Below are 62,489 nucleotides of genomic sequence, written 5' to 3' on the forward strand. Positions count from 1 at the left end.
AGATAAATAATTATTAAAGAGTTCCCTTGCTCTGAGGATGTTTGCCATGTTCTGTCAACACTCCTCGGGCCCTCTATTACTGTAAAGTAAGCAGTACAAATGAAAGGAAATGTAGTCAAATAGAAGAAAGCAATGCTAACTGCTTGTTGTGGTTCAAGAATCTTGTGAATGGTGATAAGAACAATGCTGCAGTTTAAGCTCTTCCTCGACTAGAAACTTGTCATCTGCTGAATATCATCTGCACAATGGCTTATCTTGCCTTTAATGTCTCTGACATGTATAGGGGGCAGTGAAAACAGATATCATCTAAAACTAATCTGAGACCAAATCGTCCTCTTTTAAAGGGACAGGCATCCTTTTTTTGAGTTTTAGAACTCATGTCCCAGGAAGCCTCTTGCACTTTCACATTCAGCCACAACATGGAAAGCTGATTGACAGAATGCCCCCAAACTAGCCTGCAGCCATGGAGCGCCCTCTCCGAGGTACGGAGCTTTTTACCAAGACGAACATCCGGTACAGACTATTCCCTGGTCCCCAGGACTGCCACAGGCATGAAGGGGCAATCCGGGGTGTGTCGGCATAAACAAACTGTACATTGGACCTTGAGACTCTCATAGCAGGGAGGCCAAAGGTCACTGTGCCACCGTGTGTCCCTGTCAAACTCTGCCTGTGTCACAGATCACACACGTGCCAGAACATTCTCTGCAGGCCTCGGTATCGACAAGGGAATTAATATTTGATCATTGTGAATTAGAATTCTAGTCTGATTAGTAAAACCCTTTAAATGTCTAAGAATCTTACTTTTTAGTTAATTTCAGAAAATACCTGACTAGCAGTAACTAACCAGAGCAGCTCACGTTTTTAGCCCAGAAATATGATTATTAAACACAACAGGTGCAGTCTGAGGCAGTAGGGTCTTTCCAGATCTTTCTGTCTCATTCTTCTTGCCTTGACTGCAGACAGGGAACCTTGACCTCGCAGACAAAACCAGTTTCACCTGCTTTATACACAATGCTATATACAATAAATACTATAAATATTCATTTTCTAGACATACTTCTCTGTCTTTGGACAGGCTTTCTCTAGATTTAATGTTTTTTTATGGATGTAAAATGACATTTACTGGACAATATCACAGTATGTAAGACAATCATGTTTCTTCAAATAAAAAACAATATTGCCAGAATGGTAATATGACTGAATATATTTTACAAAATGACAACCAAGTGCAAATCTGAAGTAGCAACTCATGACCTGAGCAACCACACAACCTTCTGAAACCTATTTTGATTTTCTTGGCCCCTTACACCAAGCTGAAGGAGATCAGGGGATGGGTGGTCCACTGGGCAGGAATTACCCTGAGGATTACTCTGACCTGTCTGGGGTGTGACCTTCACACATGGACGTGCAAGCATCTGTGGCTCAGATCAGAGGATTCGATAGCCACCAAAAGTCCATCAGGAGAGGGCGTAAGGAACAGTCAGAGCCTTGGTACCCAGAGAGGAGGATCTGGTTAAACACACTCCCAGACGAACAGGTTTCATCATCAAACAAAGCCTCTGTTGTGATTAAGGTAACAAAGACATATAAGTGTGGTTTGAGTGATTAGGAAGACTTGTGTGTTTTTGTGGAAGTGAACTCAAATTTACAAGAATAAATGCGTTGGTAATTACACCACTGATATCAGCTAACTGTGTGTTTGTGGATTAGATGCTGGCTCCAGAGTGTATATTTCCATAAGTGTATATTTCATTCTAAATGTTAAGCTAATTAAAGAATAACAGAAATGATAAAGTACAAATTTATAAAAATGAGTATACATTATTTTTCGTCTGATATATAGCCTAGAGCCTGCTGAAAACCGGTTAAGGACCTCAGACATAGCTTTGGGTTCTTCGTGTAATAGACTATAAGAATGATGCTGCTCAACTGATTCTGCTCATTTATTGCACTTTTGAAGCGCTAACTGAACCATGATCATCAACCTTTAGTGGGGAGAAAAAATGGTTTGAGATGGAGACATCAGGCATCCCGACTGGGATTAAATGAAACCTCATTGTTTCCATGAGAACGGAGGATAGCTTTTCCATTTTTCAGCTCTGGCAAGATGGGACAAAGAATGGTGGGTTTGGTGCAGCAATTATCACTCTGTGAACTTGAGCTCCTGTCAGGTGTTCATTCACGTCTAAAAGCCAATGGTACATTCGGTGTGTGTATGCTTCATTTTACCCTCTTTGCAAGCTGGGGGCAAGAAACTCTTCACTTCTCAAATGGCCTACGAACACAACAGATGTGATCTAATGTAACACCAATTTCTGAGTTTCAAGAGCCTTCTTGGTGCTCATATTTGTTCATTGCGGGACAATCCTTTGTTGATGTGTACAGCTACTGTCACACCCATTAAATATTGATGTACATGTAGAGTGCCAGAAAAATGAGTACACTCCTCACATTTTTGAAAAACATGTTATTATATCTTTTCTTGGGACAACACTAAACATATGACACATCAATGCTATGAAAAGTAGTCCGTGTTGTGCCCAATTAGCCATTTTCCCTCCCTTGTATCAAGGTCTCAGGTGTGAATGGGGAGCAGGTGTGTTGGCTTCTTTATCTCACACTCTCTCATACTGGTCACTGTTCAACTGTTCACCTCATGGCAAAGACATCACTGAGGATCTGAAATGAAGAATTGTTGCTCTATGATAGCCAAGGCTATAGGAAGATTGAGAACACCCTGAAACTAAGCTACAGCAGTTTAACAGGACAGGCCTGGCCATGGGCCACCAAAGAAGTGGACCGCACATGCTCAACAAAAAGTCTTTTGTTCTTTTTAATCAAGAACTAAACGAAATGGGGTTTACACATTAAAAACCAGACTAAAATGTTTCTTTGGGGGTTGAAGGGGTGTTGTGGGTCAGCCTGTCAGACCTCAGACCATATGCCACACATTACATCAAACTGGTCTGCATGGCTGCCGTCCCAGAAGGAAACATCTTCTAAAGATGATCCACAAAAAGACAAGGAGACTAAGGACATGGATCACTGGAACCACCCAGAACCTTGGGTTTAATGAAGACAAGATAAACTTGTTTAGTTCAGCTTTGGGGCTGCGTGAGTGCTGAACATGAACGCCAACATATACTGCGTCATACTGGAGCAGAGAATGAAACCGGGCCCTGGGGCAGAACTCCAACATGAAAACGAGCCCAAATAGCCTCCAAGATGACCACTGTCTTGCTAAAGAAACTGAGGGTGATGGTGCTGGACTGGTCAAGCTTGTCTCAGTCCTTGAACGGAAAAGAGGAGGAGCACAACATCTCAAACATCCTGCAGCTCTGTGATGGAAAATAATGGTGGCCAAACAAAACACTGACTTTTTGGTCACAATTTGGACAATTTCATTTATGGGTGTACTTACTTTTGTTTCCAGCAGTTTAGACATTAATGGTTGTGTCCTTGGTTATTTTGAGGACACAGCAAATGTACACTGTTAAACAGTCTGTATTCTCACTACTTTAAATGTATCAAAGTGACCTCTCCAGTGTTGTCCTAATGAATAAAATAGACAAAAATGTGATGTCTTAGTTCCATGCTACAATTGCGTTAAGGGCCCTATTTTCAAACCGATATCTATCTATCTATCTATCTATCTATCTATCTATCTATCTATCTATCTATCTATCTATCTATCTATCTATCTATCTATCTATCTATATAAGGAGACAACAACTTTGTCAAATCAAAGACAGTACAGGCCAAAAGTTTTGACACCTTCTCATTCAATGTGTTTTCTTTATTTTCATGACCATTTACGTTGGTAGATTCTCACTGAAGGCATCAAAACTATAAATGAACACATGTGGAGTTAAGTACTTAACAGTTCCCAGAGGTGTTTAGCCCCTTTGCCTTCACTCTGCGGTCCAGCTCACCCCAAACCATCTGGATTGGGTTCAGGTCTGGTGACTGTGGAGGTCAGGTCTCCACTTTTTGTTAAGTACATAACTCCACATGTGTTCATTCATAATTTTGATGCCTTCATTGAGAATCTACCAATGTAAATGGTCATGAAAAAACATACATAAATAAGGAATTAATTCTTTGATTCGTGTTTTTGACAATCAGCATATTCCCAAAATATCAAAACAATCCAATCTGGCAACACTGAGTACAAGGCCCTGTCTCTTGTCTTCCTATTCTCTCCTTTTTGGCTTAAAATGCCATTTGTTCAGGGTGGTATTAGCCTAGTGGGTAAGACACTTGCCTATGAACCAGAAGACCACAAAGTCCCAGGTTCAACCATTGTGTCCCTGAGCAAGACACTTGGGTGACTGTCCCAGGAACTACTGTAAGGCGTAAAAATGTGAATGTTGTTCACAGCCCCATCTGCGACCTGGTAAACCAGTGATTCCTCTATGCGCTACTTGCACTGCAGGTTGTACAGTGCAATGAAAAAATCGAATGAAAGTTTAAAACTGATTTGCATTTTATTAAATTTATTTGAAGATCCAGTGGAAAAAGAAAACGAAGGAGCCACCCAACGCGGTAATTACCATCAGACACAGAGGGTCTTCTGAATACCTTACGGCATAGGGTAAAATGCATTGCAGATATCCACTATTGTTCCATGTCCATGAACCAGGCATTCAGCAAGAGCGGCAGCCGTCTCTGCACCTGCCCACGGACTGCATTTCGTCTCCAGCGTACAATAATGCACCAGGAACGCAGGCGAAGCCGGCGAGCGAAAGTGTAAGTGCTAAGTAAGACTGTAAATATGTGAGGACACTCCGGAACAGTTCCCATATCTGTCAGCAGGGATGGCGCGCCATTGTGGTAGGTGATCACATGACGCGAGGACAGTCACAGAGTTCATCGCTCAGCAAGACCGGACGTAGGAAAATGAATGAGGAAGTGGCCAGCAACAGATCGCAGTCGTCCCTAAAGCGTGTGAAAAACCAGTGGCGTACTTCAGAAGATCACGGCCTTTAGAGCCAAGCCTGGGGTCATGCTTTTTAGGCCGGATCATGTATTCATATCCTGTGAGGGGCTCTTTCACTCATGATTCCCTTTTTTTCGTAACGCACCGGCCGGCTTGCAAGTGTGTGACCGGGTCGGAGAAGATTGGTCTTTTCCTCTGTTGGAAGGATATTAAAGTGACGAATTGCTCTTCCTTCCTGCAGCTTCGTGGTGGTAGCTCTCATGCCGTGAGATATGAGAGGAGGTGGTGGTGGAGGAGGAGGAGGAAGAGGCGCACGGAGACGTGAAGCATTGGGACAGCAGTTCCGGGCACTTTTTTCAACACGCTAACAACACTCTTCTGCATTTTCTCTCTCACACACACACAGCCTCTCAATTTATTTATTTTTCCACACACACAAATTTAATTCTTTCACAGCCTCACAGACACAGATTATTTAAACATGCACACATTAATTACTGGTTTAAAGGTCTGCTGATGTGAAGAGTAAAGTGAGCACTAAATCACCAAAAAGTTAAAGATTACTTCGTTTGGTGGCCTTTTTTTGGTCATATAGACAGCCTAGTAGAACCCTGCATGAAGGCTGGTGCAGGGTTCATGCACCTTTTCATTGGCTTGCTGGAGGATGAGGGCACCTTAAAAAAAAAAATCAATCTGCTTAAAATACTTCTTAAACAGTGCATCCCTTTTGATCGTTTCATCTTCAATGTCTTTAAATGGTCCATATTAGTAGCAGTAAGCTGACCGTGTACTTACCTGATGAAGAGGTGGTAGTAGCCTATGTAGCCTATGAACCAGAAGACCAAAGTCAAAGGTTCAAACCCCACTTACTACAATTGTGTCGCTGAGCAAAAAAAAAGTGATGCGATGTTTTTAACAATCACAACTTGGTGAGCAGTGGGCAGCCATGACAGGCGCCCGGGGAGCAGCGTGTGGGGATGGTACTTTGCTAAGCGGCATGGGATTCGGACTGACAACCTTCTGATTACGGGTCTGCTTCCTTACCCACCAGGCCACCACTGCCCCAGTGCCCAGACACTTAACCCAGAGTGTCTTCAGGAGGACTCTCCCTGTAACTACTTATTTGTAAGGCCCTCTGGACAAGGCTGTTTGATAAATGCCAAAGATGTCAAATGTTTACAGGATGATGATGGATTACCACACCCATCTGGGAATCACAGAATGGTTGGTCATCAAAGTAGTGCATGCTCCCATTTCCTCCCTCCTCTACACTCCTAACACCCCAGGGACATCAGCAGCCATCACATGTGGTGACTGTGATAGACATCTCTGGATCACGTTCTTCAACAAAACAAACATGCAGATGGATTACCAGCGCTTCAATTCAAGATTGGAGAAATAGTGTAATTACACACTCATCACATGTCTTCTAGAGCGTCACAAACACCCCCTTCCAAGCGTTTTCTTAAAATTCTGAGAATAACAGCCTGTCAACCAGTTGTAGGTAAGAAAGTATGCTTATAGGTGGGGAAAAAAATTCCCATATCTTGCAACAAAGGTTTATGGTTAAAAATAAAATCTGGCAACATGACCTAGAGTGGTTACTTGAAGATGTGCATGATCAAAATCAATCAGGCACCATCCACATCCATAAACCACAGACTTAATCTGCAAGTAAGTGACGCGTTTCATATACAACTGGAGCATGAAATACACAGAGCCAGTTGCTGTTAATGGGCAAAGTCTCACCTCAGAGTTAAAAGGCCAGGCGCCTACTGAAGCACGTTAACCCGACCCTGCTTTCATTAAACGGTTACATCAGCCCCCTGAGAAGACCCCCTATCCTGAGGGGTCAGACCACGGAGGAGAAAAATGCGGCTGAAAACGGAGTAGATATTCTTTACTACCCTTTATCCGATCGGGGGCCTATGATCTCCCGCCTAAAAAAAAGAGAACAAGAGCTTTAAGAGGTCAAGGCCGGGTGGTAAATGTGCAAATTTAGAAAAATGCCCAGAGTTATGCCCAGCACTGTAAATTCTTTCAGAACGTCGAAGGGTTACTTGTAACTTTGAGTTCTTGGCCCCACATCACCCCTATGCGGCCTTGCAGAGGAACTGTCATAAATGTCGGGCCGTGAAGAATTCTCTTCGCATCAAAGAGAACGGGAGACTCCTGAGGCACAAATGACACACCACACCACACCAGGAGCGAGTCCTCGAAGGTGAACTTGGTCCTTGGTCTGGACCAAGTTCACCTGAATCCTTTAGAACATAGTCTGCGCACAAAGCCCTGGTCAGTACGCAGCCTGGTTTGCCCTTTTTACGAGGCTGCCCGTGGTTTTTACGCGACAGCGAATTATGCGCTGCTCACAAAAGAGATTATTGTTTGCCGTTCCTAATTTCCCAACAGGGATAACAGTGGATTAACAGATAATTGGATTGTAACCCCAAAAATAGCGTGACCCTGAGCTACCCACTCCCTTCAAAAACCAAAAGAATAAAAAAAGTGCTCCAAAACACACAAAGAAAACATGGCCATTACAAGATGGATAGTTTGTCGAACCGAAGACCAAAAACATCTAAGGTCAAGGGCTAGATTTGGCTCTCGCATCTTCTCGCAAGTTCACCGCAAAATTGTGTTTGATGTCGTTGTTTTTGGACAGGATATAATCGAGGGTTAGCATTCACTGTTGGAATATAATGGGTTTGGAATATAATGCTATAGCTAGTAGGTTCGTGTTTGAATTAATTTACAAAACCGCCGTCCACCCGTTGCGCTTAGGCTCTTTCGAGACTCAATACAGTGCTCGGTCTCGGTGAATGAAAAGGTTACAGATGGGGTCAAAAGCCAACAAAGGGTCGGACTCCAAATATTGGCAGGCTTAGGAGGGAGGAATAAGGACTAACGCTAAGCCCACAGCTCCTGGAAAGCCTAACAGCCTAAATTTAGACAACACATTTCTTTTCTCGCACATTCTAATCATGTCTACTAGCCAGGGGAACAGAAACAAACACTCGATTCCCATTAGTGTTAACTGGGTGCTTTTACATAAAGCTTTACAACCAAATCTGCAATTTTGTTGGGGGTGCAATTACCCAAGATGTAAGATTGGCGAGAAAGTAGACAAGCACGACTGCCTGATTGGATACTTAGGGGTATGTAACAGGTATTCATTGTTTTTATGTTAACAGGGCAGGGAACAGAGGGATTATACTGACGTTGTTGAAGGATGCTCATAATGGAGGATGGTTCCCGTATGTGACATTCGTAGCCATAGATATAAAAAAAAAAAAAAAAAAAAAAAGAACAGACGTGGCCTTTCAAACACGACGGCGCAACTCACCGCGGCAACTTCACCCAGTTCCCGGTTGCCATAGCAACCACTCCCACACACAACAGCCAGCCCCTGAGAGGCCATGTTCATTACAGTCAGTCACTCCATCTCTCTCTGGCGTCTGCACGTGCCATCAGTGCCCATCTTAGTCTATCGCCGCCGCCACCCCCCTCCACGCCACCTCTCTGTTTGCCAACAACGCCGACTCTGGCTAATTAAATATATACTTTTCTCTTGTGATTCATTATAAAATAAATAAATAAAAAAAAACTCAGCAGCTACATTTCTTTCTAGTAAAGCTGCATAATCATGAATAACGTGGCATCCAGGAGGACCAAGGAGAGCAGCTGTGAAATGAACATAGATGGCAGAAAAGTTGGTGCTAAAATGGTGCCGACGAGAGAGTGGTATGAAATAATAAGGAGCAAGGCTCTCATCTCCGAGGATATTAGGCTTGACGGGCGACAGGGCTTCATTAAAATATACGTCTAAATGTCAAGAGCCGGCTGCACCTCCCACGGTGACTTATTCAGCTATTCCTGTCTCATCACACATCAGCACCGCTCATTTTACTTCTTTTAACCATCACTTGAGGTCATAGCAGCATGCCGTTCGCCCCTACGCCGACGTCTATTAGCCGCAGCACAAGCTAATGAGACAATTCCACCATCTGTGTGACCTCAGCCATGTCCTCCTCACCGAAATGCGAAATTGATGTCCGCACAAAGCAGGCCACAGTGTTAGGTTGGCCTAGGTGGTAAGGAAGCAAACTCGTAGCTGAAGGTTCAAATCCTGAACAGTTTACCTTGAGCAAGGTACCGTACTGCTCCCCGGGCGCATTTCGTGGTTGCCCACTGCTCAACAAGGCTGATGGCTTAAATACATAGGGCACATTTTGTTGTGTTCACCATGTGCTGTGCTCAATGTATCACAATGACAAAAATAAATAAATAAATAAATAAATCGCCTGCGGCCGGTTTGTTTTGTGCCATTTTGGCACAAACAATCGTGAGATGCACCAGGCAAAAGTTGCCTTCTTATTAACCCTGACGTTGCAGCAATGGAAATGGCAAGAGAAAAGGGGAAGAGGGGAAAAAAAAAAAAAAAAAAAAAAACACGCACAAAAATAGCCATTTCAAGTGAAATTCTAAAATATTTAGTGTGGTGTGACTCGAAATATGAGAAGTGTGTTTTAATTGATATTTTAAGAAAAGCAGTAACCTGTAAACAATTTGCTAACGGCCACTAAAGCAGCATGGTGGAATTACTTACCAATGTTGGCCACAGGTGATGGATTTTTCTTTAAAAACTCACCCTTTAAACTAGCATTTGTTAATTAGTTACTATTTGTTATATTTCTAGTCAAATATATGAGCATTCCTTGGGTTTCTTTCAAATTACCTTTAAAAATGTATGAGGGAAAAGCTTACTTGATGGAAAACCCCACAGCTGGCAACACACAAGGCCAAAAAGCTTTGCCTAACCACTGTCCTTATAAAAAATATTTAATCTTGACAAATAGTTTGAGGCAAAACAAGTAAATTACAAAACAGGAGTCTGACCTGATCCGCTAACCCACATACAAGTACCTTGCTCTTAATAGGTGTTGGGGTAGGTGTTCCTATCTTTTCTGAATCCAAAGCTGATACTGGAACTCTATTTATTTATTTATACCAGAAGGTGCTAGGCTGGTAAAATAACAAATTGCATACATCTCTAGCTAAGTCCGAGTACCACTGAATGTCAGTGGCAGTAAAGACTAGAGTAAGAAAATGAAAATGGAATGAGAGTGAATAAATGGGCCAGATACAGTATGAACTCTGCAGTGATGCACGTTCTCTTGCTGGGGTTTTTTAAGACCAGGGTAAATGAATACTGTAAGAACTCACAAAAACAAAATTAATATGCTTCAACCTACCCAACCAATAGGAAGACATTCTGAATACAAATATAAATTGTATGTTAAGACCTACAGTGGATATAAAAGGTGTACTCTCCTGTTTCAATTACACTCTTTGTTGTAAAAAATATTGTAATAACCGCGTTGTAACAATTTCCCACCTTTAAATGGGACATATAGCCCTGACTTTTCTCCTCTGAACCAGTTTTTGCTTTAGCAGACAACTCAGTAAAGTGGGGAGAAAAATCCTACAGAAGAGCCAAACTTTATTTGGGGTTTATCAGTCTCATTAATTGATTGCAGTTGCGAACCCAAGAAGACTGAATGCTGTAATTAAATCAAAAGGTGCTTCAAAAAGTATTAGCTTAAGGGTGTGCACACTAAATCTATATGTAAATTTAGTATATTTGGCATTCCTTTAACAATCTGTCTTTTCTGTTTTTGAAATTATTTATAGTGTTTTTTTTTTTTACACAAACCAGGCATTTTTTCAGGAAGAATTAGTGAGATGGATAAGATTAGGCTTGATGTTTCATCTTGAATTACTTAATGGTCTTGTTTGCAGGCAAATGGAGACAACCAAAGATATTAGACAATTATGCTTGTGCAGCACTGATTTTGAGTAATGAGGACTGTGTGCTGCTGCACGCAACACTGCCCTCTGGTGGAAGATTATGTTCAGGCCATTCAGTAAATCTAGGCAAAATAAAAAAATTAAAAAAAAATTAAATACACAAAGATTGTACTTAATAGAACAGAAAAGAGGGATTCATTTCATAAGGTTTTAAATTAATTTATATAAAAAAGGGAGAAAACAAAAAAAGCATTTTACCCACTGAAGCAGAACATACATTGATCTCTTATTTGTTTCTTTTTTCCCGCTTTAGAACATACACAATCTGAGGACAGACGTATCAGGTCAGCTGGTCAGAATAGAATAAATCAAGCAAGAGTCTGCCAACACCACAACGTCAACACAGCCAAGGGAAAATTGAACAAAAGAAAATAATAAAATAAAAACAACAAAATCAAGAACATAAAAAGAAACAATAAATCAAGTGCAGATCTGGTCAGATTCAAAGCAGGGTTTTTTTTCTTCTTCTTCTTCTTCAGTTAAAATTTTATGGTTATTGGCTTAGGTTCTTTCCTCTAGTCTGTTACATGCAAGCCTGACGAAGCAACCGATCAACTACACATGGAAATAACATTTTTTTTATATATCAGTTATCTGTCCACTTATGAAAATATGTAGGCAGGTGTAACAAGACAATTTGGATTTATCAGAAAAAGACAAGGACCCAAAAAAAAAAACTGAAAACTCAATTGTTCATCTTAGAAAAGAAACCACTCAGGTTCACTGAAATAATAATAATAATAATAATAAAAAAAAAAAAACAAAAAAAAAAAAACTATAGAGTCCACATACAAACGCAATGAGGATTTTTAGTTTTCAGTTGCAGTGGAGCAATGAAATGACACTGCAGGCCCCCCCAGCCCCAGTGTTGGTGAGTTTTATTTATTTCTTTATCCCAATATAGTTACTGCAATATATATTACTGTTTCCTTGACTATGTAATTAACATCAAAAACGGGAGAAATAAAAAGAACAAAAACTAAAACGAATCCTATGCGCCACGTTATTAACAAAATACTGCATCTTTCTACGTAAAACCGCTGAGGGGGCAGGAGGACATGGACCGGGGTGGGGAGTCCAGTTTTTAGTTCGTGACGGGCTAGCTGCCGGAAGAGTATGGGAATCGTCCGAATGCTGTGATCCCTTTGCGCTGAGTGAGAATGAGGAACCGGCGGTGGGTTTCTGGCCAGTCAGTTTGCCCAGAGGCATTTCCTGGGTTACGGAGACGGGTCAGTCCAGCGTTTAGCGTGATAGTTGAGTGAGGGGGTCGTTTTTTTGTAGTTAGGCTCATCTGCAGTATTTTACAGGAGATTTAAAGGAGTCCTGTAAAGGGTTGTCAGAGGCCATAATGAGTCACGGACGGTGCACCTTTAAGCTTTGTTTTTATAATTACTATTAATAATTATATATTTTTTAATTCTTTATGTCTACTGGAATCCTATTTATATTTTCACTTTTAAAAGTCCTATAACAAAAAAAAACATCTTCTCCATTTGGCACCTCAGGAGATTTGATGGAGCTTGCATCCTAATGGACAGGAGGAGTGGAGAGTAAGACAGAGAGAGGTGTTGGAGGTGAAGGTACATGTACGCTTGCTTGCTCGCTTTGATAGAGACTAGTTGTGGCCGCCCTTCTCACTGGCCGCCCCTGTGTCCGTGTCTACTGCCGACGCGGCGCTGGGCTCGGAGATGCCGCTCTCCTCCGTCTCCACCTTCAGCCGCTTGGCCTCAGGCTGCTCGCCAGCCGGGCCCTGCGCTCCATTTTGGCGTTTCGTGGGGAGGGAGGCCGAGGCAGAGGCGTGGGTTGCCAGCATGTGGAGTGGGCTGGCCACCGCAGAGGTAACTGTTGGGGAGGAGAGAAGAGTCACATGACAAACTGACCTCTAGCTAGTGACATTTGCAGTAGGAGGTTACACCGGTGTCACATCCAGGGTTTCTGCAGGTTTAAAGAATCCAAATTTACAACTTAAGACATTTAAAGATTACTAGTCATTTTTAATGATACTTAAGAACTTGATTTTGAAAAATGTAATGGAAAACTTAAGGATTCATGGAAACTCTGATTATCAACCATTGATGATAAATGTTAAAATATTAAATTACATATCAAATCAGCTACAGTCCATCAATGTCAGTAATGTTGATAACTAAAGGAATGGAATGGTAGATATGCATAGTTTTACATACAGTTCTTAAAAAAACAAAAAAAAACAAAAAACAAATATGAAATCTGTCTAACCTGGGCTGGCTGTGGCCTGGATGGCAGTGGCAATGGGTACCACATGGGTGCCATTCTGCGTGATGGTCTTGATAGGCAGCTGGTGCTGACCCAGGGGTGCCTGCTGCACTATAGTAACTGTCTGGAGGGTTACCTGGGCTCCCTGGATAATGCGGTTGGAAGCGCCCAGTGCTGTGGGGTTGATGGTGGGCATGGCCTCTACTTTCACTGGAACAGCAGATACAGCAAGTCAGATATATTGTCCCTTGGGGCAGTGGCTCCCAACCTTGTATCTATGCTGAGGTTACCAAAATGATATTTGTAAGCATTAAATGCATAAAATCCCAATAACCCACATGAATAAAAGTGCAGTGATTGTCATTGTGGAACACTGCAGCACAGCACACGGTGACACAATGAAATGTGTACTCTGCTTTTAACAATTACCCGTGGTTAGGAGTGGGCAGCCATGACAGGCGCCTGGGGAGCAGTGTGTGGGGACACAGTGGCACCTTGGGGGCTCGGGATTCGACCCGGCAACCTTCTGATTACAGGGCCACTTCCTTAACTGCTAGGCCACCACTGCCCCTTATGCTATATAGACTATATAGCATAGTCTATATAGACTACAGACTAAATCTTTTTAGGTCAGGGGACTGCGTCTTGGGTGGCTTAAGAATTTGGGGGCACCAGACCGGCATGGGGGGCTTCACGAAAAAAAGGTTGGGAACCACTGCCCAAGATAATGAGCTAGGCTGCATAGGTGAGTTTTACAAATACACACAAAGGGTTGGGCAAAATGTGTTTAAAATCCTAATGATTTGTCTAAGAAGAATATATGTATGCATACACTGCAATCAATGTATTACATACATGGTACCAAATCCTTTTTAATACCACAGCAGAGGCATTGTAAACATATTAAATGTTCTAAGTACATTCAAATGTATTCTGATGTATACATATTGTTTTAACATGTGAATTATTATTATTATTATTATTATATAACTGTTTATTAGTAGTAAAGCTAGATTGGAGCAAGGCCCCAGCCTCACCTTTGGCCTCAGTGTGATCACCGTTCTCACGCGGTTCACTCTTGACAGTCGTGACCTGCCCCGTGGCTGCGGTACTGTGAGTGGTCACAGGGAAATTGTTGGTGGCGCTCAGGCCACCCACGGTTGACACGGCAACGGCAGGGATCTGGTGGACTACGTTAACCGTCTGCATGAGAGGCTGCTGGGAGGTGGCAGAGGCGGCAGGCGCGGCCACTGCGTAGGTCACTGGCTTGATGGTCTGAGGTAGCTGCCGCTGCACCGTGATCAGCACCGGCTGGCTACTGAGAGGCGAGCCTAAAAGAGGCCAGCCAATCAGAGACCAGCGCAATGGGGTGGAGCAAGATGTACAAGTGACAAGTAAGAAAAGAACCTTACCAGTGAGGATCTTACCAGGTGTGGTCTGAGCAAAGTGCGCTTCTTGTATGACTGCAAGTTTGGGCTGCACTGTTGCAGTCGTCGTTGTGGGAGGGGCAGGGGCTGAGGCCGAGTCTGATTCCATGGGGACAGGGGAGCCTTCCCTCGATAGGCTGTCAGGGGTCTGCACACCACTGGAGTGGGCGGAAAGCACCCCAGAGTGGTTGGGAGAGGCTGGGGCGCTCCTGCACGACAAGGTAAGGATGTTTTAGAAGCTGTCTGCGATTTTGGGCTATATAAGGCATAGAGACTATAAAATATGAACTGAGGTCAGCACAGGTTTAACTGTTAATCAGAAAAGGGAAGTACTGGATGACATTTTATTGATGGTTTATCACCAAAGGAAGCATTACAGTATATTAATTATTTTTTTATGAACTTCAGTTACTTACACTTATCTTATTTCCTCAAAACCTAGGGTAGCATAATAACACTGGCATAACACATCCATTCAAAATGTGCAGTCATGTCTGGATGGAGATATCATCTACATTACACAAATCTTTAATTAAAGCAAAATGGAAACATCCAGTAGGCTGGTTCTTAATGAAACAATGATCTGCTGCACTGTTCAGTTCCAGACACAAGGTGGCACTGAGTGAATGACTTCTGAAGGAAAGCACTCAGTGTCCACATATTAGGATGAGGTCAGGGAAAGGACTGGGTGGGTACCAACCTGGAAGAGAGGGGCCCAAGGGGTGTGCGGAAGCAGGGCACACCCCGCGGCCGTCGTTTCCTGAAGGCCTGTTCGATGAGCTTGCTCTCGGAGGAGGGGTCGATTCTCCAGAAGGAGCCCTTGCCCGGCTCCTCCTGGGACCTGGGCACTTTGATGAAGTAGCGATTCAGAGAGAGGTTGTGCCGAATGGAGTTCTGAAACAAAGATGTCAGAAACTGCTTGGTGGCTGGGCAATAAGAGTTTTTTTTTCTCATCAGCAATCAAAATAAAAACAGAGGAGATATATATATATATATGTGTGTGTGTGTGTGTGTGTGTGTGTGTGTGTGTGTGAGAATGATGAGAAAGGATTAATAAGAGAATAAGAAACCTGTATAATGAATGGAATTATGAACACAACACTTTAGGTTACAATTATTTTAAGATTTATGGTGAGAATCTTTGAGCAACTACAATTATTGCAATACAGTTATCTACAATCTAATGATTATGATATCTGTCTAAGTGCAGGGAAAAACCCCACAAATTAATACTACTAAAAAAAATAATAAAAATAATATTTTTATTATTACTCGTGTTTAAATAAAAGCCTTTATATGTGCAGACAGACTTCTGTATATTTAGCTTCAATGAGCAATTACAATAATTACATCTAATTTTAATATTAAGAAATGTACAGTTAATTTATGCAATCTTAAAATTTATTACACCCAGTAAGTAATATGAATAATCATAAACACCTATGACACAAATGCACATTCATGAACTCTGTTGCCACTAGACTCCGTGTTGTGTGGTTATATTGAGGGAAGAAATGCTTGTTGAGGACCTCATCGAACCTAGGGCTGCACGGTATAAACATTAAGCAATATAAAATTATACCGGCCTGCCGCAGAAATGTCATTTTCAAGAGGAATGAATAAAGTCGCATCACCTGCGCGAAACCACGCCTACTTGCAGTAGGAGCCATTAATTTCCGGCGAGAGGACAGAGCGCGTGGCAGGGTTACCACAGATCATTAACAAAAAAATCCTAAAGTAGAGGGTAGACTATATATTGCGATATAAAATTTGATAAATACATTTAAATATAATTGAAAATGAAAGGGTAATGCATATATAGCAAAGGCACAGCAGCAGAAAGTTGAATATTAAACTTTTTACAGACACATCATATCTGTAACATATAGCACAACCACTTACCAGATAAAACAATATCTGGGCAATTCTACTGAAAATGGACTGTCACACCCATAAGGTCAATGAAATACCACGTTTTGCATGAAGTGAGTGATCATATAAAATGTTAGTATTTTCTGTATTCAGCTGTAAGTGTTTACATTAAAAATATTGTAATTTGTATTGTATTTAAATAACACTATGCTTTTATCATCCAGATTTCAAGATTTTATTTGGCAATTTTCAAAATCTTAAACAACTTTTTTTACTTCTCAGGGCACCAAACAGGTTAGGACCGCCCCTGGTCAGTTCCATGCACGCAGTGAGTGCCCAATTGGTACCACTTGCACGATCGGTTCCGCAGCTGTGGTGGTCCAGGTTGAGCACTGACACGCACTACGTTCAGTAAACCTGGCAGATTACTGACAGATTGAAGGCTTGTTTTATTTGATTTATTGGGTCTGCGGTATTTAAAAACTCTAGATTTAATGATTACTAGTCATTTTTAATGATATTTAAGGCCTTGTCTTTTTTGGAAACTCAAATTTAGGGCTTTTTAATGATTCGCAGATACCCTGCTGTGTGCTCTGTGCTCTCACCCCAAAACCTAATTGATCGTGCTGCAAGTAGGCGTGGTTTCGTGTAGGTGATGTAACTTTTTTGCAAGGAGCAGATATTTTTGTGGAAGGCTGGTAATCAAAATCTTCCCTGATGGCCAAATTTATATCACATACCATTTATACCACGCAGCCCTACATGTTAGTGTCCAATCCATGCTACCGCAAGCACAGAACCTGCTTACAGCAAACATGGGAATGACCAGGGGTTATTTGCCCTGTACATCCATGGAATCCTGGAGGGGCTGCATGATAAAATACATTATTTAAATAATTTCTGGACAATACTCTTAAGATGAAGACAGAAAATCCTAAAATTTTACATAATCACTCGCATCATACAAGTACTTGGTATTTCACTGAGAGCATTTATACAGTGTTTTAAAAGAAATCAAAGTTCATTATTTTATTGCATAGAATGACAATAATAAAAATAAACTTTTCTTTGGAACCCAGATGTCTGCCTGCACCAGGAGAGTTTTCTCGATGGGTATGGGAGCGAGCAGTCGGCTTTGACTAGACAGAAGTGAACCTCGAAAGCAGAATTCATGCTGTCTAACAATAATGTTAGAATTTATACTCGACAGTCACTTACTACACCATACATAAGAGTATTTTCTATATATCGGCCAGTACATATTGCTTCATTGCAGTGGGGCCATTCAGCTAATTTTCAGGCTGAAAACAAAGATTAATAAAAAGTGCGATTTGTTCTATGATTTCAATTTATTCTATACGATCATTTAATATGGCCCCCTGGTGGCCAGATGTTTTTTGACTTGAAGAAACCAGTTTATTTTTCTCGTATTCGCTACATGGAGCTGAATGAAAATGCGCAGCTGAAGATCAGAAAAAAACAAGAACATGTCAGCATATTGATGCTTCTTACGACACTTCATGGGCTTTTTGGTTTTTTTAACACAGCCTCAGTTGGCTCAAAGTTTTGGCTCTACGCTCGGCCCGAAGCATCTGTTCTCAGGCCTGCCTGCCTGTTCCAACGGTGCTTCCCTCAGCCATGCTCTGTGTTTTTTGAAGGCAGACATTTTAAACCCAGGCTAATGCAGAGAGCTGAACATACGAGTTAAACCGTTCCCAGTGGCTGTCCTCTCGGCCTTGTTTCATTCCTGCCTTCTGTCGTTCTAATCTGCTGTGAGCATCAATGGATTATTAATGATCACTTCAAACTCATTAAGATAGCCTTACTGCACACACAATCACAATTCTGGCTGCCACGGCTAAATTAAGATGATCTTCTGTGATTTTTACATTTAAGTAGCGGGATCTGCTGCATATCAAATCTCAACCAATAGTCAGCCAAAAACCAGGGGACAAAAAAAGCATAGACTGTATGAGAGGCAACTTGAAATTGTGACAGTGATCCATAATGTTAGAAGCAGTAGGTGACAACATAGATATATACACTATAATAGAAAAAAAAAAAAAAAAATTAAAAAAGTAACAAAAAGGGCCGTATGAGGGACTGAATCGTAGAATCTGCGGAAAAATGCGGAATTTGGCATTCCTGGTGTTTCCGGTTACACACGTTTCCGTTGAGGCGGGATTTTCGCACACACCAGCGCAATGTAAACGCATGTTCAGCGATGGCGAAGAGGCTTGTCAGTGCCGAATGTTTAGACTGGAACAATACCCAAACTATTTTTAATGAATCGGAAGAACAAATATGACGACCACTTACAGTCAATAACTCATATCAGAAGCAGAGAAAAGCAGCAAACTAGCATGAGCCAGTCATGCAACAAACCAGCTGATTCAAAATGTGGTTTTATCATCATGGTTCCACTTCATTATGCAAGTGGGCACTATTTTTTTTTTTTTTTTGTATTCCAGGTCAATGTTTATTCATTTGATCCGTTTTTTATGTTGAGGTCAAATGTGAGATGCTTATTTTACAAAAGGAAGAATGTGTTATATTGTGAAATAGCTCTTTGCATGAAATGCACATATTATTTACATATAAATGGTTTACAAAAGCAAAGAGTAAATGCCCAAGCAGTCATTAAATGAAAGTCAAATTGCAGGTTATTTTTTGCCCACCTTCTCCATAATCAGTTTTTAGATGTTTAACAGAATACGTGTAATTCAGAAGAATAAAAAATGGGGGGGAAAAATGAATTTAGGGGAAAAAAAAAAAAAAAAAAAAAAAAAAAAAGATTTCATAGGGCCCTAGAAATATATATACTAGACATCATTCAGCCTCTCAGAATGCGTCAATACTGCAGTCATATTTGGACGGGGTTCCAAGCTCATTGAACCACTCTGACTAGCAGAAATTATGGACTTTTGCACCACGTACATCTATAATAACGAGCAAACAAAGAATCAATGCATAACATTTCATATGTAAGATTTTATTGGATCATCTGGTATGTTGTGTTTGACAAATAATGCTATTCATGTTACAACCAGAGCATCTGTCTTCCCCACCACATAGGAAAGACACAGCTTCTGTTGTGACACCTCTAGAAATTGCATAGTTAGCTCATTGTCTGTAGTTCTTGAAAAATATATACAAGATGCCTCTGTGTATGGACCTGACAAATATTTTTCCAAATAAGCAGGTAAATGGATGCTCATCACATTAAATATAAAAAATTATGGATTTTCATATAACTGAAGGCAGGTCATATCTTAAGTCAGACAATGTTGACATGCTGGTGCTTCTGTACTCTGTAGATATTTATTTTTGTAAGCCCTTTGTCTTGAGTAAATTTGATCATTTATAAGTTATTTTTATTTGAGATTTGATTTTGAACTGAAAGCCTTGTCCATTTATTGCTGTCTAAACTAAGTGAAGTGAAAGTGAAGTGATGTCACATGTGATACACAGCACACGGTGCACACAGTGAAATTTGTCCTCTGCATTTAACCCATCACCCCGTGTGAGCAGAGGGCAGCCATGACAGGTGCCCGGGGAGCAGTGTGTGGGGACGGTGCTTTGCTCAGTGGCACCTCAGTGGCAGCTTGGCAGATCGGGATTTGAACCGACAACGTTCTGATTACGGGGCCGCTTCCTTAACCGCTAGGCCACCACTGCCCCAGAAAGTGCAATAAAATGTTTTACCTAAAATAATGAATAATCGTGGTTACAAAACTGGTAAAGATAACCGTGATTATCGTTTTGGCCATACTCGTGCGGCCCAACCTTGCTGGATGAATAAACGGTGCTACTCTTGATGCAAGCCACGCCTACCTGCCAGCCCTTGTCTGCAGTCCTGTAGTAGGGGTAGTTCTTTGTGATGTGAGTGTAGATTCCGTTTAGTGTCAGCTGCTTGTCTGGGGCCATTGTTATGGCTTGGACTATCAACTGGGCGTAAGAGTACGGAGGCTTCGAATCATCCTGAGGAAAAAAATAAATATATATATTATTCTTAGTCTAGCACCCAACACTCTCCGAGCATGTTCTTCAATGACAAGTCTAAGCCTTATCAGGGCTCTTAGTTTGTATACTTGATATTCTATAGAAATCGAACGAGAATTGCTGGTGTCTTCCCATTGTAAGTCGCTTTGGATAAAAGCGTCTGCCAAATAAAGTAAAGTAAAGTAAAGTAAAGATGTAATCATTTCCAGCCAGTTCAATATTTGTGTCTTTGGCACAAATGTATTCTGCTCACCTTTGGACTGTCCCCTCCTGAGGCCTCTTTGTCATTCTCCGACTGAGAGTTGTCCCCAATGAGCTGCAGGTCAGACGGCGTTATCCGGCTCATCCTGTACCCAGAGGAACCAGCACCACGAGGACTCGATGGACAGGAGTTTGCCGCGCTGAAACGTAGGAAAAATCATGTGAATGTGAACGCCTGGTGTCTTACGCTCATGAGTATTCTTACTCGAGTATTCTCCAATTTCTCTGGTAGGCAGGGACATTAGAGGGCTGTGAAGCAGGCAACAGTTAGTGACCTAGCTATGATAGCAGACCGCTAATTGGATTGGAAAGCATGGAAAACCATGCTTCAACTAGAGAGCACCGAGCAGAGAACTTGCTCCGGGGGACAGTTTCGTATCGTTAGCCATGTGGCTATGAAAAGCATACAGGCATACAGTGAGCTCACTGACGCATTTATGTCTAAAATGCTTCCGTCCTCTTCGCTGCTCAGGCCTTTCAGCTTATGAAATGAGTGCAATGCCTACAATTAGCCCAGATGTCACAACTAGTTGGGGATTGATCTTTGTAGAGGCAGCCGGCAACCATACTGCACAGAGTACTGAACCTGACATGGCAGAGAAGGCACCAGCAACTCAAGCTGCATGTGGCTAAGTGGCATGAAATAAGCCAAAGAGTATGTAATGAGCCAAGAATTCGAGTTCATTAATTCCCGCTGCAAACACTACACATTCAGAACACCCTAAAAATGGAAAGGGCTAAGAAATCTTTTCAGCCTGGAGCATCTGGAGCCATTTTCAATGTGAGAGTGAAGGGAAGGCAAGAAGAGAAAGAGACTTCCAGCCTGTTAAAAGCAGACTGACTGAGAAAGATGCACAGAAACGTGTACTCCTGAGCTCAAAGTCTCACCACTGACAGAACACATACGTGAAATTAGTGTAAAATATTTCATATTTAAAAAAAAATAATAATAATTCATTCTAGCGCCACTTTAATACTGCACAGACAATTTATGAAATAACGTCTGAATTACAGTTCACTAAAAAAAAAAAAAAAAAAAGGTAAAAGGGGCTTAAGTACTATAATTTATTGCTCCCTTGTCCCTTCTTAAAATTAAAACTATTTGGTATGTTTTGCATTTCTTATGTTCAAACCAGTTGAACTGTCTCAAATCAACTTTTGTCCTGCACAAAGAGAAAAGTTATGTATAGATGAGAGAGGTTAAATGTGCCCGATATATGAACTAGTATAACAAAACCAGACCATTTAGCAAAGTGCTAGCCAACTCTTCTGGTGCAGGCAGCCTGACCCTAACAGTGAAAAGTATTTTATGCATTATTTATTTCACACACACACACACACACACACACATATAAACATTTGAAATTTTTTATGCTTTCAGTTGTAATTGCAGTCATATGATTCAATAAACATAGTAATAATGTTTTGTTACATTTTTACAGTGCCCATGATTAGCTAGTGGGCTAATAAGTTACATAGCTTTTAATTTCTGAAAGATCAAGGCCCTACACAGAAACACTAAAAAAAACTACTTCACTGAGAGAAATGAAGCACGTATCAAACGTTTATTAGGAAAGTAAATCATATTAGTGCTATGTGTAATGAGTCTCTCACACACACACACACACACACACACACACACACACACTTTGCTGTGGCATCTGTGAGACTTGGTTAGCATATCCGCTAGCACCTGACGCTGCCGGTCACCCCGTAATTTCCCACCGGTTGACACAGAAAGGCCGAACGGCCTTCGTTGTAAGCGCAGCGTCCTAAGGGCTGAGCATGAAGTTGCTTTCTTAATATCAGTGCTTTTCCTCCAGTGCTTGAATTCCTGAGCTCGGCTGTGTTTGCGTTTCCTCCCTGCAGCTGTGCACCGCTTGTTTCAGCTGCAGTGCATTCGTCAGCCATTGGGCTTCAGTCACCAGCCCTTTGTTTGCTCTGCAGCTTTAATCGGCATTAGGAGCAGAAAACTTGATTAGACTCGTACGGCGTATTGTTAATTTGCATGGTAAACGCTAAAACATGACTGCAGTGGAGTTGTGCTTAGCAGGGTGATTCGATTGATACCTCTGGCAGCAAAGAAAGTCACCCTCTGAAGATTAATAGTCTCCAGTCTTTATGCATGCTTTTGGTGGAAGGGAAAGGGAGGCTCACTGCGATAAATAGTAACAGCAAAAGGCGGACAGACCACCAAATTAGCATCAGGCCCTATGTTGCACCACTCATGAGGAACAAAAAGCAACCTCTCCCGAATGCATCTGCACAACACCACACACAGACGCTTAATGTATAATCGGGAGGAGAAAACGCATCCTGAATATTCCTTTTCTTCTATTGATCCATAATGTACACCTGAATGTTTCATTTCCACAGCCCACCACAAGCGTTGGAGAAACAGGCTCACCTGATGGTGCCGGTGGGGGATGGCAGGGGACTCATCAGGTGGGCGATGTTGTCTGGAATGTTAATGGTGAGGGGTGAAATGTGTGGTTGCACGGCCTTGACTGGCGATTCGGGGGCTTCCTTCTTCTCCCTCTTCACACTGGACAGTGCCGTGAACGTGATCTTGATGTTTGTGCTGGGAAAGCGAAACGTGCACCTGCAGGATGAGAAGAGGTTGGATCTGGCTTAGTGACATGCAGATAAACAGTATTGATTTCTGGGTCTAAACAGATTTATTAGATCCTTTTTAGTGTAGTGAGGATTTACGAAAGAAAAATACACACTGTCGCCCCAATGTTAGTATCACAGTTAAAACATGATTTTACAACATTAAGGGTGTAGTTTTTGAGCTTTGCTGATGTGCATATATTTTGTTCACCCAGAACACGATCTTTAATGATTAATTTTAAAATGGGTGGAGTCTAGTGACTATATTTGGGGGATTTACACCATTCAAATTTGCCATTGTGTTGTTGTGCTGATGCAAAAGCAATGCTATGCATGCACTGTGCATGAACCCAACCTGTACACATGACCGTTTAGGTGATGTTTTCAGAAGTGCAGTCATGGCTGTACCCCCATTCAATTCGATGGGGGCCTGCTAATAGTAGCCCAAAATGACTGCGCAAAGGAGGTTCCTAAATGGCTGCAGTGTGGCAAGTCTTGCTAATAAGAATTTTCCGTATAAATCTCCTCCCTAGTCAAATTACTACCTCAGATCATGGCTCACTGCAGCGCTAAGGCCTAAAATGAAGCCATCTTTGCATTAATATCTAATTAAACCAGCTTTCTGGTATAAAACAGGTCCTGTAGTATTACATTTTTAGGAAATATATACTCCACTTATTCAGAGCGTGTCTGACTGCCTTCTTCAGGCTCTAAGGATTATAAATAGCCAAATATCAAATGCCCAAAGTAGGTCTAGCACAGCTGTAAATAGACTTTGATGAAAGAAAAGGGAAAAGATCAGCACGTTGCTGGCGTATGGAGGATATTTCTAGACATCAAAACATGCTAAACTGATAAAATATTTAATAGAGCACACAGCGTGCATGCACACTTATATGCTGTGGCAACCGTTCCAGCGATAGTTTTTTTAATCCTGCTTTTTACGTAGTCACTGGCGTCTGACACTCTGTGTTGGAGGTGTGCCATGCGGGTAAAACAGATGTTACAACACTTCAAACTAAAAAAAAAAAAATAAGTAATAGGTTTCTCGCCGTTTCCTGGTGTTTCTAAGAGCAGTGGTGGCTTGGTGGGTAAGGAAGCGGACCCATAATTGAAGGGTTGCGGGTTCAAGTCACAAACCGCCATGGTTCCACTGAGGTCCCCTTGAGTGAGGTTCCGACCCCACACACTGCTCCCCAGGTGCCTTTTATGGCTGCCCATTTCTCACTAATCTTGATGGGTTTCATGAAAAGTGTGCACACCGTGTGCTGTGCTGTGTATCACAAAACCAATTACTTTCACTCACTGCGCAGTGTTAACCTCAGCGAGTAGAGAATCGTGGGTAACTTGGTTACAAAGCAAAACACCACAGAACCGCTGTGTACATTTTGTTTTAAAGGTCCCACGACATGACATTTTTTGGGGTCTTAGTGGTCCCCTAATACTGTATCTGAAGTCTCTTTCCAAAATTCAGCCATGGTGCCAAACTTTAACCAGTCCCACAACGAGACGCAGGACACGCCGTTTCTGTGTTTGTGGCTTTAAATGCTAATGAGGAGAAGAGAGGCGGGACAAGGAGGAGGGTGAACGATAGGAGCGAGCGGACATTCGTGGAAATGATGTCATCAACGGCATTCACCAACCACAATGTTTGGCACGGACATGAAGTCGTGTCAGAGTTTTTCCAGAAATAAAATGTATCGACCCGCCGGTTCTTCAGAGGCTCGCATGACTGAACAAAAAAATAAATGAAAAAGTTTACATCCAATCACTGAGCAACTGAAATTATTCGCATGTTTTCAAGCCATGATGACCGGTGGAGCTACTTTTTGTTTTTTTTTTTTTAGGGGAGGGATAGGAAATTCTCTGGGTGGACAAAGCATGTGAAACAGGAGGTAACTTTTCCCTGTATGACGACGTAACGGGAAAAGGAAAAAAAAAATCCAGATCAGACCATCTGAGCTGCCCGCAGAATAGTCAAAGCACATTTTACACATATCTGCATTTCTAGCCACAATTTTGTCAAATTTACATTTACAGCATTTATCAGACGCTCTTATCCAGAGTGGCTTACAATCATTAGTAAGAGGGACAGTCCCCCCCTGGAGCAACTTAGCGTTAAGTGTCTTGCTCAGGGACACGATGGTAGATTTGAACCTGGGACTTCTGGTTCATAGGCGAGTGTGTTACCCGCTAGGCTAGCATCACCCCGAGAAAGGAGCCTGATGAAGGAAGTGATCTGTCGGACTTGGGGAAGAATGGTGTTGGAAGTGCGACATTTTATACATAAGTAATGAACTACCGCCAACAACGATGTTCAAAAAGAACAGACGATATTGAGAGACAGTCGCGAACGCGCCCGCACCATCAAATGTGAGCGCACTTCCCTACATAGCACCATCCCAGCGCGTACCAAGTAACATTAGAACATGCAGCCCAAACGTTGCTGTGTACCAGCTGCCATTTCAGGGGAGAGACACCATTTTTAATAAATTGCCAACGGGTGAGTTACTGTCCATCAGTGTGTGTGTGTGTGTGTGTGTGTGTGTGTGTGTGTGTGTGTGTGTGATGTGTAACGCTCTCGTAACAGTATGTCTGCACCCATCTGTTTATATGAACGTTAACCACCACCACAGTATTCAGAATGACCCATATCAGGGAGAGTTCTACTGATGTGGCGCCGGTGAGTTGCGGCGTCACAAGGCCCACAACCCCCCCCCCCCGAAATGCTGAACTTGGAGAGACAACCGCAGCCGCAGGTTCATCCTAGGATATGGAGTTCAAACTATAATTTAATGCAAATGTCATGAGGCGCATGTGAATCTTTCAGCTAAAAGCCCCGCCCACATCTGCACAACTTCAGGTGCGTTGTGACAGAGCTCGCCAGTTAGGAAGCGCCCGTCGCGCTGGTCAAACAGAAGCCGCCCCCGTCTATCGAGTGCCATTTAACTTTACCGGTGAACCATGAGCTCGACACTGCAAACAGCGCGCCGAGCGCCCTCTCAGCCCCGTGCGCTACGGCCAAACAATCCGCTCACCTCAGACCACGCTGAGAGGCGGACATTGTGCGGCGCGCAGCGGCATGGCAACCACGAGGGTTTTCTTTTAGCAGAGGAATGCTGGGCTCTCGCGGCTCAACACAGCATTTTTTTCTGGGGCAAATAAAATAGCCGTACGGATGCTTGGGATGGGAATCCCAGACGCCTACAGTTTAATGATTATTAAATGGTCTTTTTTTTTATTATACTTTGTACTTTTAAAAGACAGATATTCGTAATGATCCAAATTCATTGCGACAGTCCGCTTTTTTCGGTTTATCACACATAGGTGCGAGGTGACGCCAAATGCATTAAGCACCAACAATCTGACCAATGCAACCTGCAACGACTGTTGTTCATACACTGGCATACGGCATCTATGTACCGACTGCAGTGATGTTAAAACATTTACTGCATCCTACCGATGACATCCTCCCGCTCCAAAGATGTCTGCAGGCAGATCTGGTGGCTGGTGCACTACGGTTCAGCCTGAAATCCAGGCGGTGGCCAGACCTGCTCACAAGGAGGTTCACGCCCAACCAGCGCAATTCACATGCGCGTTAAAAGCCGAGAGTGGCAAAGACATGGAGGACAAAATTCCAATACAGGCTCGACCACAACAGGCCTCACGTCCAAAGTCTACAAACAGAACATATACTTCTGCTTTGTTCCGTCTCGCCATTGCATCCAAACTCTGTCCGTTTGGAAGCAAGTTGGATGAAAGCACCTCTTGCAACACGGCCAAGGAATGCTTTGGAACTCCAGACCATTGTGAGGGAAGCCTTCCGTCTCCCTCCCTCCCCTTTCTCTGGTCACATTTTTATATTCAGGGTAGCACCTCTGCCAATGGCCCCGCTGCCCCCTTTATTGTGGCCAAAGTTTGAAAACCGAAAAAGCGCTAGTTGCTATGATGTGTTTCACAGGCGTGGGCGGGGCCAACAGGAGTTCAGTGAAACAATGGAGGGTTTTAAAAACCCACAGAGAGCAAACTTAAATTTTCAGTTCCCGTACAAAATTCACAAAAACATTAAAAACTGACATCAACAGTATCTCTGCTAACTGAAGGAACAGGATATGAAGTCAGAGGGACGGACCACGATTTTGGAGATGGTGGTGGTGGTGAAGGTGGACCGGTTCCAGAGGCACTTCCTTCATTCCACTGAATGGCCCGTGGGGGGGTACTCTAGTCAGAAAGCAAGAAAAATCCCAAGCATTCTGCCCCCCCCGGTAGGTGACGTAGCCTGCGCAACATCTTGAGACGTAAAACACCCCAACGTCCGAATGCATTTACACTGGGACTCATGCCGCGTCCATCTTCCCCTCCAGGATTTGCTCTGGAAGAAATTAAATGTCTCCTCGCCGTTGGAGAAGCACAAACATAAACCATTCAGCCTGAAGAATGTGAACGTTTCTGGAGGGGGGGGGGTGTTTCTTCCTAGAAAGCACTGGTAGTACCAGCTGAACCCTAAAATTATAACACCGCCACCCAAACCACGTGCGCTGCATTTCAGCAGCTTTAACCCAACAGACTCCACTGAAGTCACCTGAGAGTGAGAAGGGTTACGTGCCGATGTCTGTCAAACAGGGCTTTGAAAATGAAACGCGTGCGAGAGGAATCACTTTGGTACGAACGCAAGCCCATTTCCTCTTCCGCCGACAGAAGCCGGGGCAAACCGGGGTGACGTTCGAAGTACGAACCTCCCGCCTCGTGCCCAATCCTGCTAAAGAACGGACGGGGCCGCTGAACAAACCTCGGGGAAATCTGTACCTCGCCGCATTCTTAGCATACCAGCCTGCTGTCACAGCGTTAATTAACAACACCGAAGCTCCTTCACCAGAGCTGCGGAGGAACCACCGCCCCAAAAGGAACGGAGACTAATGCAAAATTAAAATAACTAAATAAAAAAAAAGTTTAGAAAAGTTTTAGTTTCTTCATGGTGTGAAATACAAGTCACTTAAAACAATAGATCTTATTTCTATTGTCGACCACAATGTTTACTTACGCTAAAACATGCCACAAGTGTTCACCAAGCACAGTAAACGTGGTGCAAGCACTGTACACTGCAAGCTCTGCTGTCATGTGCTTCGGGAGAAGCTTGTGACGTGAATATCAGAGATTTTTTTTTTTACTATTATTAATCTACGTGCATCTACGTTTGGTTTGGTGAATAAGGTATCAGACTTAATTCGTGATGAACGCTGACAACTGCGACGACTGGCATTACAGGCAAAAAAAAAAAAAAAAACAAGGGAGCACCCAGTAGCTGAACCTTGTACGGTGACAAATTGGGTGGGTCTGAATTTGAGAAAAATAAATCGCTTTTCTAGAACAGGTATTTGAGGAACCGAAGCGCTATGAACGTGTGACATGGGGGTTAAATGCCGTTTAAAGATCATGTGCGTGTGTTAAGAGACATTTTTGGCCAACCCGGTTGCCTTGCCCTGCACGTGGGATTTATTATTGTATAGGCTGGAGTTGGTTTAAATTGAGAGCTATTGGCTCCTCCCACTCCCACTGAGCAAACTCAGAGACACAAATAATAATAATTTCTTTCACTTCTCTGGCCACTAGAGAACATGCTGTAGGTTGATTAAAAGCACTTTCAAACCGGCCTACGTGAAAACTATTACATTACAACATGCTACACGTAACGCATTGGCAAAAAAAAAAAAAAACACAATTGCATAAGTCAAAAACGTAGACAACACGTGCAAATGATTAATCCCTCGAGCGCTTTACCACAAACCTTCGAAACCAGACCGCCGCTCTTCATGTGGTAAAAGCCTGGTCCGGTGGTGCACGTACTCGGGTGTTTACACGGCGCGCCCGGGGGTGCTGCCTGCCACGCAACACGTCACTGGACGTCGGCCACGGGCAAACGTTCCATTTATTTACCTCCCTTCCCCCGGAACTTAATCCGCGCGTATCCTGCGCGCAAAGAGAGAAAAAAAACGACGACGACGACGACAATAATCACCATCGCGCCGAAGGTCTCGGCTCTTTAGGCCGAGGCTGCAGCACAAAGGCCGAATTCGACGTGAGGAAACGTTTCCTGCTCGAAGCCAACGCGCACGGGCCTGTGTTTTCACGTGCACGTAAAACATATTGCAATACCGATTGAATAAAACAATATATAAACACACATATACGTAGTATTATTAACTAGGATGATCGCAGCCACGGGAATAACCGGGTTAGAAACCCGAGACGCGCAGCCTCCCCAAAGGACACTCTCAAAGGCGTTCACCGCGCCAGGAGCACGTGTTCCGCCGAGACGCAGGACAACAACAACAATACGAGCGGCGGCGGAGGACGGACTCGCGCGTACTTACACCCGGGGGAGCTGCAGGGGAGCTGCGCCCCGCCTGAGGAACACGCCGTCCACGAACACCCCGTTTTTACCCAGGCAGCGCAGGTAGAAGTCCCCGCCGCCCGTGCCGTCCTCGGCCACGGTGAAGATCTCGAGGTGCCGCCGGGAGATGAAGCTCGAGTGGCCCATGCTCACGTCCACCGAGCCCTGCGACGAGTTCCGGCCGATGGTCACCGAGCGCTTCTTCATCATGTACTCGAACTCGCGACCCTCGAGCCGGGCGACGGCCGGCCCGGACAGCCCGCTCACAACCGCCATTTTCAGCAGGACAGACGTGCCAAATTCCCCGAACGCGTTGCAATTTGACGCCGGTGCGGATGCGCTCTGCGTGGTATCGCTAGCGGCCAAGTCGGGACGCGGGCATCTAAACGAAGAGGGTGAAAATTTGGTGGGGAACGTGCCAGGCGAGAGACAGCGGTTCCGACCCACCGCCGCGACACGGAGAGAAAGGGAAGGGGGGACCAGCCAACCAAACGCCGCAGGAGGCGCTCGCCTCGCGATCGACAGCGGAGCCGACCAATTATAGACGAGACGGGCCGCGCAGTCGTGGGCCGACAGCCAATGGGGTGGCCGCTGCGGGCGCTCGGCGAGTGAAGGTCGGTTGGCCTGCGATTAACACGCATGTGTCGGCGGTTGGCAAAACGCGGCACGAAGTGTGTTTAAAAAAAAAGGGGAATGGATTTCTGGACTCCCGTGATAACGCGGGCGTTTTAATAATAATAATAAAAAAAACATATCGACATTTTTTTTGAGCGCACGTCATTCTGTCGTGGTGCTGGGTGCCTTCGTTGACGCTAAAGCGTTGGCGAAAGATGTAAATGGTGCACGCTTTTCAGCGACTTAATTCAAAATGTGTCGCCGTCTTAAAGTTAACTTGTGAAACACGCGCGGCCACGTGTCCCGCGAAGCAACAACACTCGTTTGTTGCGAAACCGCATCGTCGACTGCGCAGTGTGCCCGGCCCTCGGAGGGAAGCTTGCGGGGAATCCATGACGTGTTTTGTGGGAACTCGCGTCTGCAGCAGCTGGAATTTGTACCGCCGCTCCCAGAATGCAGCGCGGCTTCTTCTTCTTTTTTTTCTTTTCTTTTTTTCTTCTTCACGGGGGCAGCGGCTCGACTCTCCTCGCCACAAAAGCCGAAGCCCCCGCGCTTTCTTTTTTGGCCGTGTCGCCGGCGGCAGCGGAGTCTGGGCCGGCGACCGCGCGCGACTCTTCGCGGGACACGTGCTCCCGGTGACGTCACCGGCCAGCGAAGTGACCCGGGCCTGCGATGTTTGTAAACAGAGCGGAGCGCGGTGGGGGATGGGACGAGCCGCCAGCCACACCTCCGGAGAGTACAGCGTGAAAGCGCCGTCGATTTACACACCCCGTTGCATTTGCATGTACTTATCCAGAGCGACTTACAATCAGTATTTACAGGGGACAGTCCCCCTGGAGCAACTTAGGGTTAAGTGTCTTGCTCAGGGACACAATGGTAGTAAGTGGGGTTTGAACCTGGGTCTTCTGTTTCATAGGCGAGTGTGTCACCTACTAGGCTACTACACACACAAAGTACTGTGGAAAGGTTTTCCGTGGAAGTGAAACTTCCCAACAGCAACTCTCACTGCCTAAACGTCTAAAACACCCACATTTAAAAAAAAAAAGCAAAAGTTTTCCATTACCATGACATTTTTACATATAGAGCACTTTAAAACAACGAAGGAGCTGACAAAAGTGCTGTACATTCTAAAATGTTTGTTAAAAATGTTAATGAAATAACCAGGAACAGGACCAAACATGCAAGACTGCATAGTAAAGGAGTTATGAAAGGACTGCATAAGAACCACCTCTCGCTGGGTTAAAAGCCAGGGTGTTGAAGTGCGTTTTTAAACTAGATTTAAACGCAGTGATCGACAGCGCCTGCCTGACACTGATTGCTAGGCCATTCCATAAACCGCAAAGGCCCTGTCACCTCTGAGCTTGCAATGTGACCGAGGAACAGACAACAGTCTCTGGTCTGAAGACCTGAGAGAACGGGGTGGTGTGTAAGAATGCAGTAGGTCTGACAATTAGGCTGGACCCGAACCATTCAGTGATTTAAAAATAAATCCCATTCTTAAAAAGAAAAGTTCAATTTTGTTCCATTTTTAGTAGTTGTTTAAATTGGTAAGTGTACAGCATTAGTTATTTGCCAATAGGACAAATCAAAGCTTTCATTCAGATGCTTATTTTCTGCTTTTTTTTTTTAAATAGTTTTTCACTTGAATATTTTGGACATGGCACCACTTACGGTTTGCAACCAATAGATGGAGCCACAATCCCACTAGAACCGGCAGAACTCATTCATTCCCATGGCATTATTTTCCCCGTGACGTCACAGTTCCAGCAGAACAATGTTGCCTGCTATTCGACTGTACATGTTGATGAAATCCTCTTTAACTAGTTAACTGTGCCAGATACTGGGCAGGACAGACCAGACCATGGAAATGAATAATATTTACCATATCTTGCATGGAGGTCTGATGGCTGTAATATTGGTCTGATGTGTGTAATATTGTAAACACCTGCACTTTACGAAATGTAAAACTGTACTAAAGGCATTTTCCAAATGATCTTTACCTGTTTTTTTTTCCATAACACAAGTTGCAAAAGTCATCAGACAAGTGAGTTCAATTCAAAGCCATACTTATTAAATGCTGGAGTTCAGAACTCAATATTTGACACTCTGGAATGCTCTGACTATAATTACATTGGAAAGCTTTTAGTGGCCATTTAGAAAACCACTTTAAACTAATGCTGCAGCCCAGTACAATACAACAATCCCACCAGGAAGTTATTGCTCTTCATCTTTCTATCCACCATTATTCCACTGTACACTGTAACTAGAAAGAGGCAAATGTATAAAATATATGAAAATTTGATCTGCTTAGCAATGACACCAAATAGACATGTGACGATTTAAGAAATATTTATCTTGATTTCTGTGGCCATGCATTCCGCTTTTGACTTACAGTTACTGTGGCTAACTATACAATGCAATGTTCCCAGAATACAGATTTAATCTCTGTGGTGGAAACTCAACATTCTTTTAATATTTATTTCAAAGCAAAGTGTTGGGGGAGATATATATATATCTCTCTCTCTCTACCAACCTCATCTCTTAAATTAAAATTGTATATTATATTTTGTAATATAATGTGTATATACACTAGCTTTATCATTTATATGTACCTCTTTTTCCTTATGATAGATTTATATGTACTTCTCTGGCTCGGGGACTGCACCTAATTTCGTTGTACTTGTTACAATGACAATTAAGATATTCCGATTGGGATTCTGTGTGTGCCATGTGCATTCATGCCGACATCTTGCTATTGTCACTGCACAAACTGACTGTTGCCCCTTTCTTGTTTGCTTTGGTTTGTTTGGTTTTGTGTGCATATTGACTGTGAGAGGCATATCACTTACACAGTAAGTGCACTGACACTGCTCGTCGCCCGGCTTCGCAGGCCGTGTCTCCTGGGCTTTTCAGTTTTACAGGAAATTGTCCCCTTCGAAATTTGTGACGGCCGAGGAAAAAAAAAACTTATTCGAACCCACATTTTATCCCCAGCTGATTTACACACAAAATGACATATTCTATATTCTCTCTTTATATATAAAAAGCCAGAAGTGCTGAGATGTGGGCGAATGCAGCAGTGGCCGTGCGTGAGGCTCACTGACGGCAGAAGAAATAAAAAATATTTCATCACGACCAGAGGCGACTTGCACCATGGCCATTCTCTGAAAACCTCTCAGCGCCTCTTTGTTGCTTCTTCCTTTTAATACCCTGTAATCGCATCTTGGTTAAACTCATTAGGAGGCGAACATTTTCCACTCTCAGGCAGGGCTGCAGAGTAAATCTCTGGGTGCGTCTCAGAGGAAGCTGAAAGGGCCAGTTAGGCTGGTTTTCCAGGCGGTGCCATCTCACACAGAATCGAGGCCATAAAAATGCCACTCCCACCCCCCCCAACAACTGCATCTGTTGGTTTACAAAATAACAAGAGGAATGGATTTCACCATAAATATTTATTATCCATAAATACAGCCAATGCTGTAAAGCAGGGCTGAGAACGACAGACACCACCCAGACATTGACTCTGTCACGTAAAAGTGCACTTTTTAAGGTGGAAAATAGGTCCTGTTAGATCGCCATTGATGTTGTATAGTCACCTTTAAAGCAGTTAAAGTTTCAAGACGGGCACTGGAATATTCCTCCACTATCTCTCCTTCAGTCAAAGGTCATCCTTGGTCGAGCTTCATCCCCAATCAAGTCTTTCTGCCATAAAAAGTAGGGTGGTTGTCGCCTATGAACCAGAAGACCCAGGTTCTCCAGGGGGACTGTCCCTGTAACTGCTGATTGTGAGTTGCTCTGGATAAATGCCGTGAATGTAAATCTGATGTTCCGGGTTCAGTCAACAGGAGGATCATTGCAGTGGGTTTTTTTTTTTTGTCCCGGTTCCTTCATTTTTTGGTTTAAGGTAAAAGTTTGCCTCTTTCAGTCATCAGTCAATCGTATCACTGTGTCCGACCTGAACTTCTCCACAGTGCCAAGGTTCCACCAGCCCAGGTCGTCCTCCTCACTGCGACAGCAGTTCCTCGTATGGCACCGTGAGGTTCCACAGGTACCAGAAGATCCAGAACACCAGGCTGGCGAAGATGATCAGCGGGCCGGTGAGCACCAAGAAGTCCCAGAACTCGAATGGAGCAAAGATCCCAACGAAGAACACAATCAAGCCCACCACGTCAAGCAGAACAGCCAAGAAGAAGAAGACGCGGCTCGCGGCGGTGGGGCTCTCCATGGCGGCCGGGAGGCTTGGCGCGGTCTCCAGGCGCAGCGAAAATGACAGACGCGGGCTGCGTCAAAGCCTTTTACAGGGCCCATCCGCATTCCTGCATGCACTTCTTCCATGATTACAGACACCGGTGGCAGGACAGGAATTTCTGGGTCTCCCAGCACAGATCAGCAAAACGGGGAAAGTCCATAAAAAAATGCAGCAGTTCACATTACATTAAAAGTGCAATTTAAACATGGTTCGTGTGTATTAATGTGTATTATCACGTGTCGTGCCTGTAATTGGGTCATTCTGGTTCACATGAACGAGATGGGGATGATGAGATTGGCACACGTTGGAGGTCCCCGCCCCTCACCGTCATGAGCTGTCATTGGCTGTAGCTAGTTTTGGCTCGAGGGGACAGTGTCACCTCTTGGCACACATTTCTCGGCCAGTTTGTATACCAACAAATTACAGAATAGGACGAGTGGTGGTGATGAGTAACGCTACTGTAAAATCTAATAACATCACGATAAAGCTGTTTCCGTAATTGACTGAAATAAAGTGAAATGTTTGGTTTTATGATTGTTTTTTGGCCATATCATTAATTATTACACCATTATGTACGATAAATAAAAAAATTATTCACGATACAGAAATGTCCAAATCCAATATTTTGTTGGGGTGCAAGGTTCCCCTTTTTTGAGAAATAAATAAATAAATAAAAATAACTGGCTTGCAGCCCCCATGACATTCTAATTTCATGACATGCTCCAATGTAGCGGGCTGGCCGTCCCCACTCAGCAGTTTCCCACTGCTTTCCAGGCTCAGCTGGTGTCTGAACTGGATAAAAGACGGTGAATAAATCATGGGGGGCGGTGACGGTGGCGCTGGGGGTAGAAGTCGCAGGACGAAAAACCAGAGTCTGCTTACAGTCCAACCCGTCCGACCGCCGTCATGACCGCTTGTCACAAGCAGCAGTGGCCGGAGCGGTTTTTTAAGTTAAAAAAAAAAAAAAAGACAACCCCCCCCCTTCCCTCCTTTGTGTGCTGCGGCGAAGCGGTGAACGCCTCGCGCCCAGCAGCAAGTTTCAGGTTACTGTTGTCACACATTTGTACACGTCTTTTGCTCATGTGTGTATAGACCTTTCTTACAAAACACACACACACACACACACACACACACACACAGCCTTCCGCATATGTAAAAAGTTCATGCGATCGAGACGAATCGTCTCCTTAAATTTAAGTTGGTCAGTCCGTTAAAATGAAATGAAATGGAAACATCAGGTCTAAAACAAAACTGGCCACTCCTGGTACAACACTACACCACAGGAGGATCTAGCCAAGCGATTAGAGGGCTACAATGAAACCGGCCGCAGTTCTGGCGAAACGTCCGTTTGGAATTTCCACAGGCAAAGTGCAAGCTGCAATAAAGTCTTGGGTCCCGACAATCCAAAAAGCATCCTGGGAAAAAAAGAAAAAAAAAAAAGATAAATTAATAAATACGTACAAATATTTCAGTGTTGATGTCAAATTTTCCTTTTCTGTGTGTTTAATTATTCGTTATCAGCAGCCTCATGAAGGCAATTCACGGCTATCGGAGGCTTTACGAACCCCTTCGGGTTTTTATCATGAACGGACGCCCTGGAAGCAGAGCAGAGCGGGTTCGATGCGTGACCCCTGACCCCTGACCTGACCGGAGGGTTGTCAAGGGAAGTCGCCGTCCTCATGTTAAATTATGGACGTGGCCCGAACAGACGTAATCTGCTGAGTCACGGCATTAGCGGCTCAGACAGCGGGCCGATTTCACCACCTCCGACCCAGCAGCGGGTTTCGGGAACTGCCGGTGTAATTCCGGGGAAACTGGCCACCATTCAGGGTGTTAATGAGCGGTTCTTACGAAGCAGCGTAATCTCTCCCAACACTACACTGGAAATGAGTTACGATGGACAAATTAAGTTTCCCAAGGATGTGCTTTCATATCAAATCCACGTTTAATCTGTGCCATGGTGACGTCGTCGTAGGGTGCTAGTAGCCTAGTGGGTAATACACTCGCCTGTGAACCAGAAGACCCAGGTTCAAATCCCACTTACCACCATTGTGTCCCTGAGCAAGACACTTAATCCTGAGTGTCTCCAGGGGGGGACTGTCCCTGTAACTACTGATTGTAAGTCGCTCTGGATAAGGTTCCCCAAGTTGTGTCTCAATTAACTGACCATACAACGAGTAAAACATTTACATTTACAGCATTTACCAGACGCCCTTATCCAGAGCGACTTACAATCGGTAGTTACAGGGACAGTCCCCCCCTGGAACAATTTAGGGTTAAGTGTCTTGCTCAGGGACACAATGGTAGTAAGTGGGATTTGAACCTGGGGCTTCTGGTTCATAGGCGAGTGTGTTACCCACTAGGCTACTACCACCCAACACACACACACACACACACACACACACAGAATAACAGGAGAAAACTGGGAAAATATTAGCTGTTGTCGTTGAAGTCGGATATAATCGGTCACTTGGAAGTTGTGGGGAGGTTTGATACAAACAAGCATTATAATTTTTTTTTTGTGAGTAACTTGCTCATCACCGCACACCGTTGTTACAATAAACGAGGAGTCGTCTTACTTTTTAAAAAGTATTCCTCTTCAGAGAAGCCTCTCGATGTTGGCCCGGCCCTGCGTCACCTGGCCGGCCTTGTCGCCCCCTTCCTGCCCGCTTTGGGGACCCTTGGCGGACTCGCCCCCGGCGTCGTAGCCCTTGTTCTCGTAGGCGCACGACCGCCCCCAGGTGACCCGCGGCGGCGCCGGCTTGGACAGCCGGAGCTCCGTCAGCTTCCCGGCCAGCTGCGTGAAGCTGCGCGCCCGGCCGCCCGCCGCCACCGGGATGTTGCCCACGTACCACATGATCCACCAGGCGAGGCTGGCGAACAGGATGAGGGCGCCGCTGTAGATCAGGAAGTCGCCGTAGAAGCGGCCGTCACTGCGCACGTCGGCGAACACGCCGACCAGCAGCACCGCGAGGCCGACCAGGTCGAAGATGACGGCGAGGGCGAAGAGCGGCACGCAGCCGCCGACGCAGCGCAGCTCCATCGCGGAAGGAGTGTCGCCGCCGCTGCCGCCGCCCCGGCGCGCCCGGCCGCTTCACCTGGCCGCCCCCGGTCACGTGGCTCGTCCTGGTCGCTCCAGACGGGCCAAGGAAATGCAGCATTTGCAATGTAAACAGGCGATTATTCACATGACACCTGCTACGAACAGGGAACCTGTTCTTCTACTAGTAGCCATCCCTGATCATGTAAAGGTAAAATACTTTCAAACATGACTGTAATTGCAATAGGATGTTTATTTTTCCAATTTAGTTACAGTAATAGTAACAGTAAAGTTGTTTATACATTTGAAAACTATCTATCTATCTATCTATCTATCTATCTATCTATCTATCTATCTATCTATCTATCTATCTATCTATCTATCAAAAATGTGATAGATAACAGCACACAGTGAAATTTGTCCTCTGCATTTAACCCATCAACCTGAGGGAGCAGTGGGCAGCCATGACAGGCGCCCGGGGAGCAGTGTGTGGGGACTTTGCTCAGTGGCACCTCAGTGGCACCTTGGCGGATCGGGATTCGAACCAGCAACCTTCTGACTACGGGGCCGTTTCCTTACCCGTTAGGCCTCCCTATCTGTCTGTCTGTCTGTCTGTCTAATGGCCTACTCCGCTGTACACCTATGTTGTGTGTAATACTAGAGAATTTAAATTCATTTCAGCAGCCAGCGCAAGAGAGAGTGACGCTGTTCGATTTGAAAGAGACGTGGTGTACCTTTGTTGGGATTGTATTGTTACAGTTCGTTTTCTCTTTTTGTGTCATTTCGGTTCCAGTTTCATGCATCCTGGGATTGTCTGTGTGTTACACAACAACAATGAAGTTCAATCCACCTGGTCCAACTAAATCCACGTAGGGAGAGGACATATTAAATACATACATTTCTTTATGGGCTCAGATGAAAAGATGTGTTGACACGATCATGGGAAAGCCTTCAAAAGGGCAAATAGGGCACTGGGCTGCTTGTCCGGGTGTGCAAAGTTGTCTAAAAATTCCATTGCAAGACTTCATCCTGAATATTGACTCCTAAAATCAGTCATTGCTGATCTGGAAGGGGTTCAGCTGTAAGACTCATCCAAATGTTCATCCAAATTCTTATACCACGTTTACAATATTTTGAAACTTGTGGCTGTAGAATAGTTCACCCGAGAGGGTAGTGGCAAAGAATACCCTGGATTCTGCTCTTCCCGCTGGACGGGTCGGTTCTGTTGAGTAAACAGACGTACTACCGGTAACAATTTACTGTAAACCAGCTCCACAGAGCGTCAGCCAGCCACGTTGAGTTTTCCTCACATGGAAGCGTTTACCCAGCCTTGCGACCCAGAGTGCATCACAGCAGTACACGGCACGCCTTATGCAAACCGCATGAAAATACTACCTCCATTACCGCCTGTTTTGCCTTTTACACACCGAAAGTACAGTACTCGGCTTCATAACATCACCCCCCCAGCCCTCGTTTTCACAGCCTCTGCCACTATAATTATAACGCGTAGACTAGACTGCAGTGCAAGAGAACGGAAGGATAACATTTTATGCACACCTTTTGTCATTGGCTTAGCGAATTAAAAGAAACCCTGAAGGCCTTGCATTATACATGCGATGGAAACCGAGCGGTGAAATAATATTGCATACACAGAGTGTGTAACTCAATTATTGATGAGCTTGCATTGGTTCCTGTTATCATTTTGGACAAAAAACCCCTCCCTATTCTTATTAATATGCATGCAGAAATCTAGCCTTTGTAACAATTTTTTTTTTTTTTTTTTATTAATACAAACCTGCTGACGTTTACACAAATAGCCCATTTTTGAACACACACAAAAAAAAAACCAATCACATTCCCTTTCAGTCCAGATTAGACTCCATTCAGGTTTACGTGCTTTACGTGCTGTTGGCTTCACTGTCCTGACATTGTAATGAAATTCCGGAGCATGCTACAGAACAATCCCAGTTGGCTGACATGCTGACTTCACATTCACGCTCATCCAATGTTGCTGCATCGTGTCCAGGGACAACAGACACTGTCCATGACCACCACTCGCCTAGTCGTTTTCTAGTGAATTCCGGTTCATAAGTTCAGGATCGGGGGTTTGTAGTAGCTGTAAAGTCTTTTCATTGAGTGCTGCTGCTTGAGCTCCTTCGTGACGGGGATGAGGACCACGCCCACCACCAGCGCCATCAGCCCAACAGAGAGCAGGGCCGGTCCCACGATGTTCGCCGTGGGGAAGGTCTTGGTGAAGTGGAGACCACTCACCACCAGGCCGGTGAGCAGGACACTCCCCCCGGTGGCCATAAGGAGGATTGCGTGACGGTAGAACTCCCAGGAGCTCCTGGCCGGCTCGGTGGTCCACTTGAATTCGCTCCGGGCCAGGCTGAAGACGGTGCTCTCGGTGCGAGGCGTGAGGTGGTCCTCGGACTGTGAGCAGTTTCCCAGAGGGATGCTCTCTGGAGCCTTCATCATCACGCCCTCGGCTTCTCCCTTTCTCATCGTAAATGTCTTTTTATGAGGGAGGAAGAGGATGTGGGAGTGGAGGAACAGGGCTGGGTGTTTTCATACTGCGAGAGCTTTGCTCATTTCTGCTGTGTCCTATTCAAACATGAACATGCTCAAATCTTTTGAAAGCAGAATAAACTTTTTATCTTTTCATATCCTGTTACTGTGACAATGCATGTAAAGTGAAGTAAAGTGACTGTCACATGTGATACATGTGATAATATACAGCGATATTAGACCATATTATATAATGTGTTAACATATATAGTTTCCCATTACATTATACTACAAGCAATAAAATGTATTCAGATACTTACTGAAATCAACTTTTCATAGCATTTTTTTTATTTAAAAAAAAAACATTTTTGGTGACCTACCTTTGAATATAGGGTCCCAATCTAACTTAATTTGTGAAAAAAATCCATAATGCACTTGACTGACTCATAAATCCGAATCCAGATCTTCATAGCAGTATGTGTGGGAGATCTTTCTCCCTGTTGATCTACGCTCATCAAGCCCAGGCGCCCTGTGTGGTGAGGGAGGTTGCTGCAGGGTGGACGCCTTGCTGCAAAACACTATCATCATCATCCATCCCCCACCTCCAGCCTCTCCAGCATCTCCCCCCGGAGCATCCGACAGAGATACTGAGAGCCTTCGGTCAGGGCTTTCAGAAGGAATCCCATTCCTATCAGAGATGAGGACATGGTGGATAACTTTCACTGGCTTCTTGAAAGGAATGCCGCAGGACCAATAAGACTGAATGGAGAAAATGAGAGGAAGGTGTGCTTGTGTATGGTAAAATGATCACATTCCCTGCTCTGTTGATTATTCCTCACTTCTTTCCGCTCATCTAGAAGGCATCAGTGGAGGGTGGAGTGCTCAGACTCCGAGACAACCAGATAATTAACTCCAATCAGAGTCTAAGGACCTTCGAGACCGAGACCCAAAGGAAACCAGTGCACAGTAGTGATGGTATCAATTCAAACTCAATCAAATTCCGCATTTCATTTGACTGTTTTCACTGGTTACAGCTGCGTGTGCTCGCCTCGAACACAGCTCATGAGGAACTTTGCTGCAAATTCTGCAGAAATTTTCGTGATAAGTGATTAAAAGTTTTGTGGGGGGGAAAAAAAACAATAGTTTTGGGAAATGTGATCTCAACAATATCAGCCTCAATTATACACAATTACACTGATGAGAGAACTCCCCTGACGCACGATGGTTCAATAAAACCCTCATTTATTTATGTGGAGTCATCACCGAAAGACATTTTCCATACTGGGAGGAAACATTTAGCGCCATATATATATATATTTCTAATATATATCATTAAAAAAAAAATCTTTTCAAAAGGCTTTTTCAGCCAGGGTCCAATGAAATGCCGCATGATTGCTGATGCTAATGCACTTTGAAAACCTTAATTAAATTCTGATGAAGTTGTTCCCCTGGTCTCTGATCACAGCATTCGGCACGTCTATAGAACATGTTTACCAGCAGCTCAGAGCCCTGCGAGTGTGGAAAATTGCATGAACGAAACTGTGTGCGGATACAGCTGATTGTGGCCTCTCTGCCAGGGAACGCCCCATCGAAAAAAATCTGTCCCTCAAATTGAAACCTTTCACACCAGACGGTTTAAGCTGGTATGGTTGCCTTACTTCAATTTTGCATCCCACTGTTTTGTTTGAGTGGAAGTGTGGGTGGACCCATCCTCTATGCTATTTATCTCTTGCGCTTTTCAAAAGAAAGTTTGCCTTGCATTTGATTTTCTGCGAGAGAAACGTGCTGATGGCTAAAGTGTGGGTTTGGGTGGTAGTAGCCTAGTGGGTAACACACTCGCCTATGAACCAGAAGACCCGGGTTCGAATCCCGCTTACTACCATTGTGTCCCTGAGCAAGACACTTAACCCTAAGTTGCTCCAGGGAGACTGTCCCTGTAACTACTGAAGTCGCTCTGGATAAGGGCGTCTGATAAATGCTGTAAATGTAAATGTAATTCGAGTATCAATAGGTCCTCGGTGGTCTTGGGCTGCACGTGTCCCCCTGCGCGAACTGGGCCCGGAGTCTCTGGATATGACCCAGTGGTGCGGGACCAGGCTCCCTGGGCCCGTGGCCTCGTTTGCTTGCACTCCAGCAGCGGCCAGAGCTCGCGGAAGCCAGGGGAGCGGACAGAGGCTCACACTAGAGGGCACTGATGCCCCGCGCAGGCGGCAGAAATCCACGGGGCGCGCCGCAGACTCCGGAGCCCGGGCCTCCGCAGGCAGGCAGGCACCTCGCGTTATCGCCGCTTTCAGGTGTTCCGTTACACAGGGAGCTTCTGAAAATGACTAAGTGTTTTCTCATATCATTACCATGATATCACATTCCTCACGCATTTTTTTTTTTCTGCCTGGGAGATAAATTTCAGCACATTGTGCGCAGAGTTATTTGCTTGAGGAATTTGATTAATTCAAAATGTCCAGTTAGCTCCGACTCACTTTGTCTAACCATGAAGAAATTTGGGACATTGAGAGATAGCTACTTACCCAGGCTCTACATATGTGCAGAGGCTATTAAAAAAAAATACAGCTTGGAACATTTCATACAATCTGAGACCAAAACTATACATTATTAATCCATTGCAATGCACTGTGAATTTTTCCAGGAAAATGATTGCAGTACAGGCCGACGAAAATCCAGGCACAATTTCTTGCGCCAACACATTCATCAGCGCCCAGGCACATATCAGAGAGTTCATCTTAAAGGCCACTTATTCCATCCAAAAAATTCATAATCGATATGCGACTGCCTACTGGTTAAGATGTATTCTGTAAACAATCCAGCAGGCTGGGAGAAATAAGTAGTAAAGGTCACACGGTTCACATTATTTCAAGGATGAAAGCGAATGCTCTCTGTGTAATGCATGGAAAAGGTTTGGAAAAGGGAAATCTGTGGGAAATAGAAGGGCTAGACTGATTTTTACTGCCCCATGCCAACTTATCCACAATTCACAAGACCTTCATAAAGCAATTATCAGCCATAAAGCATAACGTTCTTACATTTTCTATGCCCTTATTTAAAAATTGATTTGGACTAAAAGACCCTTTGCGAGAAGGATCCTCCGTCAGTGACTTGCAGCAACACCTTTAATTGGCCGCTGCACATGCCGGCCATTATTTGTCCAGCTGTCATTTTCCTGCGCCCTTTAACTGGTTCCCAGTGGTCCCACTCATATCAAGCCTGTTTAATGCATCCCAGTGGCAGTAATGACTCAAATTTTGCCTGCCGATCATCAGCAAGGTGTTGAGTGGATGTTCTCTTCAGGCAAATAAGGGAGGAGGAGGGCAATGTGTATGGTTTATAACATCTAAAAAAAATGTTTTCATGCAAAAAGGATCACCAGATTGTGAAGAGATGTCAGTTCTGTGGTGGTTGTGGTGTGAGGAAGAAGCAGGATGTGCAATTGCATGACGGTCGGCTTATTCAGAGCAAGACAAAGCAGGATTGCAGGGATTGCAAGACACAAGGGTTTCAAAGTGAAGTGATTGTCACATGTGATACACAGCAGCACAGCACACGGTGCACACAGTGAAATGTGTCCTCTGCATTTAACCCATCACCCTGAGTGAGCAGTGGGCAGCCATGACAGGCGCCCGGGGAGCAGTGTTTGGGGACGGTGCTTTGCTCAGTGGCACCTCAGTGGCACCTTGGTGGATCGGGATTCGAACCGGCAACCTTCTGATTACGGGGCCGCTTCCTTAACCGCTAGGCCACCACTGCCCCTGGGTGAAAAGCTCATGGGGTGGGACAGCCAGCGCAACAGGGGCGTGGCCAGCCTCTTCAGTCATTTGGGCTCTTCTGGGTTGGACTGGGCAAGGAGAGGGATGTGTGAGGCGGGAATACCAGGCCGAAATGAAACATTGTGCTTTTATTTACAGCGATTAGTGAACAACCAACCAAAACCTAGAGTGTTGAACAACAACCCACAGGAGGAACCACACACCATAAAAGGAGACTATACAGTTTACACAACACTCACCAAACTAACACAGGCTTTTCTCTAACTTTTCTCCAACTCTGCCAAACTCTCCTCTCTATCCTCCTCCGGCTCCACAACAATGGGCCCCGTCTGGCGGCTGGAGTTGTCCTTAAATGCTCCTGTCTGATGAGTTGATCCCATGGAAATATTTTGCAAGAAGTAGAACGTGGAATAGCTCACCTGAGGTTGGTAGTGCAAGACATGGGTCTCCTCTCGCTTGAACTGTAAGTAAAGTCTGACCGAGGACCTGTATTACAGAAGTAACGCCGCTCCAAGATTCATGATCTGTCATGATAAAGTATCTTTATGGTATCTTTATCATGATGGTCTGTTCCTCTTGTAAGTCGCTTAGCATCTGCTAAGTAAAATAAAGTAAAGTACCAGCAACCTGTTAATGACAGGTGTTCAAGGAACGGAAAAATGCTTTAAGTTCAGGTTGCCTGGATGGGATGGGATCTCAGTGGCAAGGTTGTAGAGCCAACCGCTGTCAAGCTCTACAACAGCTGGCCACACATACAGAGACTAACAAACACACACATCCAATACACCATTTCATTTGCGTATGTGCAATATGTACAATTTCACAAACATATGAATGAATGAACACATGTGGAGTTATGTACTTAACAAAAAAAGGTGAAATAACTGAAAACATGTTTTATATTCTAGTTTCTTTGCTCTGATTACTGCTTTGAACACTCTTGGCATTCTCTCGATGAGCTTCAAGAGGTCGTCACCTGAAATGGTTTTCCAACAGTCTTGAAGGAGTTCCCAGAGGTGTTTAGCACTTGTTGGCCCCTTTGTCTTCACTCTGCGGTCCAGCTCACCCCAAACCATCTGGATTGGGTTCAGGTCCACATGTGTTCGTTCATAGTTTTGATGCCTTCAGTGAGAATCTACCAACGTAAATGGTCATGAAAATTAAGAAAACACATTGAATGAGAAGGTGTGTCCAAACCTTTGGCCTGTACTGTATATATTTTTGCATATACTAACATATTTTTTATTTTTACAACTCACATTCACTGTTTTTTCTTTTCTAGGACTATTTATTTGCTTATTTGTACTTTGAACTTTCATATTATACTGTCGACATATTGTCTGTGCTATTTAACATTTTTTTTTGCTGCTCTTATCTTGTACTGTCCACCTTCTGCTGTGACAATGTAAATTTCCCACTTGTGGGACTAATAAGGATCATCTCATCTCTTATCTTATGAGATGTTTATTGGGGTTCTGCTGATGAGGAGGGAGCTGTGCTGTTCTTGCGGTGTAGGTAATTGAGTGTAAATTCACAGAATGCAGCACATTGCACATTTAAGGATTAAGGAGAGCATTTCCCACCAATAATGCACAGAAAGATACAAACGTGTGAAGTAAAGAACCTTATCACAGAGACAGCCAGCTCACTCTTAAATCAACTCCTTCCGTGTTCCTGGCTTACGAACAAGTGCTCCTCGCGCTTACCGATTCCTTTTTTCCACCCGGATCCTTTGTCACACCAGTGTAAACAGGGAAGAAGAAAGCCGCGTAAATACCGGCATGCATCATTGTGCGCTGCCTTTGAAAAGCAGCTCCTTCTCAAAGACTTGCTGTGTTCCCCTTAAACTTGTGAAGCTCTGATCTGATGTGAACATGGCCAATCATCTAGATGAAAAAAAGAGGAGGAGGAGGACGGGTCTTTCATGTTCGTCTGTGCACATAATACATGAGCACAGAACGCTTGCGTATTACAGCATTAGTACCGGCTTTCAGGCTGACCATCCAGACACCAAAACTTAAACAAGACACAATGGACACAATGGTACGACAAGAAAGGTGAAGCAAGCGGGAAAAAGTGGAGTCAGAAGCCAAAACTGGGTTGAGGGTGTTCATGTGATTGTTGGAGGGGGAAAGGCAGGATGAGCAAGGCTTGGATGCCCAGCCTCGGCTGCCCAGAGGATGAAAGCGAGGAACAGACAAAAGCGAAAGGCAGCAGCAACATGAAGGCGCTTGGCTACGGGGCCTTGGCTGTGTTCTGACAGCTGGGTTGGATAAAAAAGCAAAAAGAGATGCCTCGTGCCGGTGGAGATGGGTGTAAGAAAGGGATAAAAAAAGAAATGGGCATCTTGCACAACACATTCGATGACCCCCCCTCCAGCAACTACAAGATGCCCCATGAGTTGTGTAGGTGACCTTAAGACTAATTACTCTCCACTGCGTGTTGGCAGCTTTTCACACTGATTCGGCCACTGGAGGCACCAGGCGGGATGACTGTTGGCCAAAAACATTTTAAAAAATCCTCTTCTTCTTCATTTGAAGGGAGTTGAGGAGAAAGACTCTACCGTAGGTGCGTTTCCATTACACACTTGTACAAACCAATCTTCTGATGAATTGTGCATCATTTATGCATCTCTAGTCTCTCATGAAAAGTCATTTCAAGACTCATGATGAATGATGGACAAAGCCCTTCAGATTTGAACCGGCTTCGTACGTTGGGTTATGGAAAGTTATAGTCCATGAGGAAGTGAAGGATACAGAACTTAAGGATGAACCGCTCAACTTTTTTTCTTGCCATATCTTTTGTGTCTTTTCATTATTTAAAAAAAGCATTGGTCTCGTCCTCCATCTTGAGCAAAGTTAATGGAAAAACAACATAAAGACAATTGAGAAATGAATAAAACTGAATAAATGAGTGAAGAAACATTATGCTGTGGGGGGCATTTTTGGTTCAGGGCCACGTGTCCCCCCCGCAGAGGGAAAGTTCGTTGCAAATCACACTTATCCTACAATGAGACATTTCTCTTCTGATAGGTGTACTGTCTTCCAGGATGACAATTTTCCCATCCACAGGACACCGAACAGTCGGGGACCATGAAAATGATGTAAACCCTCAGACACATCATGGAACTCGACCCAACTCAACTCCCATGGAAGATTCCGGATTGACGCCTCAGACAGCGCCTCCACCGCCACCGTCAAAACACCGAACGAGGGAGTGTCTTCCTGGAAGAAGGATGTCCATCCCCCACAGCCGAGGAACAGAAACTCACCCTCCATAGCCTCTTTTTCTGTCACTCCTCTGTAAATATGGATTCTGATCTTTCCCGCGTGGACTTCTCCGCTGCCAAGTGCAATATGCAAACCCAAGCTGACAAACTGAAGGCACGAGAGCTCCAGCTGCCACCTTTATTTTTCTCTTCCTTAACACTCGCCTCGGACGAGTTTATTTATTTACCGTCGTGCAGCGAGAGGGCCATGTTATTTGCCAGTGAAAGAGACTACCGCTAGGCTGCCGCTGGGCTTCAGGACCGGGAGCCTGCAGTTGCATCAGCGTGTTGCCGTGGCGCTCCTCCTGCCGCGCCGTGACAGGTAGAGGGGTAGCAGCACGCGCAGAGCCGTATAAACAGATCAATGGCTCAGCCGGGTCTGGTCTCTGACAGGTTTGTTTTGCCGCTCTTGTAATTGGCCAGGATGGAGCTTCAGCCTTCCAGTAAAAACAGACAGGGCCGTGTGTGTGTGTGTGTGTGTGTGTGTGTTGCCCAAGGCCATATGTGCATGTGTGTATATACACGTGTGTGCATCATTTTTAAAATGAAAAAAAAAGTCAGTTCAGCTATTTTAATAGAGCCGATCGGCATCACTTTTGCTCTGAAGAACTAGTTTCTGTGGGCACTATTTTCAAACTGGCCTGAAGTGCAAGGTTAAGCGTTACCTGTCAGCCTCCTCCCATTTTAAACGGTTCTGGGTGACGGAAATAACTACACACGAAAACAAAAAAAATTCTCTCTTTCAAGATATAGTAGCGAAAGTGAAGTGATTGTCATTGTGAAACACAGCCGTACAGCACACGGTGGCACAACAAAATGTGTCCTCTGCTTTTAACCATCACCCTTAGTGAGCAGTTTTTTAAAAAAAAAACATTAGAACATAGAAAATGTGACTGAAATAATGTTTTTGTAAACCAAAATTTGACTTTGTTAACCAATCAAAAATTTACGGGACACATTTTCCAAGCATGGCCACTTGTCCACATGGTATATTTACCAAGACACACATGCAGGTACTTTAATTGAAGGCAAGCTGTAGTGCATTTGACATTAGTGAACGTTCCCATTTGCTATGTCATACAATACAATTTCAAACTTACTTCATTTTAGATTATTGGAAGGGCTAGTCATTTTTATTTTACTGATTATTTCATCCTTTCATTGAAAAGTCCCTATATCATCAAAATGTAATTCAGAGTCTCTTGTCTCTTAATAGTATAAAATGCTTTAACGGTTTAACTTTTTGAAGAAGTCAAGAGGAGGAACAAAGTCATTGAAAATGACACCACGTCTCATGCATTATTGCTTTGTCAGTCTGCGCTGGCGGGGAGGCCTTTTTTCTGCAACTTTATCCTAAAACAACCTCCGCTCTATATTAGATAAGGCTGGAGACTGAACATTAGTAAGCAAATCTGCGATAAGCCTTTATTTCACTGGCTGAAGGGTGGCAGGCAAAGGTTTTTACAGAGCAGTGGAGGGTGCATGGCCTTAGGGTCTCTAGCTGCTGAATGATTCCGCTAAATGAATACGAATGTCCCTTTTTTTTTCTCCAAAGAGGAATGGGGATGGGGAGGACTTAAAAAGAAGGTTTATTCAGGTCATAGCTGAGTTTCAACTTTAAGAAAATTGTAATAGCCTCTTTTTTTTTTTGATCAAGAAAGCTACTTCTCAACTTTTTGGAGGACATGCACCATTGATAGCAGATGAATGACTCTTAGAGCTCTCTTGTTTCAAGGAGGGAAGGAGGCAAAATGCAATCAGCCTATAATGGGCCTCTTTACATGATGGTTAGAAAATGTAGATGCTACGAAAGATGAAATATTTCCTATTGTAACACAGGCCTTGAGATCAGGGTTTTTAGACATCTCTTGCCCTTTTTTTAAATAGATGCTTTGGTCTTTTTAGGAGAAGAATCTTGTATGCAATTAACTGTGTGTACTTTGGTTGAAAATGTGCTAATTATAAAAAAAAAAGACTCCACAAATGGCAGAGGGTGAACATTGGCAAAGAGAGACATGGGTGTTTTCCAAAAGAAGAAGTTCTCATATATGTTATTAATACTGTAATTGTAAGATCAGTAATTTGGCATAAAGCATGACACTTCCAAAAGTGTCCTAACTCATTCCCTCATTGCAAACCTCAGCTCAAGCTCATGGCTTTATCTTTTTCCTTTACTAAAATTTGAAGTACACATGAAAGTCAATGAAAGCCGATGTCCTGGAAAGGCTTTCATATAAGCTGATTTTCCTCTATTTGTCAATTTGTGTTTGTGATCAGAGGATCAGAAAATGTAGAAGACCTGAAGTCCTCAAATTCAATCCACACAGAGCCATGAGCTCATCTTTATCATTTAACAAGCTGGTAGTGGCAGCCACTGATATTTTTATGTTTTTTTCTTTGCTGTATGGTATATGATCCAGCCAATAAAGGTGGCATTTTTAGCACAAGAATGGGCTTTAGGAAGTTCTCCGCCAGGTTGCAAGCTGTCGGCGTGAGAAAAAGCAATAACACTGAGTTATGATTGAACTTCTTGAGAGCGCCTGACCCCTCGAATCCCCCACACTGAGAATGAGGCTGTAGGTATCAAAGTGCTTGTGCTTCTTCAGCCATGTGAAATATGTCCAATCTGTACAGGGTCAAGGAGGTTCATTCGGAGCCACGGCTGTAAACATCAACTCTCATACAGAGAAAGCTAGGGAAATTGTGCTTTTTTTTTTTACGCCTGTTCCTGTGCACTATTTTTGGGAAGTATTTGCATTGGATGCAGATATTCGATGGCTGTGTCACTTATCATCGACCAACCAACAAGCCGACAACATCCCTGCAACGCCCATCCACAGATCCAGTGACTGAGGGGCCTGTTCATCGTCACTGGCGACCCTCAACGTGACTACAGCTCCAGAGGGACAAGTTGGGGGCTTTAGAAATGCTAATCTGTCCCGAGCCACGAGCTCCAATCGATGGTATCGATCCAGTGCTCCTATCAGCAAAGAGAAGGTCCCTCACTCTTTTATTCGGGGGGGGGGCACCCTGCCGAATCCCCTCATTCTCAAAGAGCCCCGGTAATGTCTGCTTCTGATGCCCGTGAGGCAGTTTGTTCCTTTCCCAGGACGAAAATGATGGCGGCAGAAGCGCCCATTTCTCAGTGTAACTGAGACAAATGTGTCCCGTTTGATTTGCAATTTGGGATCGAGCCCCGCTGAGTTGCCTGCCACAACAATCCCTGCAAAGTTTTAATCGAATTCGTTCCTTGATGCTATAACTCCTGGCAGTTTTTCTTTGTGCAAGATGCCTGCGTTGAATGAGTAAATCTCTATTAAATTGCAGATTTGACCAGCATGGCTCTTATTTTGGGTTTTCCCAAATGTAACCTGGATTGCCTTTGCTCTCCACTGCATTTTTTTAGTTGCACTGTTTTTATTATGTGGCTCTGTGTACCTCATTGAGCTTTTCTTACAGCATACAGCACATTGTTATCAGCGGAGACTGATGAATAACAATGCAAGTCAAGAGTTCCGCTGCGTGTCAGGAGTGCAGACTCCCCCATTTTGAAGTGGGAGGCAACATAGCTGCTGGTTATTAAAGCCCCAACTTCAGGCCCCTGGGCCGACCTTTCGCTGACAATGGGGGGTGGACAGGGCGCTGATTTTCCCTTCAAACCTGACGGTGCACAAAGTGAATTCTTCACTCCTTCTGTAGAAACCCCCCTTTCGTCTTCCCCAATCTTGATATGAAACATTGGATTATGCCTTTGAAAGCTCGGCTGTAGCGGCCCTCGTCCCAGCGGGACACCGGCTGCCAACGTATTGACATTTAGGCCAGTTCTGGTCTTTGTTTACTGTGCTGGTCCGCAGGGATGGATGATAGCCAAGTGTGGCTGTAGCATGAGGAGGCCGGAACCTGACGTCAGGGTGAACATGGAATCGTTTAACAAGATAAGAGTTAATTCGCAACAGAGAAGGATAAAACATGGAGCCTGCTGTGGGAAAAAGCTAATGGTTCATTTATGTTTCTTTACATTCAGCGTTTTAACCAACACAGTCCAAATACTTCTATTAATCCAATACAACATACACCCACTAGAGGGCACTTTAGAGTCCAAAATTTCGAATCAACAAGAACATGGAAATTGCAGATGTAATAATAATGAGTTTAATCTCTCCCATCTCCTATGAACTGTTCTGTTCCTATATTCTCTCATTGTACCCAGGTGAAGTGACATCATTAAGATCATCTGGCCTCACTTTGAAAAGATCGGAAAAGTCCGACTAGCTTTCCAGATCCACTAGCTTTCCAGATGAATGTAGAGTACGGACTGCATCTTATCACTGAGCATAAATGGACATTGGACGAAAACACTGTCCAAGCACAGGAAACAATAATACAACTTGAAATGAGAACTTGAAGAAACACTGTTCCCTCACCACCTCATCTCCATCATGAATGGCACCCTTGTTGAGATTCATTACCCGAAGCCCATCTGTAAAAAGTGAATGGGCATTTTGACGTGAGCAATTTGAGAGTGTCACGAATGAGTGAATAAAAATAGGAATACTGTCAAGGCGCTATGTACCACTCACCCTCACCCCTAATGGCTTTAAGATGTTCTTCAAAAACGGTGGATATTTGGAAGAATGCACAGTGGATTGGGGAACTGGTGTGGAATTCTGAGATCAACACTATATAACATTGTCTGATGTAAAAACCAGGCTACAGTGTAATAATTTATAGGGCTAACATATACGTTAAGCATTGAAATGGTGAGTGAGCCAGTGTGTGCATTAAATATTGAAATATTATCTGAGCAGTCACTGAGATTCATAAAACGATCTTGTCGCGGCTATAAAATCACAACAGTGGCAACTTGATAACACCACACCTGTGACCACATATCAATTATACATTACTGTGCCAAGAGGAACTCTTATGCATAATGCACAATGTTGTAATGAATGTGAATGCTTATTGAACAGCATTTTTTTTTTATCCAAAAGCCCTCAAAAACACTTCATGCTGTGTCCAACAAAACCTTCTTAACCAGGAGGGAATCAGTGTCACCAAAGGATATTGTGTTGTACTGTAATAAAAAAAAAATTGTAAAATAAAATAAAAATAGATATTTTGTTGGGATTAATATTACATATCTGAGAAAAAAAGAGTCCTCCTTGCCTATCGTTGTCTCTAGTTCATCTGCTTTCTGTGTAGAACGGGGGACATTATGGCGGTGTGTCTTGTGTGCATTATCTCTGCGAATCAATTCTATAGCATTGATTCCGCCTTCCTCTGCAAGGATATCGAGTTTCGGAGCCGGAAGATGGAAAGAAAGAAAGAAATTGTTGTAATTAATATAATTTCAGATCAACTTCAACCTCCATTTTAGAACAGAAAGGAAAAAACGTTTCGGAGGCGCGGCCGGTTGAAAGGCTACACTCTCGAATCACATTGGATCCAGTGCCCATGTGCTTGGAAGATGGCTTTGATGTGAGGCGATCAGGACAACAAGCCACACACTGTCCGTGCCACCATCACTGTGGAAGCTTCCATTTCCCTGCTTTCACAGTTCATTATAAAGTGGTGTTTACTGACAGACCAGCGCCATGAATTATTCACAAGTGTGTTTTCCCTCTCTTGCATCTGTTTTTGCAAGCTGCATGCTCACTTGCTGCATTTTAATCATTGTTAAGCTGCTCGGTACTTGGGGGACGGTTCAATCAGAGCAGGGATTTGACCTCGACGCAGAACACCGCAAATCTGCTTTACTACGGCAAAAAAAAAAAAAAAAGAAACCGAGCACAAAACACAATGTGAAATGTCAAATATATTAATGATTGAAATATATTGATTAGCAAGTAGGAATCTGACCAATCTGGCCCAATAAACAATAAAAGAAAATGACAACCAATATGTGTCAAAATTGTTATTAGTACAACAGGTTTTTTTTCTAAGCATGATAACACAGAAGATAACAAAGAAGAAACAAATGTTTTGTCCACTAAAAAGAGAAAAAAAAAACCAAACAAACATAATAATCGATCGTAAATTCGGTCCAGACATGGTTAATGTTGTAAATGACAATGTTAGCTGGAAATGGCTGTTTATTAACATAATAACTGGATAAATGTCATTATCAGCAACAATTAGTCTTCTGTTCCAAATGAATGCTGTTTTCAATAATGTTAGTCAGTCACTTTAAATGTTCATTGATTATTCGAATGATCTGAAAACAGATTCCTGATTGAAGTAGCAATAGTGGCTTTGGCCACATCACTTTTAACCTTGTTTGTAACTATTTCTTATTCATTTTGAAATATTTTTTAAATTTAAACTCGCCTCGTGTTCTTTTTCTGTAAATGGGAGTAGTGTATTTTGAACGGTGTGGTGTATATTGGGTGATATTTTAACCTCCCCCTGGGCCCCCACCCGTCCACTGCCTTAATGACACATGTTAATTCTTAATCAATATTAAGTAATTCAGAGAGTCAAATCAGTCCACTAATTCATTTCTGCTCCTCTTGTAATGATCCCCCTGGTTCTTGCCTCTCCATATCTGTACGACAGAGAGCTCAGCAGTGAACGGTAAGCTCTAGAAGAAGGTAGTTCTCATGATAAAGTTTAAAAAGAATTTCTAATGTACAAAATTGCTCTCTTATGGTTCTAAAATCTAGAATACTCACACATATCGTTAATACTACAATTTCAGTGCACTAAGATATAAATCTTTTTTCCTTCATTTGTTACTAGGCAACAGAGGTCTATCAGTGAACTGCAATTGCTTTGCAAAACAACTGTTTATAGATTGTTATTAATAACAATTATGTAATTACAACCGTGATGCACAGACCCCTGTGGCTCGATGCCATTTTATACACAATCACACAATATTGAATATTCATCTATTTACGGTGGGATAGATTTGAGGAAAAGGCAAACAGTGGCTGATAAAAACACGGCCCGCGGGAGGGTTCTCAGCAGACTGTTTCCAAACGTAACATTCGACATCACAGCAGCAGGAGGCGGCTCATGACCACACGAAATGTGGTGTCCATACAGTGATCCCGCCTGCGGCCCACTGCTCGCCGATATTGATCCGCCAGCCGCTAATGGGAAAGCACACCTTGCAGAGACACATGCATTGTGAGGCATGGAAAATGCAAATTGGCTAAATTAATTTCTGATTGTTTAGCAGGAATTGGTGGCAGAATCAGACGAGACGTTCTGATAAACAAGAGAGATGCAGCTTTCAACGCGCCCACTTTCTCACCCTCCGTAGGGGAGTTCCTATTTTAAGGCTTCTAGGTGATTAGGAGGAATAACTCTGCTGGGCAGTGATACATGAAGTGAACGGCATTATGGATGTTCATTATGGAGTCCAATCAACTGCGACTGGGAGACCGCGGACACCCAACCGCCTTCTCCCCATCTGGTTAAATTCAGGGCCTGATGCTGATGGGGAAGGGGCATCCGCCCAGGAAATAATGAAGATAATTACAATAACAGCCATAATTGCAGTGATTGTTGTGATTTACCAAGCGGGGGGAAAATAGCACTGACCTGGCACGTCATTATTTTAGTGGGGCTGGTGATTATTGCTAATGTCAACGAGGAGTTTGCCATGCCGTTCAAGAGCTTGAACGCCAACCCCCCAAAATGGTCCATGGTCCATTAATGAGCCGCCCTTGCACAGCTATTTGGTCAAAGTGAGAAACTTTCTGATTTCCATTAACCTGGCGGTGTGTCTTGTGCTGCATTTTGAACAATGTGCAGCAATGCAAGCAAGAATTCTGGATGCAATGCAAACATACCTCTTACGTCTCCTTTGACCTGGATGTTTATTATTGACGTATATTTAACTTGATAGCAAATGAGTATTAGCTTTAAAAACATCCCTCAATCGATACCTCTCAAGAAATAGTTAATTTAGGTTTCTGGTATACAATTTATGTTTACTTTTGAATAGGTAACATATTTTAAACGTGTTGTTATGCATGAATGTTTTAAAGTTCTGAACATTTGCACATTTGCACATCACGATGGCTGGACATGACGAGGAAGAAGGACACATGCACACGATGTCACGAGACAGGGGTTTAATACATGGTGAACCGGACAACATCACATAACAATGATCTGACGACAAACAGATACAAACAGGGCAGCTTTATACAGGCAGACACAGGTGAAAACAATGAGGAAACATGATAGCACAGGACCAACATGAAACTCCGGTCCAAACTCCGGATTCGGAGTAGCCCCTTCCGGACCGAATACTCAAAAACACAGCACGACCAGCAAAAGGGGCTATGCTAGTTGAGCAAGCTGGTTGAGCAACCAGTTCAACTAGCTGAAGGTATGTTTTCACATAGTTTCACTCAGACCAGCTTAACCAGCTACTTAATATGCTGGGTTTTACAGCAGGGCACTTGGATGCTGCTCCAACCATCATCTTCATTTTCCATTTTCCCAGGAATTTCTTCTGCTGCAAATGTTTAGGCTCATAGTGTAGTTTCTTCCAGCGGAAATGAATGTGTTTCAGCACACATACGAAAACCAAAGAAGAACCTTGGTTTCAATTCCACTAACAAGGTGGACGTACCTGCCAGGGAAATGTGAACATTTGAACCCCTGTGATTGTCATATTTTGTACATATTTAGCATTCGTTGTTTCAAGAGTAAGTAAAGTATGTTTGATGAGTCTGTTTTTTTTCAGAGTCGCCTCTTTTTATCTTCATGACTGCTTTGTTCACTATTGTAATCATCAAAAGCCGCTTCATGAGATGCTCATTAACATGAGTGAATCATAAGAAAGTGTTCAGCATAAACCTTCACCTTGGAAACCATCCCCGTTGTCTAACTTAAGGTGGTCGAGAGAAGCAAAGGGTGTTAAATGCTGCCACGACAAAATCTACCTGCTTTGGAGAGCCTCAAATGTTTTTGCCTTGTTTGCCATTTATTTGCATATGACATAACCTCACACATGTGAGAATTGTTCCAGAAGAGCAAGTGTAGTGTTTGTGTCAAATATATATAGTCCTGCCTTTCATTTATCTTCAAACAAGACACAAGGCATGACATGTTATTCATAATGCATAAAAAATGTATGATGTATCAACATGTCCACATATAGATGCTGGACACCACTTTCTTTCTCACTTACTTCCATAGCCGCTTACAGGACGTCCGTTCAGGTCTGAGCAGCCAGAGGACAGGGACAGAACAGGACACACAAACACTCACATCTTCATAGTTGCCAAGTCACCTTGTGTACATGCATTAGGACAGTGGGAGGAAACCGGAGAACCCGGAGGGAACATGGGGAGAGCGTGCACACACACAAGGTCCGCTAAGGTCCACGCCACTGTGCGCCACTTTTTTAATGAGACAGAATTAGGACAGAAGTGCCAACACACATCTCATTACTTACGTGTGTTACTGTTCAAGGGTGTAGCGTTTTGAATCTGCTACGAAATACAATAACTGCATACTGAAGGTGAATTTATGAGCCTTTGGCGTCAAGTAATATCCTTAGCAGCGATGGTCGTTACTCTCCGATCATTACCGAAATGACCTCTCACTGACCAACCAGAGTGTGCCACAGCTCTTAGATTGTAGCCTAGAGCTGTAACCTTCCCCTTCTCCTTTTGGCTCCCATGAATTTGAATTTGAAATTTGTATTTGAAGAAGCAGTGGTATTTGTCTCTGAGCGTAATAAATATGCGTCCACCGTCCACGTGATATTGTTTATGAGCCACACATCTGCTTCCAAGATAATCTATCATATGCTGAGTCAGCCCTCATTAATATTAGTCCATCCTTTTGTTTCTCATTCATTTGTTCATTCATTTTGGCCCTTCTCATTCTGCACCATTTCGGCCATTTATCTGGCAAGGTCACAGTAAAGATCGACGAACAATTCTACTAGTGGTTAACAAAATGCACATACTTATTGTTGAGCAAACACGAGTGAAAAATCATTTGCCAGACCAGAATGCGGCGCATCCCCCCCTAAATCAGACTCATCCATCACAATTGTGTAAAGAAGCAAAAACAGAACTCATGTAAATACGTGCAGAGCGTTATCTTGTCGGCGCTGGCGCTGCAGGGTAAATAAATGAAAGTTCTCCCATACCAGTAAATTAATGATGAAAAACAGTGAGGACGCGTCCAAGAAGGGCTCCATAAAGACCGAGCTGCCTGGCAGGACCGTTCCGTGTGTCTTCTAATTAGTGTTGCAGCATGATTCGCTTCGATGGAGGGTGTTAAAAAAAAAAAAACTGTTAGCGTAACAAAGCTGACCTAAGATCAGTTTTTAATCTTAGGCCCTAATGAATAGGCTTAGGATCCTTGATATGGAGACCTAATCTGCGATTCATTCTGAATACGGACAAGCCACGGGCTTGAAATAATTAGTGCCGGTCCAGGCTCAGTCCACGTGTGCAGCAAAAATGTATTTCTGCACAGAAAAAAACCCTCATATCTGTACCCTGTGTAAATATGTATGATGTGAAAGTGCTTGCTTTAGCAGTTGTCCGGCGATTGGTCTGCGCTCGGGTTTACTCGTGAAGCATGGAGATGCATGCAGGGCTGCGGCGGGCGTCCTGCGGACGTTCACGCCAGACAGCAGAACGGCGGACGGCGTTTATCGCGCAGTGGAGGTCGCAGACCATGAAGGCTCATTTATTCCCCCTCCTCCTCACCCTCCCCCAGCCTCCGCCTTACATTCGCGTGGGGGTCCAGGCCCCTCCCCGGCACATGCACAGTTTAGCACCTCCTCTCGTCAGCAGAGTGATTTGATCGAGGCAGCGAGAGCGAAACCCCTCTGGACTTCACTGGGCGAGCGTGCTAGAAAAGCATACAAAGCGAGACCCGGCCCCACCCCAGCCCTGCTTTCTGCTGTAAGGCTAACCGGGCTCACAGGTCTCAGGCAGATTGATGGTTCAAAAGTTCAGCCCGCTGATCCATAAATCACCGTGGTGGGGATGGAGGGTGACGCAGGACTTGTTATAAGAACCCGCTGAGTGCATTATAGATCGCCGGTGCCGCTTCAGCCAGAGGAACCGAGACACCCAGTAACCCACATAGAATTTTGGGGAGATAGCAGTGGTGGAAAGTACAATAAATCAGTAAAGGTTTGAACAGTTTTCCGCTTTTTGGGAAAGTGGGCAGCCTCAGTTATTCACAGCCAAAAAAAACGCTTCAACTGCCAGAGGTCCAGAGGCTGGCACGTAGGAGGAATGTGGATATAATATCTCACTAGGAGCTTATTTCGCTGTCTAAATATGCACCAAAAGATGCCTGTTTTCTTCCATCCCTGGGGAAACGCTGATTGGATAAAAATGGAAAGAATTGAGTCCCTGTGCTCTTCGAGGTGCTGGAGCTGTTAGATGTTGTCGCTGCATCCAACAAAAGAACACGTCTGACCCCAAGTCTGGCCCTGGATGTGCCCAACTCGCATTTGTGATATTAATTAATTGGTCTGATGGTTAACTTTCTGTCAATTAACCTCCACTTAGAATTTTTCTTAGATTCTCTTTGACCATGTATTTGGGGGGTGTGGGTAACCCCATGAGACTACAGGTTCCTTAGTGGCATCATCACTGACACCATTGGTGTGATTGAATATTCCTGATATTCACCCAAGAAGCCCTCTTATCCAACCCCCCGCTCCCGGACCGTCCTCAAGCCTGTCGTCTTCCTGTTCTCCTCTGCCCCGGTCCACCCCAGCCTCATCCACTCGCCTCCTTCCTCACTGCTCCCCACAGAGCCAGAGACCCCACTGGGATGCTTTTCTGTGGAGATGGAGCCATTTTGAAGGATCCAAAGCAAAAAAAATATTTGTAGCTTAAGAAAGGGAAGTATGTTGACTGTGTCTTTTAACCTTCTTGACACTTGTTCTGAGTGTTAGTCCCAGGGGACTGTCCGTGTAACTACTGATTGTAAGTCGCTCTGGATGGGGTTTCTACTAAATGTCATAAATGTAAATAGTTTCCCTTTTTTCAATGTGAGGCAAAGTGAGGTCAGACAACTTGCAGAAGTGAGCGTCGTGTCCTATTGATGTTATTAGTGAATTAATGGCACTCTGGAAAAGTGTGTCACGTTGAACAATGAAGGTGTAAATGTAGACCTCAGTGCGAGGAACTGAAATGGCTGTATTAACAAAGCCAAAAAAAAAGAAATAAAATAAATGCACAATGGCCTGCATAAACCTTATCAATACACAGACATTTAAATCTAGAGGCCTAAACAAGTTTCTACATGCAGTGGTGATGAAAGAGGGCGTGGCTTAGGATACAAACATTGGTGAAGGAGGAATTCATGTACGTGCACACGCGACAAACGCAAGAAATTACACACACGTGAAAAAAAGAAATTCACACATACACCATTTTCACATCCATGTAGTAAATGCATACTGACATTTAAAAAATTGTATACACCCCCGCAGTGTGTGACCCGACTATTGACAACTGCCCTGTTGTCCTCCTTTCCGTCCCTGCATGATTCTTTTTTCATTTAAATGCAAATCGATAGAGTGTAATGAAAACCACACCTCTGTTCCGCATGTGGCGGAATGTTAAAAAAAAAAAAAAAAACTCGCCACTCGTACATCAATTTGAAGAGACTTTGTAATCACACAGTCTGTGAAGAAGACAGTGGGTATTAATGTGTTTTTCATGAATATTAAGTCTAGAAGTTGTTCATAAAGTGTTTATGACATATAGGTACGTCTCTGCAAGACTATTACTTTCTAGGCATGCCGTATATTCAGAGGTACTTGAAAGGCCATGAGCCCTTTCTGTATAAACACTTGACATAATAATTTATACACTTATACTAAAGGTAGATAAAGAGAACCCAATTTACGTAAAAAATGACATTTAATTGCGTGTCTGTGCGTGCTTCAAAATGACCTCTACAGCCTCCACCAATCCACAGTCAATAAGACTGTGTCCATACTGACCATCAGTGGTCACCCAGGATGGCTTGTTACGGGTCTCTTCCATAGTGGCAAAAGTTAATGTTCACTCAAGACATCAACAAGGGTGAAAACGGGTTTACATTCTTGCTGGTACAACTACCACAGTCTTCACATTGTTCACCTCTCCCGAGTTCCACGCCTGGTGGAAAGTAAATTTTTTTAATATGTAATAAACAAACAAACAAAAAAAATAGCAAACACGGCAAAAAAAGTTGAACAATTCAGACTCTCCACTGCAGGGAGCTTTTGCTGTGATGGCAGCATTGTCTTCTGTCCACTACCTTAAGTTGGACATTAATGATGCTTTATGTTTAACACTTTCTTATCATTCATTCATGTTAATGAGCATCACATTAAGCAACATTTGAAGTGAAAGTGAAGTGAATGTCATTGTGAATAACTGCAGCACAGCACATGATGACACAACAAAATGTGTCCTCTGCTTTTAACCTTCACCCTTGGTGAGCAGTGGGCAGCCATGACAGGCGCCCGGGGAGCAGTGTGTGGGGACGGTGCTTTGCTCAGTGGCACCTGGGCGGATCGGGATTGGAACTGGCAACCTTCTGATTTTGTTCAAAAGTGAACAAAGCAGCCAAGAAGTTAAAAAGCAATTCAAACATACTTCACTATCTACTAATACAAAAATTTTCTTGCATTGGGTGCCAAAATGGTCTCCATAACCAGTAGAGAAGGTACATCCAAACCTTTGAGTGGTAGTGTACAACACTGGTTTTTCAGTATAAAGGAACAACGTTAACTCCTTCATCAGTAGTCACTATCTGACCACTTGACCGGTTCTCGTCATATATTTTTATATGACACTGCCTCATACCACAAACTCATTAACACCACAAACTCATTAACACAGTGACAGTGTCACTGCTGTGCTAAATCATATCAAATCAGTCGAACTATCGACGTGTGGGTGTTCTCAGAAATAAGGTCAATAATTCTAATAAATCTATTAGTCTCTTCAACCGTTACACTCTGGCAGCCGCGACCCTGAGTAACGTGGAAAGTGGGCGAGGAATATTCCTCGGACAGCAAGCCCAGGATCCAGTGCTGGTTAGGGTTTGACGTAGGGCCCTCCAGGGCTCATTCGGATGTGGGGGTCCTTGAAATGGCCCTGCCAATGTCATGAAATTGGTATTTGTTCGCCACTTGTGTTAAGATCAGGCCGCTAATGTCATGAAGAGAAGGTGGGCCGGCGTGGAGATTCCAGTGAACCCCAGTGAATCGTGTCTTGATGCTTTACAGCTCAGGTAAAGTTAACAGCGCACTGCAGAATTGTGCTAAATTTGCTTTATTTTGTAATCCGTGGAGACAGAGCGGCATCGGGAGCAGTGAAAAACAAAAGTGCCTCGGATTTCACCGGGAACAATTATAGCTTAAGACAGTACACAGAGTTGCTGCTGATAATGTGGAAAGGGACAGAAATGACAGAAGAACAGTCAATTTGCTGCTTCTTTGAAAGCCTATTCATTGAGTCAGCATTAATGAACTGGCATTAGGGTGCCAAGGGAAACAAAACCTAAAAGACTTAACATTAAAAACACAAAAGGCAGTGGAAGAAAATAAACATAAAAGCACACTGGTGGCAGTGGGGAAACCACTTCAGTTAGAGTCAAACTTTCGGCGAAAAAATATTAGAGAGAGTGAGTGTGAGAGCGGAAAAAACGATTGTCGATAGTTGTGAATGGGAAGTACTCTGCTGTACTCTTGCTGTGTATGTGAGGGTGTGTTTGCACCCACAAACGCCTTGTTAACCCAAAAACTGCGGAGTGGAGCAATGCATCGTGTCTCGTCTCCGGCTGCTGCGGTATTGCGGAGAACGGTGCCGACTGCCAACGCTCCCAGCCCGAGATGTGTCATCTCTGCAGCAATTTAACTCGGCCCGTCTCCAGGGAAGCACCCGCAACGAGAGGCAGACATAATTGTTTACGGCCGAGATCACAACCACGCACACAGGACTGCAAAGTCAATTTTGCACAATGAGAGATGATAATGCTCAAAAATGGAAAAGATCATGAGGGACGGAGAAGGAGAGAGAAAAAAAAAGAAGAATGTTCTTCAGTTGAAAACGTTGCTCTGGGATAAACCCATTCATAAGGGAATAATAACTGCAGTTTCTTTATTATAATTCCATCAGTCAAAAATGTCATGTTATCGTACAACACAATATAATATGTGAACATACAGTATGATATTCATATGAATGTTTTTCTTATCTGTTTAAAAGTCTTACTAGGTTACCGTATGATCTACTGTATATGGTATATTATATACTGAGATATTGTTTTGTATGAGGTATCCAATATGTGTAATACCAAATAATATGTCAAAGCATTACACAGTTAAATATAGTTATAGTTTCTTCTTCTTCAAGTGTTTCATCACACACTGTAGTTCACAACAGGTATTTTAAACATCTGCGTTATTGTCTAGAGTT

General features: G+C 43.7%; 3 protein-coding genes across 3 annotated transcripts; all 3 read right to left on the reverse strand.

Annotated features, from left to right (window-relative positions):
- Window positions 1-10,950: 10,950 nt before the first annotated feature.
- Window positions 10,951-30,089, reverse strand: foxk2b (forkhead box K2b). Its single transcript, XM_028986835.1, has 9 exons — window positions 29,589-30,089; window positions 23,012-23,206; window positions 20,597-20,744; window positions 20,176-20,322; window positions 15,170-15,363; window positions 14,470-14,678; window positions 14,080-14,373; window positions 13,046-13,252; window positions 10,951-12,649 (listed from the first exon to the last, which is right to left on the reverse strand). Exons 1-9 carry the CDS (start codon window positions 29,882-29,884, stop codon window positions 12,423-12,425), a joined length of 1,917 nt encoding a protein of 638 aa, XP_028842668.1. The 5' UTR covers window positions 29,885-30,089; the 3' UTR covers window positions 10,951-12,422.
- Window positions 30,090-35,449: 5,360 nt separating this feature from the next.
- Window positions 35,450-37,600, reverse strand: tmem238l (transmembrane protein 238 like). The gene is made up of 2 exons (XM_028986836.1): window positions 37,049-37,600; window positions 35,450-35,884 (listed from the first exon to the last, which is right to left on the reverse strand). Exon 1 carries the CDS (start codon window positions 37,510-37,512, stop codon window positions 37,069-37,071), a length of 444 nt encoding a protein of 147 aa, XP_028842669.1. The 5' UTR covers window positions 37,513-37,600; the 3' UTR covers window positions 35,450-35,884; window positions 37,049-37,068.
- A 1,674-nt stretch (window positions 37,601-39,274) lies between these two features.
- pirt (phosphoinositide interacting regulator of transient receptor potential channels) lies at window positions 39,275-40,535 on the reverse strand. Its single transcript, XM_028987253.1, has 2 exons — window positions 40,398-40,535; window positions 39,275-40,113 (listed from the first exon to the last, which is right to left on the reverse strand). Exon 2 carries the CDS (start codon window positions 40,012-40,014, stop codon window positions 39,595-39,597), a length of 420 nt encoding a protein of 139 aa, XP_028843086.1. The 5' UTR covers window positions 40,015-40,113; window positions 40,398-40,535; the 3' UTR covers window positions 39,275-39,594.
- Window positions 40,536-62,489: the final 21,954 nt, after the last annotated feature.

Source organism: Denticeps clupeoides, chromosome 7, assembly GCF_900700375.1.
Source record: "Denticeps clupeoides chromosome 7, fDenClu1.1, whole genome shotgun sequence".
In the NCBI taxonomy this organism is placed as follows: domain Eukaryota; kingdom Metazoa; phylum Chordata; class Actinopteri; order Clupeiformes; family Denticipitidae; genus Denticeps; species Denticeps clupeoides.

What these genes read in the sequence shown, in the direction of transcription:
- foxk2b (XM_028986835.1), bottom strand. Translation starts at nt 29,884, where the DNA reads ATGGCGGTTGTGAGCGGGCTGTCCGGGCCGGCCGTCGCCCGGCTCGAG. An exon ending in CTGCAGACAAGGGCTGGCAG is followed by an intron (nt 15,364 to 20,175) that starts GTAGGCGTGGCT and finishes TCTTTGTTTCAG; the next exon opens with AACTCCATTCGGCACAACCT. An exon ending in TGATCACACTGAGGCCAAAG is followed by an intron (nt 13,253 to 14,079) that starts GTGAGGCTGGGG and finishes CTGCTGTTCCAG; the next exon opens with TGAAAGTAGAGGCCATGCCC.
- tmem238l (XM_028986836.1), bottom strand. Translation starts at nt 37,512, where the DNA reads ATGGAGCTGCGCTGCGTCGGCGGCTGCGTGCCGCTCTTCGCCCTCGCC.
- pirt (XM_028987253.1), bottom strand. Translation starts at nt 40,014, where the DNA reads ATGAGAAAGGGAGAAGCCGAGGGCGTGATGATGAAGGCTCCAGAGAGC.